Source organism: Girardinichthys multiradiatus, chromosome 14 (genome assembly GCF_021462225.1).
Source record: "Girardinichthys multiradiatus isolate DD_20200921_A chromosome 14, DD_fGirMul_XY1, whole genome shotgun sequence".
Lineage (NCBI taxonomy): Eukaryota > Metazoa > Chordata > Actinopteri > Cyprinodontiformes > Goodeidae > Girardinichthys > Girardinichthys multiradiatus.
The window spans coordinates 25,716,246-25,777,193 of NC_061807.1; the positions used below are offsets into that span (position 1 = coordinate 25,716,246).

General features: G+C 38.8%; 1 protein-coding gene and 1 long non-coding RNA gene across 3 annotated transcripts; one reads left to right on the forward strand and one right to left on the reverse strand.

Moving 5' to 3' along the window:
* Positions 1-5,253: 5,253 nt before the first annotated feature.
* LOC124880921 (RNA-binding protein with multiple splicing-like) lies at positions 5,254-59,888 on the reverse strand. Of its 2 annotated transcripts, none has more exons than XM_047386351.1 (9): positions 59,398-59,888; positions 41,643-41,720; positions 40,332-40,370; positions 38,468-38,530; positions 32,422-32,572; positions 29,171-29,298; positions 26,058-26,121; positions 7,976-8,090; positions 5,254-7,391 (listed from the first exon to the last, which is right to left on the reverse strand). In XM_047386351.1, exons 1-7 carry the CDS (start codon positions 59,458-59,460, stop codon positions 26,059-26,061), a joined length of 585 nt encoding a protein of 194 aa, XP_047242307.1. In that variant the 5' UTR covers positions 59,461-59,888; the 3' UTR covers positions 5,254-7,391; positions 7,976-8,090; position 26,058. The 2 variants fall into 2 exon arrangements, with proteins under 2 accessions (XP_047242307.1, XP_047242306.1); XM_047386350.1 differs by having other exon boundaries at positions 26,052-26,121; positions 59,398-59,886.
* On the forward strand, positions 52,842-57,402 carry LOC124880922. The gene is made up of 4 exons (XR_007041502.1): positions 52,842-53,252; positions 53,376-53,486; positions 53,610-53,685; positions 54,046-57,402. It is a non-coding gene; the product is annotated as an uncharacterized LOC124880922 (long non-coding RNA).
* Positions 59,889-60,948: the final 1,060 nt, after the last annotated feature.

A 60,948-nucleotide genomic window follows, 5' to 3' on the forward strand; every position in this document is an offset into this window, starting at 1 on the left:
AGATGACATGGACATATAGTCGTTACAACTGCTGCCTTGCGTCAGCAAGGTCTTGGGTGTGAGTCCCAGCTGAGTACTTTCTTTTATGTGGAGTTTGCCTATTCTTTCCTTGAATCCTTAGGTTCTCTCTGGGTACTTTGATTTCCTTCATCCGGTCTAGAAAACATACACAATACATTAACTGGTCTCTCCAATTTGCTTTCAGCTATAAGGCTGTGTATGCAGCGTCGTCTGTTATGCCTCTCTGTGTTGCTCTGAAATACACTAATGACCTATTTATGTTCATTTTGATTATTATACATGACAGCTAACAAAAAGCCAAAATTCAGTTTATCATAGAATTTCAGTTTTACAAAAGTAATGTCGGCCTGTTGAAAAAGTAGGTCCACATGCTGTACTGGTCAGTACGTGGTCGGGGCTCCTTATGTATGAATTACTGCATTAATGAAGTGTGACATGGAGGCGATCAGTGTGGAGCTCTGCTGAGGTGTTGAGGAAGACCAGGTAGATTTAACAGCCTTCAGCAAGTCTGCATTGTGGGCTTTGGTGTCTCTCCTTCCTCTTGACAATACTTTAATTTCTCTACGGAGTCATGTTATTGGTCGTATCAAAATACTTCTGTAATGACAATACTTTTTATTTTGCTTCTGTAATAATCTAACATCATTAGAAACTGGTTTTGCGGTTTTTATAAGCTGTAACGAAGCAATCTATGTTTGTTTTAAATTTTGAACGGAATTACCGAATCAGTCAGTTTTTCATTGACATTCTAATTTGTAAATATCATCATCTGACTACATCAGACAACGGACAGCCAATGATCATCCAGCATCGATCCAACACAGCTCCCACCCCGAGTGGCACCATCATTCATGGAGGGTAAAAAGCCGAGTTAACTGGGCAAAGGTAGGGAGGGGTTTGAACAATAAAAGGAGGCACCTCAACTCAATTTGTGGACTTCCTTAGTTCAAAATATAATATTTAATTAGTCAATATATTTCAAAAACTAGATGTCATAATATGGTGGAGCGGTTTCACAACCCTATAATGCTTTACCTTTTGCAGTAATTAAATATATGCTTTATCCAGCTCTGATTGGGGTTGCGCTTTGTAAAAGGGGGGTGTAATGCCCTAAGATAGCCATTGAGTGGCGCTGCTGGATTCCTGATTTTCCATTTAAAAGGACCTCTGTTAGATAATGATGTCATTCTGAGTCAGGCTATCATATGACACACACCATGTTTACACAGACACACACACACACACACACGCACATACAATATAATTACTGGATATCAGCCTAGATTATTGATACAATATTTCTGTGTAATCATTTGGAATTTGGTGGAGCAGACTTAAGCAGCATGAAATCTGTGGAAAAAAGGAAAATCGTGGGAGACATTAGTGTTTTGATTGTTGAGGAACTAAGGGCACTTGGGCCCACCCTAGGGAGATGGAACCTGCGGATGAGCACGAAGGCGGAGGCAAACAATAGAAGATAGATGGAGTAAAAGACACGCAGGAAAAAGGGGTGATTTAGAAGACAGCCTCTTCGTCTGTGTTGTGAAATCTAATTCTCTTTCACTCATCTTCAGCTTGTTTAACAGACACAGAGACACCATCAGTGACGCTGGGAGAGTCAGATGTTTAGGTGAGGCGGTGTTTCTAGGTAGCCACCGCCATATTTTGAGCAATCAATGTTCAGACAATGACTGTGCAGAGACACATGCAAGCTGCAAAGTGATGACTCAGAAGTTAGTCAGTGATGAGTACAGTGCTAAAGCCCCATCTAATGCTGTTTTGGATGTAAGTCTCTGAAGCTACTGTGTGGCAAAGGTTATCACACTTCTCAGCTTCTAACCAACTATGCAGCAATGGCAGAACCTTGTTAGAATGAGAACTGCTGGATGAAATAAACAGATAATACCAATAAACGAAGAAAACAAGAGTGTAAACAAACCACAAACAGATTAAAAACATTGAACTATTATCTACTAAGGATGAGTCCATGTAATCCCCCGCAGAGCTGCAGAAGACTCTTTGTTCAACACAACGTGTGACTTCAGCTACAAAGGATATAAACAGTCACACACACAACCCTGGTTTTGTGACATTCTTGGGAAATACAAAATTAAAACTTTATGTGACATTCTTATCAATTCAACTGAAAAACAAATACATTTGTTGGAGGGAAAACATTCAAAATAAAAAGCAGCACTTTGCACACACCTGAAGTAACACTTTTCTAAAGCTTTATAAAAGGTTCATGTTAAAGCATGACACACTGCGAGTAAAATGCGTTTTTTGCAGGCCAAGTCAACGCTTGTTGTGCTCCTCAAACCATTCTTGAAGAACGCATAATTCTGCTGCAAAAGGCCACAGCAATCAGAGAATACAATGTCCATGCAGAGGTGGGTAATACACTATTTACATTTACTCAGTTACATTTACTTGAGTAACATTTTGAAATAGATTTACTGCTAGGAGTGGTTTTACTGCACCATACTTTATACTTCTACTTCTACCAAGGACTGTAAGCGTCTATGATGTTTAAGCTTTTAATTTTTATTTTATCTATCAGAATAAAGTGCACATTGTTACTTGAGTAAATTTTCTGGTTACTCTGAGCCATTTGGAGGTCAGGTACAAATACAGTAAACAGTAGATATTGTCACTGAAAGTACTTTGCACTGTTCTAACACGTATGCATTATTTACTGTAAGTATTGGGTTGTTTTTTCTTTCTTCAGCCTAATTTTGTTACTTTGTCATGAAATCCTCAATTTGTATTCTTGTCGTATTTTATTCTTCAAAATACCAGAATTTGTACATAACTTTATATTTAAAATTAAAGCAGATGTTATGTCCAGTCACTCTGTAAGTGAGGAGCTGTTTTACCAAGTCAGCAGACTGTTACCCAGAGCTTCATGATCCCTCAGCCGGCTTGCCTTCGTCCCTGGTGTTCTTGAGGCAAGTAATGCACACGAGGCCCATTGTTGGCACTCTCAATGATGGACGGGGTCAGCGTGGGCAACCTGATTACTGACACCTTTCAATTAGAACCAACATGAACTTCTTCAGCAATTTGAATTGAGTAGCTTATTTTGTGGATACTACTCTATGGGTCAGCCTCTGCTCCCCACACATATCCATTAGCCCTGGCCGCTCATGACCAGGCCCACTGTTACTTCCTTGGACCATTGTTGGTAGAAACTGACCACTGCTGACCTGGACCTACCCATAGGAGCTGCAGTTTTGGAGATGTTATGACCCTCTAAACATCACAATTTTTGCTCTTGGCAAACTTACTTAAATCCCTAGGCTTGCCCAATAATAACAACATTCCCCGGATGCTGGGGTGCTGCGTTTATTTCCTTGTGGTTTCTAATAGGCGACTAGAGTGAACAATTTGTAACCAAAGCTTTATATTTCACTGCAGAGATCCAAGTGGAGATTTATCAGTGAGTAAAATATGGGCAAAGGATGCACAAAAATAACCCAGGCAACCATGTGAACAAATGATTATCTTTTTGTTTTACCTTAGCAGGTATATTTTGTTTGACATTCCTTAGCTGGAAGATAGAAAATTTAAAGACACCGCAAACACCTCTTTAATGAACTCCTCAAAGGGGACTAACATCGCTCCAACGTGTTGCAAGTTGGGTTTTATGATAGCATGCATCCAAATGAGTATTCGTCCCTGTACACAGAGGCACTTTTATCCACCACTTTTCTCCTCCGTGACAACGTGTGAACACCGTCAGATGTGGGCGAGTGTGTGTGCGCCATGTGAGAAGTTGCTATATGCTGCCTGACAGATGAGAGCAGAGACAGTATGGAGGGAAAGTAAATTGGCTTTGGCCTCTGTCTCAGGTGTAGCCAGCTCCTGGGTTCGTCAGGCTATTCTTATAGAGGGCAGGGAGAGGTCTCCAGCTCCCCTGGTACAAAAACCACTTTATAGTATCCCACATCATGTTTTGATGGCCCCCAAGGATGTGTGTGTGTGTGTGTGTGTGTGTGTGTGTGTGTGTGTGTGTGTGTGTGTGTGTGTGTGTAGACGGGTGGTGTTATCCAATGACAAGTGTGAAAGAGGAAAAATGGAAATGGCTCCATGTGCAGGTGGATTTCTAAATGGGCAAACGGTGTCCTCTAATTTTCTCTAGCAGGCTTTTTTCTCTCTTGTCTTCATTTCTATCTGTGCTTGCAGTCAGGACTTCCACTAAGGAAACGAGTGGCAATGAAATCCTTCACTATAACAACTCAGAAATGTTAAATATTTTTACAATATTGTATTCAGCGTGTTTCAGAGGGATCTACATAGTGGTATCTTCAGAGGGTGGCAGTATGCAGACCAGACACACGCTCGACGAGGAAAATTTAGGTTGGGCGCATATTGATGTATTTTGGTAGGTATGTCAGGTAAAGGTATTCCCATCACCTCTGATGTTTACTAAAAAAAATAATAGCCACCACATTTTTTTATTAAGAAGTTATATTTGAATGTTACATGTGAATTGTTAAAACATTGAAATATATACATTGTGAGAAGCGTGTGGCACTGTACTATTTTTCATGTTTGTATCCTTTGAAGTAGTTTAATATTATGCACTTGATCTGATTGGATCATCCTTAGTTCTGTGCAAGATTTTGACCCTTTAGTCTTATCTTTTAATGTGGAACCTTTCGTTTAATATTTTAGAATGTGTTTTTTGTGCTTTCTAATCGCATGAAGTAGCTAGAAACCCTATACATGGGGCAATGATAAATTTGTAACACTGACTATGTGCTGTCCCTGACAAAATACATCTGAATGTGTTTTTTTTTTTATTAATGGCATGAACAAAAATAGGTGAGATTATTCAGAAACTTGTCAAAAATCATTTGTCTGCCACAGCATTTTCTAACACAAGTTGATCAGTTTGATTTCTGCTCCTTTTGTGATGTCACTGATACAAATATACACAAAAAATAGCATTTTGTTTTCTTCAGTGCGCTTTTCAAAACATTTGTTGTGTTTTATACAATTCTGCAGTCAAAATCCATACTTTATATTCCAACAGTGTTTTTACTGTTGGTCGACAGTTGTCAGACGAAAATAATGCACCACTGTGTAGTATCTTTAAGTTTGATGTAAAGCTAGAGAAAAACTCTCCAGGATATTGGAGATGCTTCTTCCTATGCCCTCTTTTCAGCAAGGTATCAGATAATTCTTTGTTACCTGATGCTGTAACAGATCAATATTGTAGTCATGACAGCAGTTTTAATGTCAATCTTTAATGGCAGATGAACCAACATGTCTTCATTTAACATATTCATAAAAACAACTCCATTTGATCATCTTTTTTTTTTTTTGTTTCAAACCAACAAACATCTGCAACCCACTGAGGTCGATTTCCTCCTCACGGCGGCTAAAGTACATAAATATCAACAGCACTGCATGTATTAAGAAAAAGAACAAACACATGCCGTGAACATGCACAACACACAGTTACACACTGAACCAAGCAAAGGAATATCTTTCATCAACAAACAGAGGGATCGTCTCATCAACTTCCAGGAATTTTTGTACCATAAGGCTGGAAAAACATGAAAAGATCTACTTGTTCTCTGACTTTCACAGTGAATTATAGCAGTATTCACATATCAAACACACTGTTCCAATTGGACAGCTACAAACCAAAAGACGCTCTAGAAAAATTATCAAATGATTATACAATTGAACTTACAATAATACTTACAGTGAATTAAACAATAGGCATCCTCTATGATCTTTGAAAAGAAAAAAAAACTTTTAAAAACACACGCACACCTTTTTGTATAAATACTTGTTCTAATAAATTTGACTCTACACTTGGTTTAAAATTGTAAAAGAAAAAAAAAAGTCTTCATGTACTCAGGTGATATGTTCCACCTTTATGTGATGCATATTATTATTCAACATGAAGAAACACTGATGAATGCACATGATTCAACTATTTCAAGATGGTTTTACACATCTGGGGTAAAGATGACAAGGAGTATTGTTTATTTCTTACAGCATTTCAGAGTTTTTTCTTTATCGCCACATCAATATGACATGTGACTTTATCATAAAAGTACTAGAACTGAGTACAAGAGTTAAAATTTTTCTACAAATGGGACAGGGATTATAATTTTGCCATTAAAAATGTCACAGAAACATGATCAGTCCATGATATGTCGTACAGCCGATGTTATTGCAGAAAGACACCAGATTAGAAATGATTATTACCCCCCCCCCCCCCATCATTAATATGCAAATTCAAAAACGACAAAAGTTAGTCAAATCACACAGGCTTCCTAAAAATAGACATAAGTGACAAATCGCTTAAAGTGAAAATTCTTTCAGATGCTGAAGGACTCTTTGGAGTGACACCAAAAGGGACATGCAGCAAAAATAATGTCGTACTTCATAAGGAAATCAGACCGAGGACTACAAAGCAGTCAGAAATTGAATTCTAAATAGCACACCAGTGTAAAAAAACTAAAATAAATGCCTTTGGTCTTTTGTTTCTCTGTACTTGGCTGTTGTCCTCTTACTAGAAAATGAAGGAGCATATTTCTAATAATAGTGGAGTTGTGTTTGGCAATCTCTGCCATCTCTGGGGTCACTTTTTACTTTCACTGGCGATGGCTTTAACCTTGTCGATGCCTCTTTTAGCAGATCTGATTATGACACCCTAAAGGGCAAAAAAAAGGGCTCTGATATACCTCACTCCAATACAAAAAAAAAAGAGCGAACCGAAATCCACTGATTTGTGTAAAAAAGACACTGAGGCAAACTCATCACTGCCTTGGCATGGAACAGCGACTTGTTATTTGATAAATGGCACAAAACATAAAAAGGCAAAGAAAAATAATAATAATAATAATAAAGGTATGACAATTTCTCATACACAACATGAAAGGATCAAAACATTTCAACATCGTCTTGATTACAAAAATACTTTTTTGTATTTCTTTAAAATATCTAAAAATGTACAGCATTGTTGTATTTTTCTAATTTTTTTTTGCAAAGTCATGCTTCGACATGTATTTATCATAATAACATTGATATGAATGATATGCAGAATAGTAATAATTCTAGTATTATAACAGTACTCTTTAGCACTTTAGCTACACTTCCATGGATCCCCTCCTGTTGTTTTTCCATACGTTTGCATATGCTCAACGCAGAGCCATCGGTAAACAAGGGGTGTTTCCATCTTACGTTTCAGAGGAGGTGTAGCCATAGCGCTGCCTGCAAAGCTCGAGTATGTAACAGTATAAAAAAAACAAGTTGCAAAGACTTCTGGAAGGGGTCCGGCATTGGGGCTTGATGTGCGATGGAGGCTGGGGTCTAGTATGTCCTGAAGCCCTTAAGGCTGCAGCTGTCTATGGGAGAAAGACACAAAAAGAAGAGAAAGAGAATAAGAGTGCATTGGATAGTGCATATTCCAGCTTAAACACTAATGAAAACACAAGAGGATCACGCAGAACTGAATGACACACATGGTTTCTAAGAAAAGCCATGAAATCACACACAAAATCAGACACTCTAATAAAGACATATGCCTGTAAGTCCTATCTTGGATTTTTCCCTCAACTTCTAATACTTGTCTTTGTAGTCGCAAGAACACACAAACTTTCGTCTGAAAAATACAATCCCAAGAAAAGACAAAAACGTCCCTTTAAATTCAAGGGTTTTGCATGGGCTTGGAAAACTTTTTCCGCCCCACGTTCCAACCACAAACACAGCTGACACTGTATTAAAAATGTCTTGGTGGTTATGTTTGAGCCAGTAGATGTATGTGAAGGTGTGACATATTTTTTTAACCTTTTTCACAAAGAAATAACAGACACAGTGCGACAGAGCAACTGTGAACTGCTTTGGTGGTACCTTTTGTGGCTATGTGAGATCTACACCTTATAGCCTAGCTGTCCTCTCTTGTTTGAATCAATGGAGGAAAAAAACTTACCGACGGTGCGTCGCGGCAGGATCTGGAATCAGGTCAGTCCTCCTAGTTTCTAATAGAAGAAGCAAACAGCAACGTCCGTCACAGCCGGCCACGGCCACCATCACACATCAGGAACCTAAGGATGCAAAGAAAAGGCATCGTGTCTGTTTAGTTACCTGAGCACATGGTACATACGATTAAGGTCAGAGATACACAGAGAAATAGGCTGGTGGTTATCAGTTTGACTGTTAACCAGCCAGTTGAAAACTTAATCTGATCAATGAGCAGCTCATACCCAAACGCTACCGGGTGATACCCTTCAAAAACGCTCCTTGGTATAGAAGTCGTTACAGCTTTCAGTATCAGTAAAGTGTTTAAAAATGAAGTCAGAGGAGGACAGAGATTTAGGAAGCTATCTGAAAAGAATGGAATGCATTTATTTTCTACATAATGTTGAGACATGTTTGTGATTCACTTAGGCTGTAAAGACTTTCAGCAAATAACAGGAAGGCTCTCCTATGTGTTATCCATTTAAGCTATTAATCGCTGTCTGTGATAGAACATGCTGATTTGAAAATTTTGACAATGGAAATGGAAATGTCAGAGTTAAGGGAAAGATCTAGACTCATTAGGGAACACACAAATAGACTGCAATTTTTGTAATTCTAGTTGTGCTAATTTGTCTTTGTTATAAAAAATAATAATAATAAACCCTGTTTTAGGGCAACTGCTTTTGCCCACAGCAGCTGCCAAAATTGGTCTTGCGAGTTCAAAATCCAGAACATAAAAGTTGTCATAAAATTTTGATCTCTACTAAAAAGCGATTTGTTTGCTCCTGCTTTAAAAAGCTTGTGCCAGTTATAAAACTGCAGTCTGACTAAATAGATCCTCTTGTTTAAAAAAAAAAGCCATGATTGTTCAAAGAAAGTAAGACTCAAAAGACAGTAAATGTTCCAGGGTCTCTGTTTAATATACATTTCTTAAGTCCAACTGTTTATTAACAAAAAGACAAAAGGGATTTGTGATTTTATTTTAGCCAGAGGTTGAGCAACATCCTGGATACACTCAAATGTTTTCCCAGAAAATGAAATCTCTCCTCTGACTAGTGAACTGATGTTGACTTCTATCATCACGAGACCTTCCTTTTGTTTCCCTACAAACCTTTCAAACCCAAACTTGAACTGTGACACACAGGATGTCTTACATACTTATGTCAAGCTTCCCCCCAACAATCTGTCCCTTCCACAAACACACCACAACATCCCTCCACCAGTAGATCGTAAAGGAAGGTCAGACTTCCGAGTCAGTCTCACCAGATGTACTGCTAAAAATAGACATCTCTCTGAGACTGTGGTAACTTGAGTTCAGAGGAGTTTGGGGTAACTCTTTGAAACAATAAACAACTAGAGAACCCTTCTTGACCTTCTGAGAAAGAAAGCGACTGAGACCTGATACAGAGAGAAAAAAGACTTGTAAACTGCTACCCGAGAAGAATGTTTTTTTTTGTTTTAAGGGAGTAAGTATGCTTGGACTAACTGATGCCCCATTGTGCGTTCAATCAGGGATGAGGGAATTGATGAGTTATACAGCCGCATGGCTAACCTGATGCGACGCATGCTTCCATATCCCCCTATTTGTTCTGGCTGAGACGCCAAGGTTAAAGCCTGGGTTGATCATTGAACACGTCTGCACAGATTAAGGACAGGTTTAGTGAAGTTTAGGCTTAATATGTTACATCCAATAACTCTGCCCTGGTGCATAATGTGAGATAGGTAAACAAGCAGTGTTTGAGAAAGACTTGGTTTCTCATGAATGCATTGGCTGTTGCTTTATTTAGTCTCATGTAACAAATGTTCTCGTTTGTTATCAATGATCGTTGACTGTGTGCTGTGAATAAAAAGAACACAAAACTTGCTAAATCATTTGTTAGCACGAAATTCCAACAAGTAACAGATTTCCACCATGGTAATGGAAACAATTGTCTTGATTCTTTTACTAGAAATAGCATACTTTTAGATTTATGTCAAAAAAGCATTCAAGCATGTTCAATTGGAGTTTTCATAATTTGCTAGGCTGGGCTACACAGACGTCTGTCAACACAATGCTGCCGTGGAAAGACATCAGCAAAGAAAGTTATAGTTAAAAAATATTACTTACAAAAACATTCATGAGAGCAAAATCAGAAAAAGATTAAACAAGTATGGCTTGCATGGAAGGGTTACCAGAAGAAATACTTTTCTCAACAAACAAAAATGTGCCAGCATGACTTAGGTTTGCAAAGCTGAATTTGTAAAGAAGAGGTCAAAACATATTTGGCCATAATGCACAGAACCATGTTTAGAGGGAACCATACATAGAATATCAGCACAAACAACTAACACCAACTGTCAAACATGGTGGTTAACTGTGAACTCTTTTGAACCAAAGTATTCAAGAGTCAAACGTGCTGTTGGACAATTAAATCTTGACCCAAACTGGGTCATCAACAGGACATGATCCTAAGTATAGAAGAATCTACAGCAAAATGGCTGAAGCAGAAAAGAATAAGGGTGTTGCAAAGGTTGCTCTTGGTTTTACCATGACTGTGTTGAAAGTCTTGGAAACTTTCTGTTGGCCCATAGCTGTAAAAACAGGATTGCTACACATTTCCCATTACAAACCTCCAGAATTTTGCACAATCAAATTTCTATAATTCTTCAGCTCATTTTTGGCTAGCTTTTCATATTTCAGTAAAAACTAAAGCTGCACGATATAAGGAAAATATGTAATGTTTTCATTGACGTCACTGAAGCCATCTTGGGTTTCTCCGTATCGCTTCAAGCATTTCACAACATTGCAACACTGCATACTTTTTCGACCATGGATAAGTATCTAGAGTCGTTACAGCCTCCTGATAAGGCCATGTACCTCAAGAAAATGGCGGTCATCAACAAGGTGGATCCAAAAGTTTGTTTGTCTAGCGCAAATCCGGACGATTGGCCGCACGTAATTTTTAGACAAGTATGTAACTATTAAACTAAAATCCATGGAAAGTTCAATATTGCCTTTTATAGGATAATTACATAATAGTTATATTACTAGATAATACATTTACAGCATAACAGTAAAGGTAAATTGCAGCCTACATCTAGCTGGTCAAGGCGTGAGAGTGCAGCATACTGAAGTAGGTCACAGCGCTGAGTGTTGGGTGGCAGTGTAGAGTGCTGCCCAGCTCAGAATCAGCTGATCAGCTCATGGTCTTGGCAGACTACTTTCCAGAATATTATTACAATAAATGTAGACGAACATTATTTATTTACCTGTCACAAAATGTGCACTGTACACTCGGGCATGAGTGAGGTTCAGGCCGTCCAAATCCACCCTGGATATCCGTTTCAGCCACAGTAGTCGACATTGTGTACTCAGTGTTTTTGTTTTCTCACACTGACTTTCTATCACGGCAGGCGGAGAATAGAATGAACGTTCGTCTTGACCACCACGCGCAGCACAACCCACAATTAAGCAAGTTTTCCCCATAGTTAAATTGAATAATCTGGAGTTTTGTTTCACTGATCACGCCAAAACAACGAAAACAGGCTGCAGCTGCCACCCAAGATGGCGATCGCAAAGTGACCACGATGTGACCACGACACCATGTGAAAACCCTCCATTGCACTAAGAGGAGCGTGGTAAGGCATATTGGGTCACTTTCTGTTTTCACTGTTGCACTTGGTGGATTGTTTGGTGTGTGAAGGTTCTCTCGATGTGATCTGATTTCTCTTTATTGTGATATCTCTGACTTATTCTAACACATAAGCATGTTAAAACACATATTTTCTGTTGCTGCACTTAACATTTGGGGACCCTCTGTGTTTCACATGGTTTTTCTTGTAGTAGTATGGGGTTGCTAGTTTAGTGTTAGCTTTAGCTTTACCATGGCTACCCATTCTGTTGTTTCTCTGTCTCTCTCTGATTCTCCTCCTCTCTCCTGCTCTCTGTGTCAGAAGATCAGTTATTTTTCTGCCTCCTTTAGTGATAATGGTACATGTAATAAAAGTAGTATTTTTGTAGCTTTGGAGGTGAGGGTGTCGGAATTGGAGGCTCTACTCTGTGTTGTTGAAAACCAGCATATAGCCAAGGCCCCTTAGCTAGCGCAGAGCCACCAATGGTAGCTCACCGTAGCAGTCTTTCAGCAGAGCCCACACAGCCGGGGCCTCAGGCCGGCTGGGTGACGGTACGTAGAAAGCATAGTCCTAGATCCCAGCCCATGGGTCACCACTGACCACCAAGGGTCTGTGTTTCTAACAAATATTCCCCGTTCGGCGACACACCTGCTGAGAAGCCGACTCAGCTCCATAGTCAGAAGCACTAGAGACACCAAATGTTTGCCAGGGGCCAGAACGGGCGACATCAAATCCTACCTGAAACTGCTGGCTAAGCATAAGCGTAGATTCAGTAAGATAGTTGTGCACGCTGGCGGTAATGACACTTGGTTACGCCAATCAGAGTTCAAGTTTGCCAAAAAAAATGTCAGACTCCATAATTTTATCTGGTCCCCTCCCTGATCTGACCAGTGGTGACATGTTTAGCCGCATGTTGTCATTCAACCGCTGGCTGTCTAGGTGGTGTCCTCAAAACGATGTGGGCTACATTGGTAATTGGCGAATATTTTGGGGAAAACCTGGTCTGATCCAGAGAGAAGGCATCCATTCCTCTTTGGATGGAGCAGCTATTCTTTCTAGGAATCTGGCCGAATTTATTAGTTCTCCAAAACTCTGAAAACCCAGGGTTCAGACCAGGAAGCAGGGTTGTAGTTTAACTCTCCTCTCGGCAGCTTCTGTTCTGTTACCCACTCATTACCCTATAAAGACAGTGTCCATGGCCAAAATTGAAAAGATTAAAAAATAACCTAAAAGGAGGAAACCATTAAAATCAAATTAAAATAAACACAACACAGACTGAAAAGAAAAATAAAACAATTAAATGTGGATTATTGAACATACGATCTCTCTCTTCAAAGACTTTATTGGTTAATGACTTGATTTGTGACAATTAGATTGATTTAATCTGTCTCACAGAAACCTGGCTGCAGCAAGAGGATTATGATACTATAAATAGGTCAACTCCTAATTATTTAAATTTTCACATACCTAGAAATACTCAGCGAGGAAGAGGAGTAGCAACCATCTTTCAGTCCGATTTATTCATTAGTCCCAGAACAATTAATAGCTGCAACTTGTTTGAATATTTAATCCTCAATTTTCCTCATTCAAATTACAAACCACTAAAACCACTTCTGTTTGTTGTTTTGTACTGTCCACAAGGCCCTTATTCTCAATTTTTAGTTCAGTTTTTTTTTTTTTTTTTAGTTCGGATCAGTTCTCAGATTTCTTATCGGATTTAGTGTTAAATACAGATAAGGTCATAGTGGGGGATTTTACCATTTATGTTGACACTAAAAGTGACAGCCTAAATATATAATATACAGCCTTTATTGCTATTTTAGACTTAATTGGCTTTACTCAAAACATTAGCAAACCTACCCACTTTTGTCTTCATTCTCTGGACCTTGTGCTGATATGTTGCATTGAGTGTGAAGAAATATAACAATATTTCCTCATACGCCCTGCCCTGTATGACAATATTTTAATATCCTTTGAGTTTAGTTTAACTGATTACTCCACACTTGAAAGAACATTTCATTATGTTAGATCATTATCAGACAATGCTGTAACAACTTTTTAAAGAATCTGTTTTTAATTTCCTCACTATCACAGAAAACACAGTGGAGAGCAATACTTTTGTTTCTTCTCCTTCAAAAATCGATTCTCTTGTTCATAGTGTTACTTCTTCATTGTGTTGTACATTAGACAATGTGGCCCCCTTGAAAAAGAATGTAATTATTCATAGGAGGCTGGCTCCCTGGTTAAATTCAGAGCTGCATACTTTAAAAAACAATGTTAAAAACTGAAGAGAAACTAGCACTCTACAAGCCTAGAGGACACCTACTTAATCAGAAAACATTTATCTATTGTTGTTTAAAAATAATAAAAATACACTTCGCCAAACTAGAACAGCTTATTTCTCATCATTAATAGAAGAGAATAAGAATAATCCCAGATTTCGTTTTAGTACAGTAGCTAAACTTACACAAAGTCATAGTTCTGTTGAGCCATCCATTCCCTTAGCTCTCAGCAGTAATGACTTTATGTGATTGTTTTTTTTAGATAAACTTGATTCTATTAAAAACAAAATAACTAGCAAACTCCCAAACATGATTACTACATCCTCACAAAGTGAGACAGCATTGGAAGTAATTGTGGAAACTGATCTGTGTTTGGACTGTTTTGATCCATTGGAGCTTCTTGAGTTATCAAAAATATTAGCTTAATCAAAACCTTATGTTAGACCCAGTCCCAACCAAATTATTTAAGGAAGTGTTCCCTTTGATTACCAGCCACATTTAGATATGACCAATCTATCCTTAGTAAATAGATATGTACCACAGGCTTTTAAGGTAGCTGTTATTAAACCTTTATTTAAGAAACCTTCGCTTGATCAAGATTACTTAATAAATTATAGACATATATCCAATCTTCCGTTCTTATCTAAAATTCTTGAGAAAATTGTTGGTAGTCAAGCGTGTGAGCATTTACGCAGCAATGATCTGTTTGCAGAGTATTATTCAGGTTTCTGAGCTCATAATAGCACTGAAATTTTGAATTGAATTGAATTTAATATTATTGTGGAATATAGCAATCACAATATCAGCTGCAATTAACCAACATTTTCTAACTCGTTTGTTTTTATTACATTATCACTATGTCCCCAGCACTCTCCATGAGTTTTAGCAACTCAGTCACTAAAAACAATGTCGTTTAATACATGCAGATCAGTGAAAAAAATCCAGGTGCTGAAATTTTATATTGTCATGTAATTTGAATGCATGGCAGTTGAAATGTAGCAGTCTACCGAATATTATATTCACAGAAGTTACTTCTGGCTTGGTGTTTCTTTGTAGCTCTAACATCTCCTTGGAGGGGGCACTCATCTGAGCTATTATGGCCAATAACCTCACTCTCTCATTCTATAGATGATACACTTCGCCCTGCTTTTCTGAATTTCACCCAAGATTTGCAAATGTGTTTTTTTTTTTATGCTCACTTCTCCTTTCTACCGCTTATTTGTCCAGACCAGCAAAATGCAAACATTTTTATGACAGCAAAAACTAAGGCTTTTAACACACCCTAGTGGCCCCTTTACTATTTAACCTGTGCTGCAAGGCAATGAAAAAGGACCCCCATCTGATCTGAGGAAAAACCTTCAGTCCTGGGCTGTTTACGTCCCAGCGACAGTTGCTGGGGAGGTGGGTGGTGGTGACTGCAGCTGCTGACATGTAGCTCCTGAGACTTGATGCAGCTACAGTGTATGCCTCTGTGTGTTTGTCTGTCTGTGTGTCAGCAGGGGATGTAGGAATAAAGTCCTACTTCCTTATTAGAAAGGGCCCCAGCTGGCCTAAAGCTCTCCTTCAATTGGAGTTAATCCAACATCGCACAGGAACCAGTGGCTTTGTCAGGCTATTGGCCAAAAACCTCCTCAGGGCAGGCAGCCAGACAACACACACACATACATTTTGGTCTCTCACAGGGTCACACACAAGCCCGCATGATAGGGGTTCACACCCATCACACTCCCTGCATGTCTGTTCAGATGGAAAATCCGGATTACCTTTCCCTGCAGTTCACTTCGCATTAACTTCCACTATTAGATTGTCTTTGGAGCAAGCTCTTTGCCAGGGCATGAATGTCAAAAACAATTTGGCTTTATGAGCTTTCAGGTGAATGACAAAACTCTGAGTGTCCAGTGGGGTATTACAAAACAAAGCTAAAAACTTAATCATCTTCGAAAAGTCAATAGTTTTCTGTTTGAACTTGCAGTAAATGTACTTCTCAGAAAGTCGCCTCAACAGGCTAGGGCCCGTATTCACAAAGAATCCTAAGACTAGAAGTAGCTCCTAGTGACGTCATTCTCAGAAAAATCTGAGAATTTCTTGCATTCTAAGATTTTCTCATAATTTTTCCTCAGTAAGATAAAAATTATTCACATAGCATTTTAGGCCTTAAGAGAGATCGTAACGTGAGGAAATGTTAAGGGTAGTGAGAAGGACTTTTAGTGAGCTTAAGAGTGTCTTAAGCAGAGAAGATGGCGGAAAGACCGAGAGAAAGAAAAGAAATTCCCTGAACAGTGTACAACAATGAATTAATAAAAAGCTACCGGCTCGATTTTGCAGGGATCCACCCCCCTAATAGTCGAGTAAATGAGCACATAAACGTCTATAACAATCATACAATTATTAATATAGAGATAAGATCAACTTTATCATCCCCCTCGAGCGATTAAATAGTTTCAGTGGCAGCACAGATTGAAGGTCCACTTTTAGTAAGGTAATATTAGGAAGGATAAATAAATAATAGAAACAATAATAAAAAATAACCATGAATAAAAAGTGAACAAAATTACAAACAATATAGTACAGAAATATTTGAATATTTGGACTGTACAAGCTTTCAAAAAATTCATTTATAAAAAAGTTGAAAAAACTCGAAAATATACAGTACAGACCAAATGTTTGGACTAACCTTCTCATTCAAAGAGTTTTCTTTATTTTCATGACTATGAATATTGTAGCTTCACACTGAAGGCACCAAAACTATGAATTAACACATGTGGAATTATACACTGAACAAGAAAAGTGTGAAACAACTGAAAATATGTCTTATATTCTAGGTTCTTCAAAGTAGCCACCTTTTGCTTTGATTACTGCTCCGCACACTCTTGGCATTCTGTTGATGAACTTCAAGAGGTAGTCACCTGAAATGGTTTTCCAACAGTCTTTAAGGAGTTCCCAGAGATTCTTAGCGGTTGTTGGCCCTTTTGCCTTCGCTCTGCAGTCCAGCTCACCCCAAACCATCTCGATTGGGTTCAGGTCCGGTGACTGTGGAGGCCAGGTCATCTGGCGCAGCACCCCATCACTCTCCATCTTGGTCAAATAGCCCTTACACAGCCTGGAGGTGTGTTTGGGGTCATTGTCCTGTTGAAAAATAAATGATGGTCCAACTAAACGCAAACTGGATGGAATAGCATGTCGCTGCAAGATGCTGTGGTAGCCATGCTGGTTCAGTATGCCTTCAATTTTGAATAAATCCCCAACAATGTCACCAGCAAAGCACCCCCAAACCATCACACCTCCTCCTCCATGCTTCACGGTGGGAACCAGGCAGGTAGAGTCCATCCGTTCACCTCTTCTGCGCCGCACAAAGACACGGTGGTTGGAACCAAAGATCTCAAACTTGGACTCATCAGACAAAAGCACAGATTTCCACTGGTCTAATGTCCACTCCTTGTGTTCTTTAGTCCAAACAAGTCTCTTCTGCTTGTTGCCTGTCCTCAGCAGTGGTTTCCTAGCAGCTATTTTACCATGAAGGCCTGATTCACACAGTCTCCTCTTAACAGTTGTTCTAGAGATGTGTCTGTGTTATGATTTGGGTTTGTTTGGTTTTTTGGTTTCTGGTTTTTTCTTTATGTTTTTCACAGTTAAGGTTTTGAATCGTTCTTCTGTTTATTATTATTATTATTGTTAGATTTTTGAATCATGTTTCTGTTTGTTTTTTCTGGTCATGCTTTAGTTATGTCCTCTCGTTCATGTTTTGTCAAGTTTGGTTTTCGGATCTGGTTATGCTTTTGTCTCATGTTTTTTTTTAGTTTTTGTTTTGTATTCAAGATTCTCTGTTTTTACTCCAGCCACATTTTGTTCTGTCTGTCAATTATGTTTATTTGGTTCACCTGCTCCAAGTTAAGCTGTCTCTTTGCTCCACCTGTTTCACACTCCATATATATTATCTTTATTTGGTTCACCTGCATCTTTGTTGATTAAATCTTTTTTTTTCACTTACCATTACGCTGCCTGCTCGTCTGCATTCTGGGGTCCCGTTGCTCAAAGCCCTAACAGAATGTTTCCGCCAACGATGGACCTCGCGGATGAGCATCAGGCTAACTCCATGAACCTCTTTACCTTCCTGTCTCGGGAGGCGGAGAAGACACAGCGCCGTTCGGCAGGGCTGTCAAGTGCTGGAGTCGGCTTATGACGGATCCAGGTTGGCGATTCCATGTCTGGGGACAGGTCCCCTTCGTTGCCGTTCTCCACCTGCCACCCCGGCTGCGCACTCTGTTCCGGCAGTGAAGCCCTCGCCCTCCTCCCGCCGCAAGAAAGGTCGGCACGGAGCACCTTCCTGTTCGGCTGGCGAGGAGGTGGCTTCCCTGCCAGCTGACTTGAGGGCTGCAGCAAGAAATCCTGTATCCTCGTCTGCCACAGCTCTGTATGCCAGGCTCGCTGCACCTCCGCCCATGCCGTCTTCGCTCGCTCCAGCCCGGTGTTCTGAGGCAGCACCTGGCAGATGGAGAGGGATTATGAGACTGCAGTATAGCAGTTTTACTGCCGTCCACCTCCTTCCTCGTCAGGTCTCCAGAGCTCTGCTGCTGCAGAGCAGCCCACGCCAGGACTCCAGGGAGCTGCTGCTACTGAGCAGCCCACGTCAGGTCTACAGCCTGAGAAAACCACAGCCTGACACACCACAGCCTGACTCAGGGCCTGACTCTAAGTCTGCCTCAACCTCCTCCGTAAGAGGGACGCCGCAGCTCAAGGCATCGGGGGTCTCAGCGACGCCTCAGCTCCTGCTCACGCCACTGAGGGTCCCGGCGACGCCTCGGCTCAAGTCATCGGGGCTCCCGGCAACGCCTCGGCTCAAGTCATCGGGGCTCCCGGCAACGCCTCGGCTCAAGTCATCGGGGCTCCCGGCAACGCCTCGGCTCAAGTCATCGAGGGTCTCGGCGACGCCTCAGCTCCTGCTCATGCCACTGAGGTTTTTGTCCTCGTGCTGGCTTCTGAACCCATGACGAGGGGTACCAGGAGGAAGCGCTGCCGGACCCTGTTCCTGAGGGGTTCAAGGAACAGTTTGTCCTCGTTCTGGCCTCTGAACCCAGAGACAAGGGGTTCGAGGAGGAAGCGCTGTCGGACCCTGTTCCTGAGGGGGTTCAAGGAACAGTTTGTCCTCGTTCTGGCCTCTGGACCCAGAGACGAGGGGTTCCAGGAGGAAGCGCTGTCGAACCCTGTTCCTGAGGGGGTTCAAGGAACAGTTTGTCCGCGTTCTGGCCTCTGAACCCAGAGACAAGGGGTTCGAGGAGGAAGCGCTGTCGGACCCTGTTCCTGAGGGGGTTCAAGGAACAGTTTGTCCTCGTTCTGGCCTCTGAACCCAGACCCGAGGGTTCGCCTGGCTCTGCTTCTGCCTCTGAGGTTCCGCCAGGTCTTCGCAGTCGGTCGCCTGAACGCCTGCCTGAACCAGCAATGTTCCAGTTGCCTGCATTCTCTGTCTGAGTCGTCCCAGTTAGTCAGAAGCCAAGACGACCGCTGACCAACAACAATCCTTCTTAAACTGCTGACTCTTAGACAAGTTTCACCTCCCATTTTGAAACACTAACATTCAACATTTGTAATTAATTACAGGCGTTTGTTTTTTCAAGACTACTCCCACAACATTACACAGTAGAGCAACAAACAAAACAGTGCCTTGCATAAGTATTTACACCACTTGAACCTTTTCACATTTTGTGACGTTGTAACCACAAACTTTAATGTATTTATTGGGACTGCATATGATAGTCTTACACAAAGTAGTTCATAAATGTAAAGTAAAAGGAAAAAAATCATGGTTTACAACTAACTCTTTTGCCTGATATTTAGCTCCATCCATCCCCCAATCAACCTTGACCAGTTTCCCTGTCCCTGAAAAAGAGAAGTGTCCCCTCAGGGAAACGTAGTGGCATCATCATGCTAAGGAGACAGTGTGTCCAGGGTGTTGTGGGACGTTCGTTTTCCCACCACACATACAGTTAAGCTTAAATGTATTTATATCCCTGACAGATTTAGGTTTAAATTAATCTTTCAATTTTACCAAACATGTTTCATCTGACTTCAAGCAATCGTGTTTGAGAATCTGTGGTGGGAGCTAAAGATTAGGGTGATGTCAAGGAGGCCTTTCGGCCTCAAAGACTTGGAGCTCGTCACCAAAGATAAATCAATACAACAGCAGTGAAAATATGCAAAATGTGGGTCAGCAATTATATGAAGGGTTTGGTTGCTGTAATAATAATCAAAATTTTCCCACTGATTATTGTTTCTTTAAAAAAAAAATGTGAATAGAACCAGCTAAGTTGTTGTTTTTAAATTGGTTTATTATCTTTTAAGAAGGAAACTTCTTGGTTGACGGAAGATATTTTAAAATGTCCATCTGCCATGTGTATGTATAATATTGGGTGTCAATGTGATGTGTCACCTTTAGGCCTAAGAGTTCTATTTTATACCAGACATCTTATGGATTTCTTTCAACAATGGCTTTCTATTTTGCCACTCCTCCATAAAAGGCCAGATTTGTGAAGTGCACAACCCATACTTATTCCACCTAAGCTGTGGATCTCTGCAGCTCCTCCAGAGTCACCACAGGCCTCTTAGCTGCTTCTCCATTTTAATGTTCTGCTCTCAACTTGCCCTGTGAGTTTAAGTGAATAGCCATGACGTGGTCGATTTGCAGTTGTGCCATTTCCTTTCCATTTTCAGATGATGGGTTGGACAGTGCTCTGAGAGATATTCATAGTTTGGAACATTGTCTTATGACCTAACTCTGTTTGTACTCTTAGGTCTTGTAGGATGCTGTTTATTCACCAGGAATTAGTTTCCCTGGATGGTATTCAGGGGTATCAGAGTAAAGGGTGCTGAGTACAAAAGCACAGCCCCATTTTAGATTTGTTTTGGAAAATATTTTGAAAACCACCCTGAATGGATGCACTACTTCATGTTGTAAATCTTAATAAAATACAATAAAGGTTAGTATTCGATACGTGACAAAAAGTCACGTCAAAGTTCAAGAGACACAAATACTTTTATATTTCTATTTATATCTCTGTCACGTCTTGCTGACTTAATACTTAGTGTTCTGTAGCTAAAAAACTTTGTCACGAGCATTTTACCCAGCAAAGCTGAGTGAGCCAATTAGTAATACTGTTTTAAGAGCTCGCCTCAAGACAACAAATATCTGTGGCTTGTGGATTTTTTTCTTTTACCATTCACAAAGGACACAAAAACAAGAAATGTTGCAAAGCTGCAACATATCAGGAACAAACTGAGCATGGAGGTTAACTAAACAAAAAGCTCTCTGGTGGTACAAACATAAGCTTCCTTCAGCTTCATTGTGATGAACGTGAATGTATTAATTACACATTAGATTTGTGTTGAGGATGCTTACTATTTGTGTAAAATATAAAAAAGTCAAAATGTCTCATTCTGCAACAATCATTTCAGTCTTTATCTGTTTTATCTTTTATTTTCTCCTCTGACTTTAATCCAACTCACGTGGTTGTAGAAAAATGTTCTGTCAGGATGAATTAAAAATGTAAGCAAAGTGAATAAAATGCTTGGAATGAATCCACAAAATCACATTTCTGAACCCTGAAACAGTGGTTGTGAAAAAAAGTTTGTTTCACTCATAAAAAAAATCCCAGGGAGTAATCTTTCAGTGGAAAGGAGTTGGAAAGAAGGGATGTCTGGGATTTCAGAGGAAAAACAGCAGCTTCTGTTAAATCTATGCTACTTTGGGTCAATGTGTTTGTATTGCAAGAGACATAATTGTTGTATTGCCCAAACTGAATACTTATTGGCCTCTCTTGTAAAGATGTGTAAAAAATCTTAGATTATACCATAATAATACAATGAAAAATGTTCTTACCTTTGAAATCTGAATCTGAAAACATTAATTTAGTGTGGAGAAAAATCCTGTGTTAAGAAGAAAAAATGTAACCCGGAATGTTGTAATTTATACCATACTTTTTAAACTTGATCAAGTGTATCTGACTATTTAATTAGTAATCCTGTGTTTTACACGACATAACACAGAAGCCCATTTCTACAAATTGTTCTTCAAAATACATGCCATTAAACATTAAAGCAAGGCCAATACGTGTTAAACCCTACAAGTAATGAAATTGCTACATAAAAATTGCTACTGCACTAAACTAAACGATGTCTACAGTCAGCAAAAATGAAAACGTTTATGAAAAACGAAGCTGGACGAGGGTCAAAGTTTACCTTTACACTACACAGAGTGAGGAGGATGGTAAGACAGGTAAAAAAAATTGAAGCTCATTGCTAGAGTACTGCAGCAAAGCAGAGTATCGTAGGGTTACAAGGTTTTCAGAACAACTATTAGACACTTTCTATATTGTATGAGAGGCATTCCAGGAAAATGTATTTTCTGTACTACAATCACAAACGTAAGCATGTAGGGGACTTGAACTGTGCTTTAGCCAGAAGAGATGAAGAATGAGCTTTATGCCAACAAACACCTCAGGTAGATTTGGTATGAAACACACAATACATTTGTCAAAAAGCTCCTCATGCCCCCAGCTAAGCACAGTGGAGGATCTGTAGTGCTGTGATCCTGTTTCTCAGGCCCCCAAGGGCCTGGTAACTACTAGGACATTTTAAATAAAAAACCTGGTAGTGTATTCTAGAAAACTAATAAATTATTAATTAATTTAAGGCTTACATCTATACCAGGGTTGCCGATTAGTGTGGCGGAAGCTGTAGATCTAAAATCTAAATAAAAATCCAGCAGCACAAACAGAAGTCAAACAAACTAAACCCTTATCTCCTAAAGTTTGAACATGTACTACTCCTAGATGCTGCACAATCAAGGGTACTGCCCTGTCAATATTTCCGCAGCAAATGTTTGTAATTATCACAATAATCTTGACAGGATGTGCTGGCTTTCCATCACCCTCCCCTGCAGGCCGGATGTAGGGAAGTTGATTCACCGACGAGGTTAATATCCACTGGGGCAGAGTGACTGGTCAAACGACTTCCTCCTGGTTTGATGGGAGTAATTATTTCCTCCAAGCCCCTCCCAATTCCACTCCCTTCCCCTCAATGGAGATTAAATCCAAAACATCAGGTCATCAAGAAAGCTTTTATTCTTTAGGTAACATCTTTAAAGTTCTTGGAAATTAAAAGATAATGAAGAAGGGTAAGATGGAGACAGCGGAGGACTAGCACCAATCAAAATCTTGATTAATGTTAGCCTCCTTACTTCTGCCACCTCCCATTGACTCCCTAAAGGGGGCCAGGGGAAACATGTCTCTTCCTGTCTTGAGACACTGGAGGGAGGTGACAGAGAGACTGGCGCCATTTGTGTATACACAGAAACACAAACTATCAGGGGGGATTTGCAGTGTTTTGCTTTCTGTTTTCTTTTTTTCTTCTTTTTTTTCACAACAGCAGCAAACACAACAGCAGAGCGCAAATGCAGCCGATGCAGCTGACTTATCCGAGTACTTATTAGAAGTGCTCCTAGTACTGCTCGCCGATGTAAACTAATTCAGATGTAATTTACTTTAAACAAAGCCCCACAATAATCGTTTTTAATAAAGACTCATAAAAACAGAGCTTCCAGCAGCTCCCAAGTACCAATGTATTTGTCGTAGCGTATCCAGCGTTTACGACCATTCTGATCATGTCCTCCGTCTCTCTATATCTGTTCGGTCTCTTTTATAATTCTCCAAAGCGTAGTTTGTCAGAGAGGTTCTAAATTAAAAAATGTATTTCATCCTGACAGGGTTTGATAAAATGACAAGTAAGTCCTAATAACTGCTGTTTGGTCTCAAGAAAATTCTGTGTTTCTTATGGTTATTGCAAGAGTGTGGGCATGGTAATTTTTCCCTCACATACAGGCGCAATATATTTCAAACACCCTTCCACTGGGCATGACAGTGTTGTAACAATACCACCTGATCTTCTGCTAGCAAAATACTCAATACATATAGCGTTAAACAGCAACCATTGCATTATGAGAAAATGTGATTTCTGGGCTGCAATATAATCAAAAGGACCAGCAAGGAAATAATTCACCTAATTGACTTAATCTGCAGTTATAAATTAATAATAGGGAAATGCATCATCAAGTTATAGCTCCTCAAAGAGCTTTCACATCTTCCAACTTATTTTCTAGAAGGCATGTTCGTTCCAATCTAGAGTTTTTGTTGGCCTATGCTGATGTCCTTTTTAAGAACTATAAGAATATATAGAACATTCAAAATGTTTTTTTCAAGCCTAGCAGTGATTCATTATTTATATTAGGAACATAGGTGATGTCACAACATGCATGTCTATAAAAGAAGGTTTTATGGGCGTGGCTTGTAGCGACAGAGCGTGTGACCCATGCACAGAGGCCTCAGTCCTTGACGCAGATGTCCTGAGTTTGAGTCCCAACCCGACAAGACCTTTCTCTCATGTCTTCTCCTCTCTCCACCCCATGTCAAGACTGTCCACTTTGAAATAAAGGCCCTTAGTGCCACAAAAAAAAAAAAAGGTTTTAATATTTAGGAACATAGAGTCACCATTTGAAACTCTCTCTAGCGTCTTAAATTAGCGATTAGATTAGTGCAAGTAGCATTACTAAAATAGAAACAGATTATTATTTTAACTCTGACAAATCCGAAAAGCTGCTAGCATTAATGTGACTTTGTATAAATATGAGACCTTTGCAGTGTTTTGCACAAACGCGTAACAGTCCGCAAGCACCCTTCTCCTGACTGATACCTTTGTACAAGGAGATCTTTTTGATTCTTCATAACCTCTCTGTTAATCAGAACTACTAGGACGGATGGCAGATATCATATATCAAAAGGGGAAGTTTATTTTTACCTTAACTGTATGTCATCTATTATTTCTTAATTTAAGTTTTAAATGAACTAACAGGGTCCTATTTGTGTTTTGCGCTATCAATATAAATTCTGTCACTGCAAAATCTTCTTGAAATATCGTGATATAATTTTGATGCCATATCGCCCATTTAATAGAAGGACTTTACTGATACTGCAAATACGTACTTTGAGGCTTCTATCCTCACTAAGCACTTACACATTGAAGAGTGTTTTCAGCACAACCTGCTGTTGGTTTAGATATGTGGCATGCACTTATCAGATTTTTATGTTTTCAAACAGGCCGTCATCAGTCAGCTTCTGTCAAGTTACAAATCTCACAATGGCTAAATTTCTTCAACTGGAAGAAACTCATTTGAACATTGAGTGGAAAGCCAGCACTACCACCTTGATACTTCAAAAACACTTCCCACAGAATCCTTCTTAGTCATTACCCTTCTTCAAATCTACAAAACACAGACCGAAGTGGGAAATCCCCTGTTCTGTTTGATCATCTGTGACTGGCTAAAAAGCAGCTAAACTTTAGCAAACATCCATCACGGAGAATAAACAGTTAAGTAAAAAACAAGATATTTGCTATTTTTACCAAATGATCCTGCTCAAGCAGAGTACTTGAGTAACTTCCCGCTGTGGTGTTTATGTACCCAATCAAAGCAGCATGTATTAGCATTTTAGTCATATTTGCTAAGCCCTAGTCAGTCCGCTTTATCAAACCATCAACGTTGACACTCTCATTGTAAATTCTGTTTGACTCGCTGCTTTTGATGCCCAAGATCAACTATAACATCAATGAGAAAAGTCGACCCTGTGCAAACATGTGACCTGAGTGAGAGAGATGCAGTGAGGGGGTGTGTGTGAAAATAATGGAGTTCCCTTTCAGATTGTGCCTTTCATCTCTGATGATGATGCGTGAGGAGTAGCTGAGGTTTCATTGACCCACCGGGCCTTACACTCCTACATTTACTTCTAACAGGCGAGTCTCTGCTGGCGACTTGCATGTTTGTGTTTGAAGTGGACCAGCAGATATGAGACCAATTAGCTGGTTAGTTTTGGAAGTTGGCAGGATGGAGATTTTTCATGTGAGGTTTTTTTTCAAAAAGGGAAAAAAAACTTGAATTAACATTCTAAGAAATTCCTTAGGAATGTTTAGTAATATTTTTGCACCTGTTTAAACAAAGTGTCATAACATTTACAGTAATAGTGTGTTATAAAGTACACGTTGGAGTAAAGCAGGGTTGGAGTATGTGTGTGTGTGTTTGTGTGTGTGTGTATGTATGTGAATGCTTTTACTCACACATACTTCAGCAGAACTGTCTGGACTTCCATCCCTGAGGAGTTCCATCTGCAGGTGGGAGCCAACGAATCTAAACACACACAATCTCACATTAACATAACTTAAAAAATTATCTTCATTGTGGAGCTCAGACGCCACTCATTACTATATTTAAAGCCTCCAACTATTACTATCACAAAATAATATAACATTGATATGTATATAGTTCTTTGAGAAAGTATTCAATTTCATTTATTAAGGGAAAAAAGCTATTCAGAGTAACCTTTCTATACGTATAAAAGTATTTGTGATTAACCAACGTTTTGTAAAGCGGAGTTCAATTTGACCAGCCACACCCAGGTCTGATTACTGCCAGACCTGTCGAATCAAGAAATCACTGCAGCAGAACCTGTCTGACAACATCAAGTAAGTTAAAAGATGTTCTGATCTAACTGACATCTATTATGGGACTCTAGCAAATCATAGAGCAATTAGCCATAAATGTAGAAAACATACAAACATACTCCATGAGAACCCCAACAACTAATCAAGGAGGTCAAAGAAGAACCCAAAACAGCACTGCAGAACTCAATTGTCTCAGTAAAGGTCAATGTTCATGATTCAACAAAAAAAAAGAGTAAAAATGATGTCAAGTGTTACACGGCCAAAAACGCTGCTGGACAATAAGAGTACAAAGGTCTGTCTCACATCTACCAAAAGACATTATGATGATCCCCAAGACAAAAAAGTGGAGCTTTTTAAGGTGTGTGTTCCATTTGACACAGGTCATTGATTTGAGGGACGCCAGAAAGTCAACCTCTGCATAGTAAAAAAAATAAAATAATGTGAAGGTTTTGGAATGGCCTAGTCAAAGTCAGGGCTTATATCTGAACGGCATTATGTGGCATGACCTTAAACAGGCTTTTTATGCTTAAAACCTCTCCAATGTACCTGAATTAATACAGTTCTGTAAAGAGACCGGTTCAAAATTCCTCTGCAGTGATGTAAAGCTACAGTATCTGTTACTGCAAACACTTAATGGCAGACACCACCAAGAGAGGCACAACCAGTTATTAGGTTTAGGGGGCACTTACCTTTTCACACAGGGCCATGTTGGTTTGGATAGCTTTTTTCCCTTAATAAATGAAACCATCATCTGAAAACTGTTTTTGCATTTATTCAGGTTATATTTACCTAATATTAAAATGTGTGGTGATCTGGAACGTCAAGTGTGACAAAAAAGCAAGAGTACTGTAACGTTATATGATACATATCAAGCAGATTTCATTTCATATTAGGACTTACTGTTCTGTTTTAGTGGTGGGTTACTTTACATCCAGTTAACTTTCTGACTTCATGCAGCCTAAAACACCTCTTAGCATCCACTAACCCTGATGACATCAGCTGATTAGCTGTGGAGCCAGGAAGGTGAGCTCACGTTAACATGATTTATATTTGATTCTCCAGCCCTCGGTGTATGTGTGTGTGTGGGCCTGCCCTTTCTGGCTTTATATCAGCACCTACTCCTGAGGAGGCTCTAAAAAAACCTATCACTGACCACAACCCCCTACTGAAATCACAGAGCTTGATTCTCTTTGTTTCAGCATGTGTGCACATCCATGGCACGCATGTGGAAAATGCCAGCTAGGCAGATTCAGCATGCACTCATTTCAAATTCTGACTTCATCTCAGCTTTAGCTTATGGTGGGAATTAAGCTAAAAGACACAAGTGTCTGTAATATGAATGGAAATGTGTTCTATATGCCCTCTCTAGCAGATTTGAACAACACAGCATGACCCAGTTAAAACATTTCAAGCAATACTTCAAATACTAAGAGATCAAATCAAGCCAGTCTGACACTGAGGTTGTATTAGCAGGTCAGCCTAAACCTAACAGGATTCATGAGAAGAATTTCAAGAGATCAATATCAAAACTCTCATGTGAGCTCACACCATGAGCTGTGTAGATTTAAAGACCTTGATGAAGTGGACCAAATACCATTTAATTATAGAGGGAGATTATGGTAAAGTAATGATGCAAACATTGGATTTTTTACTTTTTCACAAGAACTACATGTATTTCATGCAGTCATGATTGTAGGTTTTGAAACCTAAAGTAACTATGTAAAACATTTCATAATCAGGGATTTTTATTTTTTATTTTTGAATCTGTCAAAACAAACTAAAATATTTTCTTTTATATTTTTAAAGAATGTTGAACCTATAATGATTTGTTCACAGTTACATAAATTCCTGGAGGTTCAAAGGGTCTGGTTTTCTTAAGAAGGCCAAAAATGAGCTCTTCATGCTCGAAATCTTTACAAATAAAATTACTTTTCTATTAGCATCAAATATTGTTTAATTAAATTCAATTAAATTATTGTTCTTGTTCAATGTGGAAAACTAAAGATGCCATAATCAGGCAAATACATAATTAGTCAAATAAATGTTTTTATATTTTACATTTGAAGTTAAAATGATAAAATATAGATATATAAAAGAAAATGTGGAAATTCTTTGACTAATTTGTTAAACAGAATTAAATAGAAAATGTTAATATCACTATCAATAACCTGAATTCCTGATAAAAACCATTTATTTAATTATTTCTGTAGTTATTTAATACTTTAAAATTCCCAGCGCTGCAGTCCACCATGTAATAATGTAAACTGTCAGCATGGATTATAAAATAGACCCTGAGATCTTGGTTAGTTACTGTAGTTTAAGTGAAGACTAACTAACTTGTCTAAAGCAGTGTTAGCCCCACCCACTGACTGTTGGATTGTGGCATTTATTTAAATGTTGATAAAATTATTATTAAACTAACCACTGTACAACATGAAAATCTGCAGATATCACTAAGAAAAAGAAAAAGAAAAAGATACTTTTGTACAAGATGGGTTATTTTTTTTCCAAAACCAACATTTACCTGTTGGGTTTCAGTTTGTTGCCAGCAAATATTTTTGCAGAGCTTCTATCAACAAAATTACCAAGTGTAGCGCATCTGTGAAATGGAACAGAGAGCGTCTTCCGGGGCTGAAAACAGCGGCGTTTGTGGTGTGGGCTCGGCGGTAGGTGAAGGAGCAGTGATGGTGGTGATGATGGTGATGGGGAAATGGAAGATGGGATCTGCAGATTACCTGAGCATGGAGCGAGGAGGGGTAGGTGAAAGCGGGTGGAAGGGCCGGCGACAGCTCTGCCGGGTACAGCGGGTATGACGCCCACACATCTGGGCTGCTGGGATATAGAGCAGGCACTGTGAGCTCATCTGTGGAAAGAAGAAGAGGAGGAGTGGAGTGAGGAGAGTGGTAACGTGGATGGGTGGGTGGATATAGAGAGAGGGTGGAGGTGGCGGTGATGGTGGTGATTGTGGAGGTGTGCACTGAGGGGAGTTTTTATTTTGTGAAGTTGATTCCTCTTATTTCATTGCCTTAAACCCTCTAAAAGTCCAAACATCATACATCTGTCCAAGCACAGTTTAGTTAAAACTTAGCAACTTCAAACATTCACTGCAAGCCTGTAAAGCTTTGGATTCCTCCTTGTGTCCTCCTTGAGTAGCTTGCTTCTGGCATTTTTTAATGCATAGCCTTTTGAATAAACAACCTGGAATGGAATACTTCAAACTTGAAACGTGTAATCCATCATTCAGAGCTCAGTTTTGCATTAAATGATTAATTATATTAACTTCTTTGAAAATACCCTCTACACCACTACAAAATACAACTCTATTTTTTTCAAACCTCACCCTAATTACTTCTATTTGCTTCCACAGTCAGAAGTCAGATATGGAAATGATGACGTGTGTTGCAACTGCAACTTGGACAACCAGTGAGGTTTGGTCATTGTTTTGCTCAGAAACCAGGCTAACTATAATTTGCAATAGAAGCTGATAACTAATGTATTTCCATGTATTTTATCCATTCAAACCCTGCAGCAACACATTCAATAGTAAATGCTGTACAGTATTGTGCTTGTATTACAATTAATTAGATTCAAACTTCAAGAAATACAAATAAACATTGCAGCTATACGTACATTTGTGCTTTAGCAGCTATGTTGGATTTTTGGGCCAGTTTTGGGCTGTTAGGAAACCACAGACTTTCTAGATTGGGAAATCCAACATAGAAGTTTAAATGTAATAAAAGTAGGTGAACTGGGAGGAGCTCTCACTCACATATGCCATGTCGATAATTCTGGTGACTATAAACTGGTTAAACACAAAACCGGTATCAAAATGAACTAATGGAAGACTTCTTCCATTAGTTTACTAAAGTTTTGCTCATTTCCACATCTGTGTTTTTACTTTGGGACTCTTTTAAAGTATCTTAAGTACCACAAGTACATTAACTATTGAAAATAAGCTTATTTGGTTCTTGTCTCTGTAGGTCTTTTTGCTTACTGGCAAACTATTAGAAGCCCACACCTTAGACAAGCCATTTGTTGGCACAAGAAAAAACTGATGTCTGCTTTAGTAGTAGAAAAATGGTAAAGTTCTATAAGCAGTCTGAAGTGACACCATAGGGGTATTGCTGATTACTGGTACATACTTTATCACTTCAAACTTTGTCACAATGTTTAACCATGTGCAATGTAACATTTTTACATACAGCACCCTCCACTATTACTGGAATTCCTGGTAAATGTGTAAAAAGACAAATAAAGTGTTATTATGGATACTTAGTGATCCTAAAATCACATTAAGAGATTTTTTTGTAACATTCTTAGACCCTCCTGCTCACTGTATGTGACTATAGATATGTGATAAGTTTAGGTGTGTAGCTATTTTATTTTGTAGCCATTGTCTGACTATTAGAGATATATAGGCATATTTTCCTTTGTGGAATGGCATGTTCTCTTATCCTTCCCATTCTGAAGAGTAGCTAAGAGAAAGTGCCACTGTGCCACGTCATACCACAGTGAAACAAAAAGTCATGGGTTACCAATTAATAGTTCCTACTCTGGTTAACTTAAAAAAGTTACACACACACAAAAAGAATGCCTCAGTTATCTAAAGTTTAAAGGAACTTGTAGTTGTGCCACTAGCAGTGGTGCCAGTACTTGTAAATTATATTTATTTCCTAATGTGACTTTTTCCCACCCTAAACAAATGCACACAATTTAAAGGTTGGGTTTTTCTAAATGTTTTCTGAGGTTATGCAATTTAATAAAACAATATTGATATAATATTTAAAAAATAAATATTTTAAGGCTTTTTAGGCATTACTAAAGGTGGGAATAAATGTGGATGGTGGTGTACATACATAAAGCATAACAGGTTCCTTTCCAAAGCATTAACCTCACAGATTTAGTCACAGCAAGCACAAAACGACTACCTGCAGGCTTTTCCTGGACTAACAATCTGGCTTTAAACCTTAAATGCATGTTTAGCAAGCTTGCGGAGCTAACATTAGCTTGATTAGGTTTCTAGCAACAAATGCAACAAATTCCATTTAAACTGGCAAAATGTATCGATATCAGGGAATGCTTTTATATACCTCTGTTTGAACACAAAGACCTGCTGCTCTACAAATGACTAGAGTCTGCAGTGGTACATCTGGCCCCTTTTAGACTCTAAATTGAATATATGTGAGAACAAAAAGCTTTACAGGCGGGGCAACCGTAGCTAAGAAAAGTTGCAAATGAGAGGAAACCACCTCAGACATAATTTTCAAGGTGACTGAAAAAAGTGCACAAGTGAGGAAACAGTGGTGTGTGGTGAATAGGGAGTGCACATTTAAAAATTAAAAATCAGACAACATGGGGCAACTCATTGGAGAACCATCAGACAAACATAATTTTAAGGAGCATTTCTCTGTACTTCCCTATCAAAGCATGATCAGGAGAAACATGTCTGATTAAAACACTCTTATCAGGAAGTGATAGAAATTTCTCTCCTGGTGATTACGTCATGGTTTCATTAATCGTTTCCATCCATTTTCCTCTGAGGCACCAAGTAACACCCCCTTCTCTGGCAAAGAAAAGATCCAAGATAAGAGTGGTTTGGTCATTCAGGAAGAATGCACTATTATAGCTGGTCTATGTTTAACTATCAATGAATGATTCCTGTAAAACCCTTTCACCCCTTGGAAAAATGTTAAACCAACTGGGAACTGCGTGAACACATTCCAAACACACCTGGTACTTTCAGGTTCAACAGTTAACAATCAACATGCACTGTTAATAAGTACTCAATCTGTGAGAGTATCGCCCTTTTAGCAAATAGGCTCAAAATAAATCAGCATGTAGCCTTTCAGTAAACACTTGACATGAAGATTTTTTGTTAAATGTTTGCACAGATTTAAAATGTTCTATTGGAGGAAAAACAACATTGATAAAAGTTGATAAAAAAAAAAGTCCTGAAGACAAGGAGATGAGTGATCAGAGCACTTACATGGGTCTCTGCTAATGAACTGTGGACCGGGGCTTTGTTGGGACGGAGGGGGGTTGGGCGTGCCGACCAGCTTGTTTTTGGCCATCTTGGTGTTTGCCTTGGCAAACTCCAGCCGCAGAGTTTGGGGGATCTCTGGATCAAAACGGACCCCCTGAGATAAACCAGAAAGATGTGTTAGGGACAATCTTCTTTAGTAAGCAAGCAGTCAGCATAGTGGGAGTGTACAAACTATTTTAGTATTTGGACAAAGCATTAATAAAAAAAAGAAGTCACACATTCCCTTTGAGAGTTGGAAACAAACTCTAATGAGTGACAGTTTGACCTATCCATTGTAGTATTCATTAGACATAGAGTTCTGGTTTCTGTTATGAAGCTACAACAGTGTTTTTTTTAACCTACAGTTTAAAAAGTGGCAAAAATCTGCATCACAATGTTCTTGCGAGCTGTCAGGCAGCTGTGTATAAGGGTTGAAAAAGATACATTCATAAAAGTCAAGATGTTAAAAAAGCTTTCCTGTTAAATCTATCTTGGGAAGCATTAACAAGTCACTGTCAGTGTGTCACTGTCTGGTGAAGTACAGTGGCTCTCAAAAATGCATACAGCCATTACCTGGTTTTTGAGATTTAAACAAAACAAGACCAAGATAAATAGTTTCAAAAGATTTTCCAAATATAATGTAAAATTTACCATGTTCAATTGAAATGAAAAACAAACAAAAGAAAAGAAAAAATCGTTACAACCCTTAAACTAATACTTGGTTGATGCACTCAACAGCGAGTCTTCTTAAGACTTTGTCATCATCCCACATCTTGACTTTACAATATTTGTCCACTCTAACTTAAAATAGCTCTCCTAATCTACCCGATTGTAAGGACATGTCTTTTTTTCTGTGAGCTCACCTGAAGAGTTGAGAAACAAGTACAAACCCTTTTTATATGAACTAATCAAACCTGGACTAGATTGTTCTGCAATGATTACAAGTTCTTTAGCACAGAGTTTGCGATTTGTGAAACCTGAACCATATTTGTGAAAACAACTAAATTTAGTATATGTCTATATATTTGTTTAGGTCCACCACCACTGTGTCTATCTGACAAAACAAAATCATTATTTTAAAACATCCTCTGGTGTTTTACTGTATTTTCATTCCCCCTTTTTTTTTGTTGCTACTGTGAAACTGTTGTAAATGAAGCTGGAAATTTAGGAAAATGAAGGCCAGTCAAAATTTCTCTCTAGGAATATCTGAGGGACAGTGAAACATAAAAGGCTTCTTGAAATATCAGCAGTTCTTACCTTGATTTAACAGTGCAGCATCTTGTATGGGCAATGGCAGATGAGGCTTTTTTGCTGAGAAAGAAATAATTTGGCTCCAACCAATTTTTACAGTATAAATGTGAACCTAAAGTCTGGGTAAGTTAGCTTACAAATTTAAACTTTCACCATGTTTCAGTTGCTTTGTAAGCAAGTCAATTATTCCTTCAGTTAAGTTACAATAGGTGCAGACATGCTGTTTACAGTTCTTGGGCGGCTTTTTGTTTTCCTTGAAGGTTGCTCAAAGCAACTTTGTTGAGAAAAATTAGGGTTCACCACAAAATGACTCGTACTGATGTTAAGACCAGGATTATTTTGCTTTCACAACCACCCTTCAAAACAGGGGTGGATAAATTATTTGGCTTGGCACTTAGGTTGTTATGTGATACATGAGGAAGGGTTTACAAAAAACCCTTACTGGGTAGTATTTGATGCAGTAATAAAGCAGACTGATACAGGTAACAGCAGAACAAAGACTTAAATATTAATGTACTGCTTTGCTATTTCTATGCATTGTTTACACATTTAACAGGTCCTGCCTGGTTCCTGTCAATGTTTGCTGTTTTTATACTTAAAAGAATTTCACATTGACATTTGCAGCTTAAAATGTGTTTGGTCCCTCCTCTTCCACACGCTGGTTCGCTTAAGAACCGTCCACACATTTACGAACCAAACCTGGAGTTTTTTAGTGGTATTGTTTTGTGGGATATGTGCGTCTGAACATCTGATTTTATATGTGAACAGAAAGCTGACATGGAGTCATTTTTCTTTTCTTTCAGCCTTCAGGCATGGTTTATGATTTGTAAATACTTAAATAGTGAACTGCTCTGGCCATTTTGGTCCTTAATTATATTTGAAGTCGCTTTTACCCCTTAACCATTTGCAACAGATGACTGTTGGCACTAACCCTGGTTCTAATGGAGGTTTCTTTCTGTTAAAAAGGAGCGATTACACTCTACCATCGCAAAATACTTGACCAAGATGAGGGACAGCTGCAAACTTATTGCATTACTGGTTTGCATTGGAATGAATTTGATTGATCTGAATTGAATTGGGACTGAATTGGATTATATATTATCTGATATGACTTTGATCTTTTTGTCTTGGAAATTGCTTAAGGTTATGCTTGTCGTAAAGCAGAAATATTTACACTATATTGCCAAAGGTATTGGGTCACACCACCAAACCAATGAATTCTGGTGTTACAATCACGTCCATGGCTGCAGCTGTATAAAGTTTGGTGTGGAAAAAGTTGACTGACCTGCACAGAGTCCTGACCTCAACCTTCTTGAACGCCTTTGGGATGAATTAGAGCAGAGGCTGCGATTCAAATTTTTTCATCTAGCTATGAACACTCTACTAAACCTTGTGGAAGATGTTTACAGAATAGTTAAAGTAGTTATTCCTGGCAATGGTGGGTCCATCAACAAATTGGACCTTATAGATTAAGAATAGGCTGTCATCAAAATGTATGTACATGTAAAAGTAGATAGATAAATACTTTTGGCAATATAGTCTACAAAAACTGATTTAAATCCTGCTGAAATGCAGCTTGGAATTCAACGCCTGATATAAGCTGCTCACTGTGGATTACAGGGCAATTCAAAATCAAAGCCCAATGACACAATCCTGGGTAACACATGGTGTTACTTAAAGGTCAGGCAGATAAGCCACAAGAACATCAACATGCTTCCTACTGAACCATGGAACTGTAATTTAATATCAAGACATCAGATCCCTTATTTGTCATGACACGATCAGTACTGAAGCTCTAAAGGAGCCAAACGTTACGGCAAATGCTTGACTTGCCACTGCTAAAGTCCTTCTGACATACCACTTCTCATAAAAGGTCAAATATAAAGAGTGTTTTTAACTCCACATAACCAGTTGGCCAAATAATTTTTCCTCTGTTACTTTTCCTTGAGGAAACATTAGGAATGTGACACAAAGAAAGGTGATCTTCGTCCCAAAGGCAAAGCTGATATGTCTTTACTTTGCTCAGAAGCAACCAAATCGGACAAAGCTTTAGGGGAAACCGTAAACCTCATCGAATTATCCACATTTACTTGCCTGCATAAGACGCAGAGCAACAAAAAAGTTCAAATCAGCTGAGGAGAAAAGCAGTCGGGGTGTGAAGTTCTCTGCAGTAAAAGAGCAATGAGCTGCCGGGGATGGGCTTCTCATCTCGTCCCTGCAGGCTCAGGCAAAGCTGAGCTCCAACAAGCGAGTGAGGACTCTTCTCATGAAAGTGGGAGGAATTAACTGGGATTGCCTTGGCTCAGGGCGGCTCGCAGCTTCTACCAGTAGTAGCTGCAGAGGTGTAATGAGCTGCAAAGTTATAATAGGGGCCCAAGCTCTCCAGTGTTTGAACCAAGCTGGTATCCACCTTGGAATGCTTCTTAGCTTCTTCTGCACAACCATCTTTGGTTAATGTTAATGTTTTTGTAATTTAGAGGAAATACAACAGAGCTCCTGATAGGAAACAAATCCATAATTCTCTCTGGAGGTTTCTCACTCTTCCACATACCTAAATAGATGTTTGCAAAAAAACTTATCTCCATACGACCTCTCGGGAACACAAGCCTTCCTACAAAAAAAAAAAAAAATTCTTATTCCCACTTAGAGATTCTACCCAAACACTGTGAGTGTTGCTGGCTCATAATAAGATGATAATTTTTCTCCTTTCTTCTTTTGTCTGCTCTGCCTTTGATACGCACCAACATTTCCAACATCTGAAAGTCAACATACTCTGCTGTCACGGTCCCACTTCAGTTACAGAGATAAAAGTGATCTTTTTCCATCAAAAACAAATCAGTAAATCTCCCAAATACATAAATAACAATGGGAAAGTAAAGGTTGTGAAAGCTGGAGTTCATTACTGCTTTTTTTTTTTTTAAATAGAGTGGAATAAAACTCTCTGAATATATGCTCTGTTGTTTTTTATCAAAGCTTCTTCTGAGCTACAGTCTGAAATAAGGGAGATTAAAATTAAAGCCTAGATCAATATCCTCTATTTATATAAGCAAGACTTCATTTTCTTTAAAACATGCAGCATTCACAGGCAAAGCTCAAAGAAGCAGCTTTATTTCCTTAAACAGAAACCTTCAGATGGTCCCTAGTAGGACTCCAACACATACAGTGAATATATCGTTATCACAATATGTGTGTGCAATGTTAATATCATTAAGGACTGCTAGGAATGTTATCATTTTTTTACATAGCTTGTGGTTTTTAAGTAGAGATGCAGAGATCAGAATGTTGTGATTGATTACTATTCCCCAAGTTTTGACTTGCCCGAACTAACTTTAGCCAATTCTGAAATCTTTCTAAGAACTATAATACAAGAAGATATAAAAAAAAACATTTAAAATATAGATTTGTTTTAGCCTTCTACCTGTAAGTGGTAATTTATTATTTATATTAGAAGCAGAGCCAACATCAGGTGTGAGAGACCAGGTGATGAACAGGATTGTACGAAAACCTTAAAATGAAGTCAAAATAATCAAATTGAGTTTCTAACATGCTGATCACTAGTATAGCCAGTCTGGCTAAAAATCCATCAATTCTGATTTCTTGTCTGTTACTTAGTCAATTTTTCCTTTGTCTATTACACACCTAAAATGTTGCTGAATAAACAATGAAACGATTAAGTAGTGGAGTACTTTTGTAACCAAGTGTTGTCAGCAGGTTACCAGGTTTTATTGAGCAAATTAGTCATCATAGGGCCAGTTGCGGTTGTCATCTTATTTCTCTAAAACAAAATGCTATTGTTCTCTACATAAATACAGAGACAACTTGGAGAATGTTAACAATACAAATAGAAATGCATTTTTTTAAGATTTCACGAATAAAACTTAAACTGTGTTTAGGTTTGTCCACTAGGTTTGACCCATCTAAACAAATGCTAACTTTAGCATCATTAGTAGCTAATGGTTAGCCATTTATGATATTCTCATTCTGCTTACAGTTTTTTTTTCTCTTCTGTCACTTTGTCACCAAAGTTGTCACAAATCTCAAGTCATGTTTAAAGAATATCTATTCAGTTTAGATTTATCAGCTTCAACCATCTAAGTATGTGAATGTGCAAATACCAGCCTTAACATCATTAGTGGTTAACACTTAGCTAGTCACAATATTTTTGTAGCTTACAAATAATTTGTAACTTGTCTGTCACCGTTTTTTTGTTTTTTTTCACACAGAGTACCCAAAATGTTACCAAATAATCAATTTCAAAGAGGCGGAGTCCTCTTTTATGTTTTTGCATTATTGAGTATTATCAGCCAGTGGACAGAAAATGTTTAATTATCTGACTGTCAATATGACAAAGCAACTCAAAAACTACTTCCTTTCTCATTTTAAAATAAGAATCTCAAACAAAGATAAAGAACATTTAGCACTCAACTTTACATTTGGGACTCTTAATATTAGCATAATTGGGCTTCACCAGGCTAAGTCATATGCTAAAAGAAACTGGATAACTTCTCGCAAGACAGACATCACTAAGATGAGAAATATCACAGCATTTTAATATCTAGAGCATGATATGTTGTTACATACCTAGTGCACAGTATTTTGAGTTGGCCATAATATATTTGCATCAGATTTTTTTTGCATTTGATGGGTCATGAAGGAATGTGTGTATTTCCCCTCATTTAAATCCATCTGAGCTTCAAAAAAAAGAAGAGACATGCTTCGCGCTGAGCTGGTGCTTGAGCAGTGAGGGCATGACACTTACGTTCAACGCATTCTTAGCAGCCTCTGCCTCTGATCGGCTGTCAAAGCTGACAAACCCCACCGGCTGGGGAGAGAAAGGAGGAAGAACAAAAAGAAAGAAACATGGTTTAGGGCGGAAAACTGAGTCTGCATTTCTGTCTGAATGACAAAAACATGTTATTCTTTTATATATATATATATATATATATATATATATTTTCATTTCTTATCAGAGTCAACTCCTTTCCTCTATATCTCTCTCTATCTTGCCCTGTTTGTAAAAGAGTGGTGACATGAGGAGAGATAAAGAAGCGGGAGAAAAAAATGCAGTTTAGTTTGCACAAAGAGAGAGCTCAACGTTGAGGCTGTATTTTGCCCAAATACGGGCATTGTGAGGAAAGAGAAAGTACATGCAAGAGTTGGTGTAAAAGATGCAGAGAATGCAGAAGAAGCTGAAAAGAGATAAAGATGAGAGAAAAAAGAAAAAGAAGACAAATAGTAGCAGAGTTTAGAGGGGAAAATTGAAGAAAGCGAGGCCCAAGCTTTTAAAAGCCTCTCAAGCATTCCTGTTTCATGGCATTTGTTTTAGAGTTCATTTAGCTTTGTGGACCTGTCGCTAGGTGATGCAACTGTAAACACCACCCAAAAATGCACAATTTTGTTGTTCCTGTGTGTGGATGGGGAGTTTCCAAACACGTTGCTCCCTTGGGTTCACACCACTGTCCGTGATCTGGAAAAGCAGTGGAGGGTTATGGGAATTTGGAATAAGTGGAGCGAGACGCAAGAAAGAGAAGGGGGAGAAAGGGAGAAAAAGACGAAACACTCACATAAAAGAAAGAAGGACTAAGTGAAGACGTGAGGAGGTTGAAGCCTAAGAGGAATATAAATAGAAAGGGTCTGAGGTCTGGCTGCTGCTGCTATATATGGAGATGGCTGCGAGTTCTCAGACTGCTGGAGGGAGAGAGGGCCAATCGATTGATTTATGTCGCTGACGTCATTGCCATTAGTGTGGAGAGGCAAAACAAAGCAGGGGCACTCCTAGACAGTACTTTGTGACTCCTGACTGAACGTACGCATTAGCTGACATTTGTCATGTTGAGGATGGCATTTATGGGGAAATAAGGTAACGGATGCCCCTTTTCAGTTGGTTCAAGGGCTAGTTTAGAGACAAGCACTTAACGTACAGTTCAGACTCTAAAGTAGCACCAGACATTTTATGGCTTATAATCTTGTGACTGTCGTCAAAATATCTGCCTAGTGTAAACACGATAAAATTGGAAAATTACAGAAAGTATTTACAGTCAGTTGACTTTGACTTGTGGTAAATGGTGATGTTAAAGTCTTTTAAAAGCACAAGCTAGTGCAGTTGCACGGTGCATTTAGGAACCGCTGTTTGCACCACCTTTTTACATGATGGTCCTATTAGGTTTGACCAGAACATGTTTTAGCAGGAAACAGTGTGATGTGAAAATATACGTTGTCTCATTCTGAATACACCTGCCAGACTAGCTAATATTCAGTCCTGCTCCTCTGGAGGCAAAACTCCAGCCTCATGTCAAAACGCTTGTTTTGACACCTTCAAACCCCCCCAACCCCCACTGCACATCCTCACATGTCCTACCAGGGCTGATGGTGACTGCAGGCACTCTGCCAAAGGCAAGTTGGTGCAACGTGTTTCCCCGTTCCACCAGGAAACCTCTTTTCTGCCCCTTACTAAAAAATGGGGGGCTGATCCCTTCCTGTCAACAAGCTATTACCACCAAGATGAAGAATAAGAGATCCAGAGAATTAGAAGGTCCTGACAGATGGGAGGCTTTGTTAGGCAGCAGCAACAGGAATTCATGCTGTGGATTTTTTTGGATGACATGAAAATAAATTTAACATACCTGTTTAGAAGTGAGTTTTATCAAGGATCCTTCGTAGCCCTGAAAAAACAAAAAACAAAAAAAAACTTTGATGTAGGAAAAAGTATGTATAGAGTTTTTACATTAGTTTTCATACCCTTCCTCTGGTCAGATGAGACCCAAGTCAAACTTTTAGGCCTTCATGCAAAGTGCAATTTTCTTCAAAACACTATCTCCATGGGTAAATATGGTAGTGGTATAACCATGCAATGGGGACACTTTTCTTTAGGAGGGAGAGGAAAGCTGGTCAGAGCTGAAGGGAAGATGGATTCTAGAGGCTATATAAGAATTGAAACTATAGCAACAACCACAAAGTCTAGAACAAAAATTTCACTGACAATCTGTGGCAAAACTTAACAACTACTGTTCACAGATGGCTCCAATACAATCGTTATGGGCCTGAGCTATTTTGCAAAGAATAAGGGTCACAAATTTACCTATCTAGATATGAAACGCTAGTAGACAAATAACACAAAAGATAAGCAGTTTTACTTGCAGCTAAAGGCGGTTCTGCAAAGTATCAACTCAGTGGGGCTGAATATAAGTGCACGGCACACTTTTTAGCTTTTTATTTATTTATAAAACAAAAAAAAGGAAGGCAATGTATCCCATCCACTTAATTCCACACTACTTTGTGTCACATAAAATTCCACAAAAATACATTGAAGATTGTGGTTCTAATGTGATAAAATGTGTAAAAGTTCAATATTACTTCTGAGAGTCTTTGATATTTTGTAAAAAGTTGCTTTACATAACAAGGTTGCATTTCGGAGCTCGAAAGACCACATGGATTGGATTGTTGTGTCTTATCTAATTATTGGAGGCTTCCAGTACTCAACAGTCATGATGTAAACCTTTTACTTGGGGTACATACCATAAGCATTGTGTAATAGAGGGAATACATGAATCGCAATTATTCAATCACTTAAAAAGCACTGCTCTTGGACCATAAAGGTGCATTATTCTTGGGCAACGGGCCAAAAAACTGGCAACATCCACATTTGTTCAACTGGATTAGAAATCCCTGCCAGTGCAACAAAGCAGAGCTTCTAAGGCAAAGCAAACAGCTTTGTTTTTGGATTGCAGGCATTGAGCCACTTTTTCTATGATGAACACTGGATGGAGACGTGATTGAAGCCTGTCTTTATAACCACAGACACTTGAACCTTGAGGGAGAGTTTCCATTGGCGATTATTTCATCACCATTAATGGAGGTCTCATTGACTACTGGAAAAAAGAAAAGCAGCTAAGAATAGCTGCTGCAGCCCATCGGTTTAAAACATACAAACATACCTTAAATGGTCTGAAGAGGAGGTACAGCTCCCGTGGTTTGATATCCAGCGGTAGCCCACTGACGAATAGTGTTCGGACCTGCGGAGGACAAGAGAGAGGGATTATGTATTTTTCATTAACCTCCGTGGTTATAAATAGCCACAATGGCTCTCTGACGGTGCCACAGGAAGTTATGAGAAACAGGACAATGAAGTTAAACAGTTACACTCAGACAGACTTTTTAAATACAGATAGAGATACGTTTCTGTTATGCAAACACAGTCCTCTCTGCATCTTTGTGGTCTCCTGTGTAATCTACAAAGGGCGAATCCCCCCTCTCAGTTCTATTCTCTGTTTTACATTTGAACTTTTCAACTTGCAGCTTAGGCTGGCATTGTTGGAGAATTATAATGTACTGTATATGTTGAGGACAATGGATGGGAGGAAAACCCAAACTTTGAGTCAGAGAAGGGGCAGAAATGCAGCAGAGAAACACTGTGATGACTGCAAAAAAGCTTTTAGGCATAGGAGGTGCTAATATCTTGTGCCAGGTGTAGTGATGAGTTGAAAATGAATGCAGGTTTATTTAAACTATGTTTATTAAAAAGAAACACTTTACAAAGAGCTTTCAGGCTCTCAAATACTATTTTCGGAGAGAAAGTGCACAACCTCCAACGATGCAAAAACTTAAAAGACGTAAGATGAGGCAGATGAAAAAGAGAAATGAGACATCTGTGAACTCATCAGGTGCAAGAGAGTTTGGCCTGCTTGAAACACTGCTTTGTGTGTGAGAGAGGGTACAGCAAAAACTAACTTAAATGGTGATTAGCCAGCAAACACGCTCTGACTGGGGATCACAAGGTCAACTGTGTTTTCCTTCTTATTTGTTAATGTATAAAAAACAAACATTCCTACTGTTTTAGACTGCAAGTGCATTAACAAATAGCATTCTCTTTGATGCACTTTGTTTTGAGTTTAGTAAAATGCAGAAAAAGGTTTGGAAGATTTTTGTGATGCATAAATAGGAACAATCTTGTCATTCCTGCATATAGTGTAGGATTTAAACCTATTGCTTCGATCAAGTAGCAAGCACCAGTAAAATCAGAATCAGAAAATCACACTTCAAAGAAAATTGCTATCTTGTTGTTATTTTTATTGCGTTTAATTATTTAAGTATAGTATTTATTGACAAACAAATATTCACAGAGTTTCGTGTAACATGTCAAAAACTAGAGACTGGAGAAGCAGTTAGCTCAACTGTGCCTGATGAGTTTTTTTATAAAAACTAGGGATGCACAATTGTTCAGCAGGGACTATATTTAGCTGAATGCACCACTGCAGACAGCTGATTTGCACTGGAATTATGGAGGACTTTATGGAGTGAAAATGAGGAAATTATTTGTAGTATTTTTAACACAAACTTTAAGTCAAAGGAATCATAGGAGGCATATGAAGCCTTTAATGGAAAGCTGTATTTTCTGTGGCAAATCGGCTTTTCCTGCACAGTAACATTCAGCAAAGTTTTTCTTTAAATCAGTTCCCACACTTCTTAGGTTCTGTCCAAGAAGATAAAAGTATAAGAGACTCACCTTATCACTTAAGTATACAAGCCAAAAGGCTTGTATTTTAGAAATACCCTTAAACTAAACAAGGGTATAATGATAACACAAACAGCATCAACAGCCTATACTACATATTGTACAAACCTCAGCCAGGAGAATGGCCATTTGTATGTATTCAACAGGTCTCCTCAAAATCTTTAAAATAATATATTCTTTATTTTTTATTTATATTTTGAAAAGAGGTTTGAGATGGCACAGTTGGTAGAACAGTGCCATTCAGCAAGAAGCTCCTGGGTTTGAATCCTGACCTGTAGTCTGTCTGTATGGAGTTTGCATGTCCTTCCACTGCATGCGTGGGTTCTCTACGCGTACTCCCAGCTTCCTCCACCAGTCCAAAACAGAACTATTAGGTTAAGTGGGTACTCTTAGGTGTGAGTGTGTCTTTGCTTGGTTGTTTGTCCGGTGATGGACTGGCAACCTATCCAGGGTGTACCCCACCTCTCGCTCAATGACCATTGCAGGCAGGCACCAGTCTTGTACAGGCTGATATTGATTTCTAGTTTTATTTGAGGTGTGACCAGCTGATTCTGCTTCATCTTACTAAATGCATACCAAATGTACATTAAATGTAACATCACTGGCCTTGAATGAAAAAATGCTAGTTTCTTTCACAGAAGTAGTAGTTCAATAAAACAGAAATTCAGTCTCATAATATGTTTAGCCTTGAATAAGCAGATATCCTTTATAAGTTATGAACAAAAAGCTTTCTGCATATTTTCGAAAGAAAACAGCTAAAATGGACAGTAATAGACTGAACAATGCTCCTTTTGGTCAAACTGTTATTTAAGAAGTTCTAATTTTGAGTCAGTATGCAACTCTTTTCATTTTCCAGCCTCCTCTGTCTTACAATGGAAAACCTGACTTCCATGTCTAAAAAAGGCTGGTGTGAACAACAGCAGCAGCAGCAGCTCTGTCCACACATGCAGATCCATTAGGACCCAAGCCAGGGTTTGGTAAACACAGACATAGCAGCATTATGGAGCACAAGTGTCGAGAAGTCCTGTCATGCTGCTAAAAGCAGATCTGGTTACAGCAAAACAGGAAATTCTGTAGTTACATGTAACTGTGGACCTATCTGTGCTTAATAAAGGGTCAGCTCAGAACAGAGTTGTTAACACATATCCAAACACATTGTATTATTCATTTAACGAAGCAACAGCTTTAAATCTCCTAAAGTATCCTTTTTTATATAAAAACAATACATACAAATAAGAAATAATATAAAAATGGACAATATGCCCCATAATTTAATTTTTAAACTCTATCCTATTCTTTAATATCAACAAGGCTTTAGGCAAACTGCAGCTTTGCACACAAAACAGATTCAAAGCTCTTAGATTCATTAGATTCACAACTCAAGGGACAAAAGGAGCGGCTGAACTAACACTACACCTCATTCCCAAATGTAACCTAATCCACACCCCCGAAGCTAAAAGCTGATCAACACATAAACAAATGCAGCTTAGCAACTGGGGGAGCAAGAGCATGGTCAGCGTCACCAAGCTCATCCAAACACAAACTAAAAAAAATTTTCCCCTATGGCAACTTTCTCACCCTTGCTCCTGTCTAATCAAGGTGACCTGAACCCTGTAGTGTCCTCATGTCACTTTTGCCTCAGGCAGATCTGTTTAGATCAACTCTAATGATGTTCTTCCTAAATATAAAGAAAGTCAGAGCACAATCAATCCGGCTTGGGAAAATCCAGGCAAAAACGTCTGCATGCAAATAAAAGATGAAATCTGAAATGGTGCTTCAAACAAGATGGATCCAGCAACGGGTCAGCTTGACCCTTACATGAGTCCATTCTTTGTTTTCTACTTATCTTAGATCAGGTCATGGGCGTAACAGGCACGCAAAACCAGACATTAGGGCAGCACGATATTAAGAAAAACATGCAGTACTATGGGTGAATGTAGTGACTTGCAATAAACAAATTATTAAAAAGTGTTTATCTCTTTCTGCTTTGGGTTTATAGCAAACATATACTGCAGATAATGGGTGGTCTATTTAGCTACTGGATAAAAAATATATACATTTATAATTTCCATCTGAAAAACAAGGTTTTATTGAAAAAGATATTTCTGACGGCATCTTTTGTGGCCTTGAAACAACTTGTAGTTTCCTAATAGTGCTACTTTCTGGTCCAAGCAGCTGGAGAAAAGTCCAGTAACTCTCTCAAAAAAAAAAAAGGGGTTAAACTATAGGAACAGTGAGATGGAACACCTGATTTACTTTGATACTCATGCTTGTCTGAAACTTACAAGAATGAAAACAAAGCAACAAATATTCTTGTCATTGCCAAGTTTCAGTGATAATAAGTCATGTTAAAGTAAAAAAAATTATCCACAACCAGATAGAAACTCGTCTCAGGGAAAGAATCAGATGTAGGCCTCAGACAGTTTTATTGAGACTTCATTAGTTAGTGTAGTTGTCTAAAAGCCAAAGTTCAATATCATAATTGTAACTTTAACAGGAAGTTGGCACATAGCATAAGAAATACTTATTCATCCAGTGATCTGTCTTGTCAGATATCATCTCTAATTGAACCTCATACCTTTAGTCGGAGATACTTGAAAACTAGACAAGTTAGGACACACGAGTACTCCACTGTCTCAGAACAATGGGACATTCTTGGCTGCTTCAGACCTCATTCCTGAGACTTCCTGACGTCAGCTGTTGTGATATATGATCTTTATTTTCCTGCGTGTCCGGTGTGGAGTTGACTGCACATGCCGGTTATAGGATGATCCACAGGCACATGTGTCAACAGCTCCTCACAGTATACATCTGCTGTTGATTACAGTGTCAGTGTATTATGCCGCGATCATGGTTGTAAGCAGGGCTTCCATGTTTGTGTAGTTTTATGATGCATTAAACCAAAATGAAGGTCATACCAGGGACTGAGCAGACAGTTATAGAAAACACAAAGTCAAACATTCTGCTACTGTTTCACAAGGTTTGTTATATTGGTTTCCTCGCAAGTCAAATACCTACATTACCGCAGTGCTGAGCAGCCGGGTTCAGGCCTTTGAATCATTGACCATTTATGGCATGTTCACACAAGCACAGAGTAACATGCAGGCAGGCTTCAATCAAAAACAGCAGCCTCTACCTACAATACGCCAGCTGAGTGCTGCGCAGCCGGCGTACTAGTGCAGTTCCTTGGCAACGTCCTCAGTACAGCAAGGCAGAGCTTGTAGCCCCGGGGCCAAAAACATCACATCCTATTAAGGCCACATCTGCAGCAATCCTGGGGGGATCCATGCACCTCTAATCAGAGATCCCTGACTCCACAAGCACCAGATGAGGTCACCACCTTATTGGCTCTCCATCAATGCACCTTCCAGGTTTTCCTCTACCACTCTATTTATCTAGATTGAGGTGTACGGAGACGTGTTCTATTGGTCAAGCACCTTGCAGCTTTGTAGATAGACTAACCAATCATATTATTAAGTAAACCTGTCTAATTGCTTGTTACCACAAACAACAAATTAGCCACTTGGCATGATTTCATGATTTCACATTTAGGCATCTAGAAGTGGTAAAGATGACTTGTCAAATTTAAACCGAGCATTAGGAGGGTGAAGAAACTGGATTTAAGTAACTCTGAACGCAACAGCATGGATTTGGATGCCAAACGGGCTGCTCTGAGTATCTCAGAAACTGCTGATCTACTGGGATTTCTTTATAGACAATGGTCAGAAATAGAGAAAATATCCAGGGAAAAGCAGTTGTGTGAATGAAAATTCATTGTTGATTTCATAGGTCAGAGGAGAAGGTGCAGACTGGTCCACGATGATAAAAAGACAACAGTAGCCTTTCTATCACGAGTAAATAATAAAGACCTGTTACAGCAAAGACATCAGAATGTCATCTCTGAATACACAACATGTTAGACCTTGAAACAGATGGGCTACAGCCATAAAAGACCACATCTTGGCTCACTACTGACAGCTAAAAACAAGCAAACGGAGGCTGCAGATCACACTAGTTGACCAAAACAGATTGAAACAACATTGCCTGCTGCCTTATTGTCAGATGCAACATTCAGATGGTAGGGTCAGAGTTTAACGTAAACAACCTGAACGCATGAATCCATCAGTTGATCTAACAGCTTAGACTGGTGGAGGTCGTGTATTTTCTTGGCACATTCTGCAACCCTTTGTGCCAATTAAGTATTGTTTAAATGTCACAGCCTACTTGAGTATAGCTGCTGGCCCCACATTTGTTATTGTGTATTGGAATGAAGAGTGTAAAATTTACAGTGTGTTACCTCATTAGGACAGGATAAGATGTCATGGCATTACTGTGACCTTCTTTTCTTTTTGTCCATCTTGGACTAAATGTTTAAAGCACTATACAAAGTCTATGTATAACCATACAATCCTAGTTGCTATACTTATAATAGGTTGTCCCTTTTTAGTAAATATTAAAAACAGCAAAATTAAAGATACATTTGCCTTAAATTGTAAAACCTGGTGCTACAAGTAAATACACAGAGAAGAAAACAGTTTTTTCTTTAATTTTTAATGCGTAATGCTTAGCTGGCCCCAAACCCACTGCGTAACTTTTGACCAAAGTAATTCAAAACTATAAAAAATTTAAAAAGCAAAGAAAACAACATAACTTTCCACTTATTAATAGCTAAAATCATTATGAAGTGAAGAAAAGCTTTCAAAACTTGTGCTCAGGTCAACGTTTTTCCAGCAAGGAAACATTTTGTTATGTAGTGAGCCAATTTGAAGAAGCTGCATTTGTATAATCAAACAACAGAAGTTATTAATGTGTCATTTCTATTCAGCTTGCATTGTAAGCTTTGTCGAATCTGCTACACCTTCCGTCTGAAAAGCCTCATTTTAATCTGCTGCACAGTGCGACTCCCTCATAAATTTGGTTTGACTTCGGTGGATTGCTATTTTGACCATTCAATCCGTCTGTAATGAGTGACACGACCTTGTTGCAATGTGAGAAGATTGCCACACATTTCCGTCTCACTCCTTGAATGAAGGTGTCAGACAAACAAGCGAATAAGACGGGGTTTCCTTTGAGCCAAATGGGTTTGGACACGGCTTTTACCCCTAAAAACAGTTTGACCCTTAAAAAAAATTTATATATTTACATTTAAATGCTATTATATTGAGAGTGAAGTGGAAATGAAGTAAAATTATTTGTTTCTTTGGACACAATTCGCCAGTAAAGCTGATTCTAATGTAGCATGGGTAGATTTCTGTTTTCAGTGAGTACTGTGGTCTTAAAAACATTCTATTAATAATAATATATACTTTATTGATCTCACAATGGAGAAATTGTCCTCCGCATTTAACACATCCCTTCGGGAGCAGTGGGTTGCCATTGTGCGACACCCGAGGAGCATTCAGGGGCTAAGGGTCTTGCTCAGGGACCCCGTGTGGCAGGCTGTGGGATTCAAACCAGGGTATTTGTGGCCTCTCCTTGACGCAAATGCCTTGCTCTCTAACCACTAGGCCACAGCTCCCACCATAACTGGACAGACAGAAGTTAAAGGCTCAAAAGAATAAAACCAAGCTGTTTTACATTCAGCCCTTCTCTTTCTGTTAGTCTCATCACTGAAAAAAGCTAACTTTGAGTCTTCTTTCTTCAGTACCTTTCTCGCTTGTTGTCAGCGCAACCATATTGTGTTCCTCTATGGTGCATTTACTGACTGGAGAAAGATTGTTTTTTTGAGTTTTTGACCTGCCACTCAAGGGTCAGGGCTGATCAAGCTGAAAAGCGGCTGACTCTAGACACCAGTCAATTTCTCGATGAATATAATTCCTTCAGTAAAGAAGACAAAACTCAGCTGTTCAGATGTCAGGCTCATAGTTTTACTTTACAAAGGGCAGAACAGCAGACAAAAACAAATATTCTTTGCAAAAACACTTTTGCTTTAGGGTTTTAATTTTGTTTCAGATTTCACACCACTGTGAACATCTGTTGAAGATCACACCTATTTAAACAGTTGACTCTCTCTCTGTTATTTCAGTTGACAGTAAAGGTAACCTAGACAGGACAATACTAATTTAAGTTCCAACCTGATGCTTTATTAAAATCAGTGCCATGTAAATGCATAAAAACACATTAGGTTAAAAGTGTTAATATTACCTTGGCTACATTACTATTGAGCTTATGTCCCACATAATTCACAAACAAATGATCTTCAGTATGTGTGCTGAGTTTTTTTTTCTGGTTATGTCGGTTGAGAAAGTAGTTTTAATTAAGCACATGAAGTCTTCAACAAACTGACATCTTGCTCCTGCAAGGTTTTCAGGCAGGGCAGTTTGCTGAAGTGCAAGGCTAATGTTAGCCTGTTTTAATGACATTCATTCATGATTTAGATTGCAACATATTTCAGTACAGTTCCAGTTAACAGTGAGCAATTTAAAAAATGTAGCACTTGACTCATGTTGAGCGGACTAAGCAGAGCATAGTCCAGGGCAAGCAACATGACACAGACAGCTGCAGCAGCTAATACAGTCTCTCTTTTACTGTGAGCATCATTGCAAAGGCTAAAAACCAATTCATGAGGTAAAACCCTAATTCATTGGATCAACAAAATATTGTGCACATTCTATAATTCAAGTCAACTGTGCAAAAATGAACCATGATTTTTTTAAACTGGCCACGCTAATGCCATGCTTTTACCTAATTAGACGATATTTACAGCAGTTATTTGCAATTTCTTATGGACGATTACTATGCAATATATCTGTGATATATTGTGATGTCCTAATAGACTGTGCTGCTTCGAAATTCAACAAAATATTCCATTAATGTAAAGATACATTGCTTTTATATACTCTTAGTTTCTGAATGGACAACAATCAAAGCTCACCCATTATCTTATGGGTGCAGAGGCCAAGTTGAGTTATCTTGCACCAGTTGAGCGCCTTGCTGTTAAGAGTCGCATTACACACCTCCCTCTCTCGTTGTCACTGCTCATTGTTGGCATCACTCTCCATCACCCTCATAGCTTTATTTCTTCATCTTCCACGTCAAAGAACGTGAGAAGTGAGCAACTGCAGGCCCGAGAGGTGTCAAACCACCATAAATGGATGAGCCGGACTGTCTGGTAATGACTTGAGTTTGTCAGGTCAAGTTTCACATTCAGGGTCAGAGGTCACAGGTTAGGCCCGGGTTGTTTTTGTAGGGCAGAGGTTAACTGCGAGATTGAGGGCACTCCAGGCGTAACGCCTGAACTGAGTGAGGAAAGTCCTCTGTTTTGTTCCTCCTCTCTAACTCCTACAAGTGCTTTTGACGATCAGTTACGACTCAGTGAAACACTGGAAATGTTCCAATAGATTAACCTTTAAAAGACATTTAAAACAAATGACCTAGTAGGCTTGCATTTTTTCTTCACTTGTTTTTTCCTTCCTGAATTTCATTTTGTTAATCTAGCCTAGAAACAAAAAAATGAATATGTTCCCTGAGTATTGTTTTTTTTTTTTAAGAATCAGCCTCTTGCTGTCATTTAAAAAAAGAGAAACACGTATTTCATTTTTTTAACAGATTTTCAGCCACACATCAGTTTGACTCCTAGATTGCCAGCTTAAGAGTTCATCAAAATCATTCCAAATTGGATTGATCTTTTTTTCCTTTCTGACATCTAATGAATCTCCATGAATGGCCTTAAAATTCCTAAGGGCTCATTAATTTGAACCAATCTCTGCTTCAGCGTTCATCAGCATCTCTTTTTGTTGCTGGTCGACCAAGTGAACACCTTAAAGCGTTTGTTGTGTTGTGGTTGGATGGGCTGAGGGTAAATTTGTCTGATGTAAGCGAGAACAAAAAAACCAGAAAACAAACAGCAGATCCTGAGTCATCTGCAACAAAGTGGGTGAAAACAAGATTTGTCACTATTGGTCAAGTCTTCATCATCATCCACCACAGTCTGTTAACCAGAGCTGTTAGTGTTTAATTTAGCCATGTTACACCACCTTCTTGACTCAGCATCGATGGTTTGTTTCTGCTTTGGTTTTCGTTTATTTGCAAAAGTCACAAGCCGTCCTTGATCTATATTTTATAGAACTACCGGTAATTTAATATAACGTTTATCATTCATTCATTTGATGATATATTTTTGGTAAATTTTGCAATCAGCCAACCCTTACAACAGTCAAAGTTATTTTTGTGGCCCTTTGGTAAAAATAACTTTTACATTATTACAACTGTATATGTGACAAAATGCTATGAAGTATTCTCACATTAGAAACTGTAAGTTTGCATGGACTGTATCTGCAAAAAAAATGTAAAACATAAACAATCTAATGGCTTTGCTTTAAAACAAAACAGCAACCCCTATTCCTACTACTGTCAAAATAAAATGACACGCTGAGTATTACAGTTAAAAAAAACATGTAAGATGTTTATTTATTCTTCCAAAATATAATCAAAACTATGGAATCAACACTGTATTGTGCAGAATATTCTTCTGGGGTTTTGCTCTTAATAGAGCAAAATAATTATAACAATATGATATTATCTGAGTCATTAGTTACGTTATCAGCTTTAGTAGAAACTGCTGTCAACTGTTAACAGAGATGCTGCCTGTGGGTTACCACCTGTAGTTTTAAGACAGTTACCTGAATGAAAGGTCCTTAATGTTTCATGCCATGACTGTCTGTGTTTTTGTGAGACGGGAAATATTGTGAAGCAGCAAAATTTGACTTTCCTGTAAGCAAGTCAAAAGTGTACTAGTCTTATTTCGGCCAGCTGACCTTGAGTGTGCAGCAACGGGTGGGGTAGCATCCCATAAAAAGGACCTTATGTCTTCACATTTATTGGCCCCTCTGATAAGGAAATGCAAAGAGCCTTCAAAGAATTTCATTTTCTATTACAGTAGCATCATCTCAAACTGAAAGTTTGGAAAACTCCAACCTTTAATTTAAGTACCGAGGAAAGAAAATACCATGAAGAATAGAAAAAAAATTGATTTTTTGGTAAAATCACCAGTTTATCAGCACCCATATAAAACAAATGCAGGATAATTTTAATTAATTTTTTTACTTTTTTAAGCTGGTCAGTGATGAAAAACACGTGACTTCCTATATACCAGGTCTATAAATATGACATCTGACACCCAACTTTTTTGCTGCTCTTAAAAATGGGAAAGATAAGGAAACATGCAATACAAGTAAGGCAGAAAATAACCGCAGGCCTAAAGTCAGCAATACATAAAACAGAGTAATAATTATAAAGTTCAAATCAACAGGATGACGCTAATGCAATAAAATGTTTTTTAAGGCTAATTAATCATATTTGTCCATAAATGTAGAGGGTGCTGGAGCTGATGTAGGCTTTGGTTCTACGTCAACTTGAATACGTTGGTGAGATCATTCTTGTGATCAGAATAGGAGGAGAGTGGGTTGGCGGTCTGGGCACACAGTTATGATTCCCTCCTCAGGTTCCACAACCAAAGCCGGCCCCTGATCTCAGATAGTTTTCAACCTACGGCCTGATAAAGGATAAGGGCCGCGTCCACCGGGACTTAAATGGATGCAAGCAGGATGGAAACGACGGGAGCTGATAGCTCTGCAAATTATAAACGGTGCCAGGGTGGAGCGAGGGAAAGTGGGAGGAAACGGCAAGAGAACAAGATAAAGGCAGAGAGAGGGGAGAAAAAAGGGTGGGACAAAGAAAAGACGGAAGGGAAGGAAATGGAGGGGAAGGGAGATAAAAGCAGCAGGAGAGGATGGATGGATGGAAGAAATTAGATAAAACAGTGAGTCTGAGAAGGAGAAATGAACATAAAAGGATCTCAATAGCAGGTGTGAAGACTGAGAGCATACACTCTACGCTGTGAGGCAGATAATTATAGCTCGTGAGTGAGTAATATTTAGTAAAGCTGACAGTATGACAAAGGACGGTAAAATGTCTCACATGTAGAAAAAAAGTTCACACTTCCCTCCGTCACAGCAGTTTTATCATGTCTTTAACTACAAAACAAAGATCTGACAGCGGAAGCCTTTAAGGGAAGCAGCACCAAATTTATTAGGTATATGTACTGATTTGAAAAGAAAAAGTCTGAGACAAGTAACAGTACTATAAATACATATGTACGGTTATTTTATTCTCACATCTGTCCTGATGCGGCTCTGCTTTCTTGTTGTCTTTTCAGATGTCTTTTGTCGCACTGCTGACAAATGGCTAAGATAAGATGACAATTCCCCTTAGGCTTTTATAAATAAACTTCAACCTATCAGACAGTCAGAAGGAGCAGGGTTTAACGGTTTGTGCAAGGCAGTAAAAGTGGCTTTTTGTTGTCTACCATACCCTTACCTCATTAAGTGTTTTATTTAACTTTTTTATATTGTGTTTATGTTTGAAATGTTTCTTTTTTGAATTCTTGCAGGTTTGATCTACTGTAGATCTTTTGTCTGGTCAGATTCTCCGTACGTTTGCGCCCTATCAAGCCGCCCCTGCCTCAGGTAACGTTTCATGTCACAGAGAGTTAACATATCACCGTGCCCTTTTCATAGATACATGCACACGCACATCCACAACGCCACCTCGCTGCGGATCGAGCTTCTCCAGCTGCGAGACTCCCCCCGCCTAAGACAAAAAAGAAAAAAAGGTCACGCTCGCTGCCCACATGACCTGCTATTTTGAAGAGGATACCCAAAGCAGGCCAAGCACAGCCCAATTACACCCTGAGGGAGATGCACCACGTTTGCTGAACTCGTTCGAGCAATATTCTCTGTAGCGTTGAGAACGTTCAACAAGTGTAAGAGGGTTCAAGAATCTTAGTTGGACCTTCACAACCTTCTCTTGTGATCTTTTCTGTGCAGAAGCTGAAGTTTGGTCCGTCAAAGCTGTAAAGCCTGAATGGATTTTCAACTTAAGCAGACATAAAACATCGAGAGGAGAACTGACAACAAACAGGTGAAAGGTCAAGCTTACATGGTTGACTTGCAGAGCTGAGATGCACTAAATATACTCCGTTTATCTGTTTCTCCACTAAATGTCAGAACACTGTGAAAAAGGCCAGACAGATGCCAGAATACCATGTTTGTTCTAACACATTATCAAGAATTCAAACATGTTTGATAAAATCCAGTCAAACTCCTTAAATCAGGCGATCAGGCTCTCACTGGCCGGCACCATTTTTTGGGTTTTCTTTCACATTTCGACCTGTTGAATCGGATTTTGTTAATCTAACAAAACACATACAAACACATTTATGCAAACTTTATTTAAAAAATGTGCAGTAACCTTTACCATACAAATTGTACTACAGATTCTTTGATAAAGGTAGTAGCTTTGGAACCTGCAGAAATGAAGGAATTACAAGATGATGATCATCCGTTTGCATTGAAGCAAAGGAACTTAACTTTATCTGACCTTTAATAAACTTCAAACAAAGAGGAAATCAGCAAACATCATGTGAACTGATGCATTACTGGATAAAAAAAAAAAAACACTGCCAGATTTCATTTTTGACCAAAAGAAACCGTTAATTACAGTAAGTTGGTTGAAAGATGACTACTACATGATTTCCTCGCTTACAAGAAAGACAAATGTGGCTGATTGGAAATATTTCTGGTTAAAAAAAACACAGACAGGAATGGCATCAAGCTAAAGGGGTGCCACCTCTTACCAATCACCTGGCACACAACCAGCTACTTACGATCTCTACTGAATTAGATATTCTGACTAGTTAAATGGCTAATATAAGCCTGGCATAATGGCATAATATTCTAATAAATATAGGCTACAGATAACTATAACTAGAGCTGCACTAATTTCCAGTTTTGCTTGTGATTTGGTTGAATGGCTTTTTTTTCTTCTATGGACATTAGCTCATGAAAGAGAAAGGAGTCTGCTGTAAGTACGTCCACTTCGAGGGAAGTGAAAGAGGGATGTTTAGTAGTGATAGTGAAAAACTGGTTGATTCAAATTTCTTGACGATTGGTGCATCACTAACTATAACTGTACTAATCAACATGTTAAATTTTCTTAGTAGAATTGGGAAGATTTGTTTGTTTTCTGTTTAAAATAAAAGAAATGTCATTCACTGTTGTGGGATGTTTTGTGTTAAAACTGTAAAAAAAAAGAAAAAAAAAGGGGGTATTATTTATTCAAGCTTATCATATCATGACAATGACACAGATACATACACATGAATCCCAATACTTTATATTATCTGTGATTAATCTAAATTAATGATCTCAGATCTCAGTTCCTCTGCATGTCCTTTGTCTTGAAATGTCACCTTTCTGATAACATTAAAGTGTGCTGAAGTTTCAGTGTTCATAAACATCCTTCCGCATTAAACTCAGTAAACATGCACGCTGTATTTTTCTGTCAAACTCTCCTCATATCAGATTAATGCGAGTCTCTTCTAGGGTACAGCCCCAGATGTCTTGTCCAAAAAAGGTCTGGAAAGAAGCCGCAGCAGAAACGTATCTCTGACAGTTACCAGCATGTCACCTCAACTTCATCAGCAGCCGAGTGTTGCAAAACATGAAGCATCCAGAACACCTGATAACCGCGCTTATCGCAGTAGCTCTCCAGATTAGATGCCGCAGGGGCTGAAACCCCCCTCCGCTTCCTTGCATACCTCGCCAGCAGACAGACCATGTTTGGTGAGCGCCGGTGCACGCAAGATAAACGTTAAGCATCGACGACGCGGGGTTGAGCAACGGAGCCGAGCTCGCAGCAGTGCTTTACTGGTGCGAATCAGTGATCCATTGAGGCGCAGAGTGTGCAAGAGTGGGGAGGGAGGGCGTGATGTTGTTCAGCATGTGAGAATCACACCAGCCAGGCTGTTGAACTTTGCCTCTTGTAAGGTTACAGTTTATATCTGGGCAGTTAAGATTCAAGGAAAAAGCTAATTTAAGAAGTGATGCAGAAAAAACCCAACTCTCCTTCCTCTTCGCTTTACTGTACAAACATCTACACCTCCTTGCAAACCTGTGCACAAGTGGACAAAAACAACCACCTAAAACTTTTCCCTCCACCTTCAGCTCATGCAACACAAATCATTGTAGCAAAGACAAAGGGGTGCTGTCTAACCTTCTGTTAATTTGTTTAAGTAAATGTAATTCTCCGCCAATCTGGATGAGATCCAAACAATTCTACAACATTAGATTCCTCTGGCTATTACTCTCCCTGGCTCAGTGTCTGGCTTTCACACAGACAGCTCTCATCTGGTGGCTCAGCACAGAATTTTAAACATCTGTCGAGCAAATCAAGATGCTTATCAGTCAAACTGGACAAGCAAACAACTATTTTAATCAGAAACTCCGCTAAAGATTGTAGTTATATTTCACCGATATTGAGTCAGGTGTTTTTGGGGGTTTTTTTTATATCTGAAACAATTTACCAGAGGTCAAGGTCATAATAATCGGATAGTATGTGGTCAAGATTTTAATAAAAATTGCAAAAGGCAGCAGAAAGTCCCTTACCTAGAACAGCTGCAAATCCTAACCAGATGTTTTAGCTCTAAGTCATAGTATGCAACAGTATGGTAAAATGAGCACAGGAAGAGCTAATTAACATGAATCAGATCCCAAAATGAGAGGTAATAAACCTTTTTTTGTCCTTCATTGAAAAACAAAGCAGCAGAATCTATTCTAATTTACTAGAATATTTGATTTTAGTGGGGGGTTGAAACTGACAAAGAAATCTGATTAAAAAAATAAATGTCCGTCAGCATCAAAAGCAGCATCTGTATTTGCGATTAAAAACCTACATTGTAGATGTCTAATTAAATGTTCCATTTCTAAAAAAAGTATAGTATGTTCAAACCAACACGAATGACAATGCAATCTGATGCTGCCTCAGATAAAAAATGTTTTTGCTATATTTGAATTTGACTATATTTAGGATAGAATTCAAAATGAATTGCATTAATTACAAGCTTGGGTTGTAGATAATTAGACATGTATTGACCTGTTTGTTTTGTAGTGATGTGACATGACACCTATTGTCAACTGGTGCTATAAAAATAAACTATACTGAATCAAATATACGTTGCGGTTAAACAATGGCTGTAATTTCAACTTGCAAGGACAGAACCGTGTTCCAGCGGATGGCCTTTCAAACAATCCACCTCCTGAGACCAGTGGAAGTTTGAACTGAACTTCTCAGCTTCAGAGAACTTTGTTTCGTATCCTTTACCTCATCCAAGCAGTGCTGTGTAAACTCCCTGCACCATAGTAACACCCCCCCCCCCCCCCCCCCACACACACACACACCCACCCCCCACCCCCTCCCTCCTCCTCAGCTCTGGACCAAATATGCCATTACATCAGTCGAGGCATGTTTGGTTATTCAGTTACAAAGTGACGGGCTTTAATCAGATTCACTCCAAAAGAAATATCTGGTGGGCCGAGCTCTGAAACAAAACGTCTCGGTCCTTTGAATGAAGACACATCTGTGCCAAAGCAAAGCAACACACAGCACACCTAATCAGAAGTACTGTTGAACCAGATTGTGTTTTTAAAAACAGAACCATTATCCTATCTATTATAGGAAAATATTACCTCACTTTTTTTTCTAGCACATCATTCTGTTGTGTTTAGATGGAGAAATAGGCAATAACTCTTTGTAACACAACAAAGGGTTATTGCCTACATGTTGCAGCAGCAGCTGTTTGAACTTCAATGACTCCTCTGTGCTTCACTGAAAACTAATTCACTTTGGCTCAGACTCTCTTTTCATAGTTATGTTCGGTGCTGTGTTACAGTAAAACCCGAGACTTCCTGCTTTGCTATTATTAATATTGCAAAATGTTTACATAAACAAGGTCGCGGTTTTCCATTAGGGTATGAAAATAAAAGCAAAACAATGTGAGTAATCTGGTGAAAAAGAAAGAAAACTGTAGAAGAACAAATCAGGAGGTAGTCTTTTCACCGCAAAACAAATAGAGATGTGCAAGAACATAGAAATGAACACATCTTAAAATTTTAATGACTTGGGAAAATTATTTAAAAACCACTTTGTTGCACTGTGAGCCCAATGTTGGGAACACTCCTCCCTAGCCTATATATGCGCAGTGACATCACAGCATGTATGGTACTTGCATGTTTTGGTAATTGAATGTTTTCGTCACAAATAGGTAACGAAATATTATATATATATATATATTGCTGTTAATTGATTTTTGCTTATAATTGTCTTTTTCGTCATCAAAAACGTGAGTTAAACTTGAAATTTTTTTGTTCAACATTAAAAACCTAAAATCACCAGCAAGGAGAGACTTAAAATTGGCCCATTTTTTCATACCAAGACAGGTAGCTAATTTTGAAACCATCATATACTGAGACTGTAGGAGGCGCTGTTTCCTCTCTACACCCTAGAGGTGTTGCCCCATGTAATTTTTTATTTCCAAACAAATGTAGATGAAGAAAAACATCCGAAATATACACATATCTAAAGTGTTGATAATTTTGACTCAGGATAAGTATTTAAGTAGAAAACACTGATTACTAAATACAGGCAGTGATATCACGGGATCAAGCAAATTTGGTTCAGTGCATGTTTTGGTAATTAGACATTTTCACTGGAAACTAGTAATAAAAAACAGATGATTTGGTTTTCATTTTAAAACTCTAAATATTAAGTTGAAATGCAAGCCTTTTTTTTTTCTTTTTAGTGGTCAAAACCAGTGGAACTAAATAAAATTTTGATTCATTTTCTTTTGTTTAATGAAAACGCAACTCATCCTTACCATATATGGGCTGTGACGTCATGAGCTGAAGCATAAACTTTGCCAGGGCAGGTTGGAGAGAGTTAACAGGAGAAAACATCTTTCGTTTTTTCTTTGCTTGTGATTTCTTGTTTTCATTCTTTTAAGTGTGAAAAGAAAATCGAACCACATTTTAAAAATTCCTGCTCACCGAAAACAAAATTAATATTTAGTATTTTAACACAAAGCCAAATAATCACTTGTTTTCCATGCAGTTTTTTCTGCAAAGAATAGAAGAATAGTAGAAGAATAGCGGAGGTGAACCGCCCAGAGGGTCTGGTGAAACTTTTAAAAGGTATAAACATACTTTTAAAATGAAGCAGTTCAGGTTTTCAGACAAGGAGGCTAAAAAGTGGACATTCTCAGGGGAGCGCTGGTTTGAACGCGTTTATTAAGCGTTAAAACCAGCAGCTCCTGAGCTCCAGGTAGGTTATATTGGCATACATACCTCCTCTTCGTGGTTGGTGAATTCACTCTGCTCGTTTTCCTTCTCTATTTTGTTGTTATTCATTCTGAGTCGGACTCTTTGTTTTTTTTTCCTCACTCGGAAGGTCGTCTTTTTTTTTTTTGTTGTTGTTGTTTCGCTTTGCCCGTCTTCTTCTTCTTCCTCCACAAATTAAATTAGAAAGCACCCTCCGACTGGACCCGAGCCTCTACCTTTTTAGTTCGGCGACATTAATGGTTTGTCTTGGTTTATATTTAATCGAAAGAGTGAAGAAAGAGGGTCAGCTGTGAATGGCGTTTGTGTCTAAGCTTTCGGATATTCCCTCAGCATTCCCTGGAAAGCTTTCTCCGCAGGGCTCCTCTTGTTGCTGTTTCCCCCTAATATGAAATACAGTTTAATGTTGAGCGAAGCGCGCCGCAGGCAAACTTCTCTCCCCATCCCACCGTCCGTCCCTCCGCGCGGAAGGAGGCGAGGAAGAGAGGGAGGGAGGGGTTTCAGGGTGGGGTAGAGGACTGGAGGATGCGCCGCTGCAGCGTTTATGGAGATTATCAACCGCTGGAAGAGCTACAGCGGTAGGGGGAGAAACAAATCTGCATTCATCACCTTTTGGACCAGCTGAATGTTATTTTAGTGAGCGAAACATTCCTGACATATTCTCCTAATGCGAGGGCCTATGTGGTTATTTTTTATCTGACTGCCTGTACAAGTTGTTGAGTGGAGGGGTGTGGACAAATAGGGCAATAAATATTTGCTTATATTGTCTCCTTGCGAACTTTTGAACTTAACATTTCTCATGTTACAGCCACAAAACAATCTTGAATGTACTTCGTTGATGGCTCATGCAATTGACCAGCACAAAGTAGTACATAATTGTGAACTGGAAGAAATTATAATTACGCCAAGTCTTGTGTTACTGTGTCTATCAGTTTTGCACGTCTACAAATTTCAATTTTGACTTATTCTTTTGTGCTAAGTCAAATTTGATTGAGAGTGTCTTTAAATATAAATTTTTAAGTCTTGTAAAAGATTCTCAGTTTGATTAAGTCTGTACTTTGACTGGGCCATTCTAATGCATATGCTTTGATCTAAACCATTTTGTTGTAGCTCTGGCTGTATGTTTAGGCTTGTCCTGCTGGAAGGAGAACCATCCTCTGAAAATGGAAGGAGTATGGCACAGCTGCAGACCTACCAAGACACAGCCATCCACCTTTTCTACATTAAACAGTTAAAATAATTATATTTGGCCCAACAGACGTTTAGCTTTTTTTTAACAACAGACACGTCTCCGAGCGTTTTTTAAATCAATTAATGGTAAACTTGAGTGGCAAAATAAAAAGTCAAAACATCCATTTTGTCACGATAATACATTTATGAGTCATACCCATGCAACAGAGCTGTCTTACAACTCTGTACAAAATTATTTACAGTAAGTGCAACACAAGTGTTGTTTTAATGCAGCCTTAGCATGCAAAACATCTCTCGAAGCTGCCTCTATGTTACAGATATTCTTCTTTTCAAAAACAACCTCAAAGTCAATGGGAGGTTTGAAAGGGG

What these genes read in the sequence shown, in the direction of transcription:
- LOC124880921 (XM_047386351.1), bottom strand. Translation starts at nt 59,460, where the DNA reads ATGAATAACAACAAAATAGAGAAGGAAAACGAGCAGAGTGAATTCACC. An exon ending in TAAAACTCACTTCTAAACAG is followed by an intron (nt 38,531 to 40,331) that starts GTATGTTAAATT and finishes TTCTCTCCCCAG; the next exon opens with CCGGTGGGGTTTGTCAGCTT. An exon ending in CTGCTAAGAATGCGTTGAAC is followed by an intron (nt 32,573 to 38,467) that starts GTAAGTGTCATG and finishes GGTTTATCTCAG; the next exon opens with GGGGTCCGTTTTGATCCAGA.